The sequence below is a fragment of the Chiloscyllium punctatum genome, chromosome 32 (genome assembly GCF_047496795.1).
Source record: "Chiloscyllium punctatum isolate Juve2018m chromosome 32, sChiPun1.3, whole genome shotgun sequence".
Classification (NCBI taxonomy): Eukaryota; Metazoa; Chordata; class Chondrichthyes; order Orectolobiformes; family Hemiscylliidae; genus Chiloscyllium; species Chiloscyllium punctatum.
In genome coordinates this window covers 40,650,245-40,722,333 of record NC_092770.1, presented here as the reverse complement: position 1 = coordinate 40,722,333, position 72,089 = coordinate 40,650,245, and positions in this window count along the sequence as shown.

Below are 72,089 nucleotides of genomic sequence, written 5' to 3'. Positions count from 1 at the left end.
AAGGATACTGAAACATGAAATTTGAAAGCATGGATGGAAAAAAGATCACAAACGGGAACTTTTCTCCCACTGACATCAGATTATTACAAACATGAAAGAAAATTAAGCTTCAAACAAAGAAGTATTTCCCTACAATGAAGCCTGTGGTTTAAACTGAAAACAACAAATGTTGAAGATCACAGCAGGTCAGACAGCATCCATGGAGAGAGCGCAAGCTAACATTGAGTCTAGATGACTCTCCATCAGAGCTGAAGCGAAGTATGGAGGGACATCATTTATGTTATAGTTTGGGATTGAGGGGATATGGGTAGTGGGTGTAGGGTGCTGATGGCGAAAAGGCATTGATATAGTTTAGATTAAGTGATCAGAAGGTGAGAATAGGAGAACAATGGTGTGTCTCCTGCAGAACTTAAAAGGACAGACAGTCCTACTGGGATGGGGGGGGGGGGGGGGGGGGTGCAGAAGGGCAGAGAGGAAATGATAACAGACTGTCATGAGCTAAGAGAAAGGGAAGGAATGGTTCACAATTTAAAGCTGTTGAACTCAATATTAAGTCCAGAAGGTTTGAAAGTGCCTAGTCTGACGTCGAGATGTTGTTTCCCCAGTTTGCGCTGTGCTTCGCTGGAACACTGCAGCATTCATGAGGACACCCCTCTATAAAGTGACTGACTCCCATAGCTATCTTCACGACAGCCCTTCACTCCCCAGGTCCTGCAAGGATGCCATCCTATTTTTTCAGTTCCTTCATCTAAGTTGCCTCTGTTTGGATGGTGCCATCTTCCAAACAGCGCTGCTAACATGGTTAGCTTCTTTTATAACCATGGTTTCCCACCCACCATAATTGACAGGGCCCTCAACCCCATCCGACCTATCACCTGTGCTTCCGCCCTTGCCCCTTCCCATCACTCACAACAGTGTGATCAGGTTCATCTTGTCCTCACATTTCATCCCACCAACCTTCGCAATCAAAGGATCATTCTCCACCATTTCAGAGAATTCCAACTGGACACCACTACCAAACACACATTCTCCTCACTCTCCCTGATGTATTTCACAAGGATTGTTCCCTCTGGGTCAGTCTAGTCCATTCCATAACCACAATGCCACACCCCTTCTCCACGGCACCTTCCCATGTAACTGCAGAAAGTGCAACACCTGCCCTTTCACCCCCTCCCTCCCTGCTCACCATCCAAGGGCCTAAATAGTCTTTTCAAGTGAAGCGGCATTTCACTTGAACCTCCTCCAATCTTGTGTATTGTATTCACTGTACCCAATGTGGCCTACTCTATATTGGAGAAACCAAACGCAGACTGGATGACTGCTTTGTGGAACACCTCCGGTCTGTGTGCAAGTGGGACCCTGACCAGCCCGAGCTGATCATTTGAACACAACGTCCTGCTCCCATGCCCGCATGTCTGTCCTTGGCATGCTGCAGTGTTCCAGTGAAGCACAACGCAAACTGGAGAAACAACAGCTCAACCTTGGACTAGGTACTTTACAGCCATCTGGATTTAATTTAAAGGTATTGTACTCAATATTGTGAACCATTTCTTCCCTTTCTTTCAGTTTATTATCATATCCTCTTCCTCCTCCCCCAATTCTAGTATCGGTCCTTTCAAGTCTGGCAGGAGACACATTGTCCTGCCATTCTCACATTCTGATCACTTAATCTGAAATATCAACATCTTTCATCCACCAGCACCCTACACTTACTACGCCCACACTCCCTCAATCCCAAACTATTGCATAAATGCTGTCCCCTCCACACTTTACTTCAGCACTGATGAAGTGTCATCTAAACTCAAAACATTAGCTTGCTCTCTCTCCATGGATGTTGTCTGACCCACTATGACCTCCAGCATTTGAAGTTTTCAGTACAGATTCCAGCATCTGTGGTAATATACTCCTAAAGCCTATGGCATATATCGGATTACAGAATGCATTCTCCCTCCTTTCTCTAGAGGCAATCTTTTCTCGAGAGGGTCAATTTGACTAACCCAACTGTCCTGTCTCACCATCGCCACCTGCTGTTGAAACCTCCAGTTCACACTCCCTGTTCAGAAATTGCCAACAGTTACAGAAGCAGATTGTGACCGTTTGCTATTCATTTGCATGATTGTCAGGTTCAATTGCACCATGGTGGCCAGAATGTTCAAGTGCACATTAGTGACAGCATTCTGTTCTTGCATCACCCCAATCAGGACAAATGGTAAAGGTCTAGGTGGTTCTCCTCTCTCCTTGTCATGAATCAGATGATGGAGGACACAATCATCCTCCCTGATCCTACTTCAAGACCTCAACAGATTCCGAACCTTCTTGATCTCTTTCATCGGCTGGTACTGGGATGATACTTGTTTGACCTTCCAGTAATGGTGCAGTCTACAGAATGCCCATGTCAATCAGCTGAAGCTACCTGAGGTGAAATCACTGTTGGCTGTACTTATCTAGACCCGTATTGGATCTCATTCCTAAGTACATCAGTGACAGCCCAATCTTACTGTGAATGTCATAGGCAATTGGCATCATAATGTAGCCTTTGAGTTGGGCATGGATCTGGCATGAGCCAAGCTCCCGCCAGCTGGGCAGATAAGCATATGGCCTTCAAGTGGAATCATTTTATAGTGTCTCTGTCCTTGGTCAGATGCACATCTCAAACTTGAATTTTAATAATAAAATAGTATAAATTCAAGGGCCCATGCTACAGATTAGGTTTTAAGTGAGGTTGTATAAAAATATTTTGAACAATTGCTACAATGAGCTCAGCAAAGTGTTTGTGTATGAACATCAAAGAGACATTAAGCCAACCAGAGTTTAATGAATTATGGTTCAATTTAACTTCTTGACAATCAGATTTAGATACAGGACACAAATTTCAGGTGCACAATGTCAAATATATTTCAATATTTTAATCACAACTTTTGTCCTTGTTGATAAGTCACTGAAGGCTAATATGTAGTGTGGTAAACTATTAGGAAGCCGAATGGAATGTAAGATTTAATGTAAGAGGATTGGAGTACAGGTGTGGTGAGGTCTTGTTTCAATTGTATAAGAGCTTGGTTAGATCACACCTTATGTCCTGTTTGAAGTTTTGATCTCATTATCTCAGCACATATAATATTGCCATAGATGGAATGAAAGAACTTTTACCTGGATTGGCGGTACTGTCCTATATAAAGAGGTTAAGCAAACTGGGCCTGCATTCTGTAAAGTTTCAAAGAGAAGCGATCTCATTGAAACCTAAAAAATACCATAAGGAATATACACAGTTAATGCAGGTAAGATGTTTCCACTGATTGGGGAATCTACAAACAAGGGGCACAGTTTAAAATAAACAGAATGCTTCTTAGATTCATAGATTTTGAATTACCAGTGGTGTCCAAAGATATAGGGATGGGGTGAATAAATGACATTGAAGAGTTTGAGCAACCCTGACTGTATTGAATGTGAGGATAGGCTGAATGGCCTACACCTATCCTAATGTTCCGATGATGTAGATTAAATGTCCAACTGCTACTGAGAGTGGGAGGGAGTGAATGTTTAAGGTTATGGATGGAGTGCTGATTAAGCAAGCTATCTTGTCATGATGACATTCAGCTACTTGAGTGCTGTTGGATATGTGATCAAATAGTTGATCATGGTTCTAACTTGATGGTGGACAGGCTTTCGGGAGCTACAAAATTTCCAGCCTCTGACTTGTTCTCATAGCCAGGTATTTATACGGCTGATTTAGTTAATCTACTGGTCAATGACAAGATTCCCCCACCTCATGACTTTGATGGTGATGAACGTAACAGTGGTAATGCCGTTGAATATCAAGGGAGAATGGATGTTACACAAGTTTGGATGCTTTTTGTGTGAGTAGAATAATTTGGTTGCAATAAGTCAGTGTATGACATGAAGTTCCACAGTCACTGAGTTTGTGAGTATAGGACAGGTACCACACTTCTTAAAGTAAACATCAGTGAGCTAAAGATTCCAATTAACACAGAGTTACAGCCTTAATCATTTCCCATGCTTATATTTCCTGATTAGAGCTCTGCTAAAATTTCATGTTGGACTTTCTGGGACAACAACACCATAGCCCTCCAAATCCAACCAAACTGTTGTTTGAAATAAGCAAGTAGCTTCAATCAACACAAGTTCCTGATAAGAGTGTGAACATTTTCGCAGTACATCCAGATCACAGCTAGCACCAAGTCGTTTATAATTATGGTCTTTATTACTTCTGATTTAAATCACTTCCACAGCACAAATTTCACTGTTCTTTTTTTATTATTGTAACTTCTTCCCTCAATGATGCCACTTGAGAGAAGAATCACAAAGGAAAGGACGTGAACAGGTGAAACACACAAATTGACAAAATGCACATCAGAATATTACTCATGTTGACATGAAACTATTTCACACTGTGAACCTCTGTATTTTAATAGATGCATGGTTAATTTTAGTTGGCTTGGATGAAGCATGAGTCCTGATTATTGTATTAGTCATTCTTACTTAAGAGTGATAGTTACTAACAATAGTGTATGTTTGCCTGAGTCTGCAGTTAGTGGATCACATTATGTAATGCAGTATTAGACTGACAATAATCATCAGCCATCTGTCCTGGTCCACCCACGTTGATGTGAGAGTCAAGAAAGCACAATCACACCTCTGCTTCCTCAGCAGGCTAAGGAAATGCAGCAGCTCCATAAAGACTGTTACCAATTTGTATAGATGCACCACAGAAAGTATAATATTCAGATGCTTGATGTGGCAATTGCTCTGCCCTGGACCATAAGAAACTACAGAGACTACAGCCCAGTCTATACTCCCCACTGCCTCAAAAAGGCAGCCAACATAATCAAAGACCCCTCCTACCCAGTTATAATCTTTTTCAACCTCTTCCTTTGGGCAGAAGATACAAAAGCTTAAACACACATACAAACAGATTCAAGAACAGCTTCTTCCCCACTGATTAAACTTTTCAATAGACATCTTAAATTTCAAATTTAATGTTGACCTTGCACTCTGTGCACCTTCTCTGCAGCCATAACATTGTATTCCTCATTCTGTTCTACTACCCTTATGCACTTTGTATGGTATGATCTACATATACTGCAAAATGTTTCACTGTATCTAGGTATGTGACAAAAATAACTCAAACCAATGTGGGTGATGAACTTCACACCAGAAGCCGACTGTCTGAACATTTTTCAATAAAGTTCCCATAATCTTTGTGATTAAAAAAAGGAAGCATCTCAGGGATGATATGTACGTTGACATTTTTATGGTTGTTGACATTTACAGGTAATGCAGCTGAAGTCTTGACAGCTGGTACAAATATTTGGCAGAGCTGTCTCAATTATATGCTAACTTTCCATGTGCTCTTCAGGCACATCTAATCGCTCCACATGTGGCTGGTATACTTTATACTGAGGTAATTTTTGATATCTCCATCTTCACGGGATCGTCAAATTTTCTTCCTTAGGCATTGATTCAAAACCACAGCATGTAATAGACAACACAATTCTTTCACTGAGATTTGCAAAGCATGTGCTGTGAATGCCTAGTAGTATCTGGATTTGGTACCTACCCTAAATTGATTACTTTTTTAATAAAGTTAAATGGTGCTCTGTCCAATCTCTTGGAAAAAATGGAATGTTGCAATTGCTATCCAAGCAGGCTTCAATTGAAATGTTGTCATTATCCTATTACATTAAACAGTCATAGAAGCAGAAAATGCTAGAAATACAATGTCATTACCTGAAACATTAACCGTTTCTGTCTTCTCAGATGTATTTCTAGTATTTAATTTTTTTATTTCAGATTTCCAGCTACTTCAGTGTTTTATATTTAAAGTACAAGCACTTGAATCCAATTATCTTTCCCATTTGTTTTAATACCAATAGTCTAACAATAATCCATGTTTTTAACAAGTTAATTAATTGTCATGTGAGGTGTGAGATGATATGTTAAATGTAAACTAACTTGTTGATGAATGCCTGCAGAAGGCAAAGATAAGAACACAGATCTTATCTGTTGTGCATTACCGCAAAATAAATGTCACATAATATGATAACAGGACTCTTAAAAACCATAGATGAGATTATCATGGAAAAAATTACCAACAATTGTTTTCCTGATTCATTTGCCACTATGTTGTAAAGATAGGATTCTGTCTTGAATAATGGAGTAATTGGAGTAAATTGTAATGGTGCAATGCAAGTGTTTTAGAAGTGCAATGGCTTGAAGTAATTCAAAAATGTAAGCTGTATGTTTGAGCAAAGCTGGCTGTCAAAGCAGAACAGGTCTTAGGGGAATGCCTTTGATTGATAACTGAAGCTTGTGAACCACAACAGCAATTTTTATTGTTTGGAAGAGATCGATTAGTTAAATTTAATAATGGTGACTGATGATCCAATTTAAAAGGAGGATCGGAAAAACATGATGCATTCACAAATTAGTAGTCGACAGCAGGAATGACCCATGCATAATTGAGCTCAGGATGTTTAGACTTGCTAGGTAAGTAAGATAGTGAAAGTTTTGAGCTCGGTTGAAAAAACAATTGAAATTATGGGGGAAAAGGATTTATGACCAATAGGGCCGCTTTGTCAGAACTGTACTCCTTTCCCACATTTATACATAGCTCCAGCTTGTCTTTGGCAAAGGTGTACATGAGAAAGTCTTCTCAGCTGCCTCGAAGAATGGTGGGTTTACCGAGGAAGGAGAAGGTCAAGAAGGAGGATGCACAACAATGTCCAGCTGGCAAACCCACCAGGAGAGGTGAATATTGCGAGAGAAAAGAGATAAAGTGAGGGGCAATTTCAAAATTGGAGGTATTCATTGGAGGATTCCTCTTTAGTGGTGAAAAAAAATGAGAAAATATTACTGTGAGGTTCCTTGGGGTGTTGGACTCCTGAGAAATGCTTGCAGCCACTCTTAGAACACGAGGAGCATTACAGTGTGGATTGAAATGCAATTATGTATAAATCATGTATAAGGCTCCTGTAGATATGTGATCTGCATTAAGGTAGATGCACTGCAGACAAACATTAAGTTAACTTCAATAGAGACCTCATGTTGAACAGAGTGTTGCTTTATACACACAAAGTGTGGTATCAGAAGTGATACTGAGATTAGTGCTGTAGAATTATAAGAAAGCACAGCTATGGACAGAGAGAGGCGCAGTTATCTGTGCAGATCTGCAACTGACAAAAAATAAACAACAAATGAAGAAAAGGAGCCAGCACCAACTAAAAGTGATTCAGAGAATATGGCTGCAGCTCTCCCCTAACAGCTCTTTCCTGACAGAGGTTAGGAACCAAAACTGACTGGAATTTCTTCCAAGTATGCTGGCAGATATGACTATGATTCTAAATAGCAACATATCTGTTGATAAAGCCAGAACAATTACTAGTCATTAGACATTTATCACTGTTGGGAAAAGACAGTTTCAAAATATATTCCACTATAAATCTCTCTAAAGGGCATAAAAATCATGTCGCAAAAATTTCAGAAACTTTGAAGGCATTTTTTCACAAAAGTGAAAAAGAGAAAATTGATCAATAAATAATGCCATTGACTCAGTTTACAGGAACCTGTAAATTTATGCAATTAAAGGATTGTCTAATTAAAGAAAGGATTATATTGGTCACAAGGGATCCTGCAGTGAGGGCAGACCTACTGAGAAGGGAGAAACTCATCAATTGACATTTTCAGAAGTGCTGATGTTGTTATTCAGCAGTGAGAGCACATTCATGGCAGAACAGACCAGGTCTTACATTGTGCTGACCGATACGCCAGGCACAAAGGGCAGAACAGTCACAGCCGAAGGGCAGGTTGCAAATGCTGTGGAGGACATAATGCAAAGATGAAGAAGGCCTGAGCAACATGGGGAAAGCAGTGTTCTCACTGCAAAGAGCTGAATCTTTTTACACATAATGTCTTGCTAAAAGGGGTCGCACAGTGGCTCAGTGGTTAGCACTGCTGCCTCACAGCACCAGGGTCCCCGGTTCGATTCCAGCCTTGGGCGACTGTCGGTGCAGAGTTTGTGCATTCTTCCCAGGTCTGCATGGGTTTCCTCCGGGTGCTCCGGTTTCCACCCACATTCCAAAGATGTGCAGGCCAGGTGAACTGGCCATGCTAAATTTCCCATAGTGTTAGGTGCATTAGTCAGAGGGAAATGGGTCTGGGTGGGTTACTCTTCGGAGGGTCATTGTGGACTTGTTGGGCTGAAGGGCCTGTTTCCACGCTATAGGGAATTTAATCTAATCGAAAGCAGTTAGAGATAGCCACCATCAGCTGTGATTCTGATGAATCAGTCTACGCACTCCAACAGATTAATGTAACCAGATAGCTTCTCCTGCAACCAGAAAAGATGCCAAATCTAACAACACACCACCCAACTCACCTCCATCCAGGGCTCCAAACAGTCCTTCCAGGTGAGAGAGAGGTTCACCTACCTCTCATCCAACTTAGTTTATTGTATCCAGTGTTCCTGATGTGGTCTTCTCTACATCATGCAGACCAAATATAAACTAAGGCAACGTTTTGCCAAGCATCCCAGCTGGGCCCGCAGGGAAGCCAACTGTATCTCCCAGTCACCGCCCATTTTAATTCCCCTTCCCACTCCCTTTCCAACAAGACCATCCTTGGCCTCCCCCATTGCTACAACGAAGCCAATCACAAATTGGAGGAACAACACCTCATCTTCTGCCTGGGCAGCCTACAGCCCTGAGGACTCAACATGGAGTTCTCCAATTTCAAATAACCTCTTTCCTATCCCCAAACTTCCTTCCCAGCCCCTCTCCATCCCTTCCATTCCTCTCAATCATCTTCTGGATTCATCCCTCCCATCGACCAACCAGGTTGTACTTTCTACCTATCTTCACACATCTCCACCTTGCCAACTCCTTAGTTTACATTTGGTTCATAATATTTTGTAGCACATTAAACCATTGATTGTAGAACAGATTCTAAAAGGTGTACAATGATGTGGTGCAGAGTCAGGCGATCTTCCAGCAAAACATCATCAGCACACTCTCCTATTCCCAGCTGTCATTATCATTTATTCAGATTTTCTTCTGTCCTGGCCTGCTATCAACAATCCCCTCATCTGCAAATTCCTTTCATATCTCTCACTGTATGGTTTCTGTCGCCAACTATCTATTCTCCTTCCCTCAACCCAATTTCCAGCATAAAGACCACTTCTTCTGAGCTGCTATCAGTTCTGATGAAGAGTCACTGGGCTTGAAACGGTAACTCTGCTTTCTTCCCCCAGGTGCTGCCAGACCTGCTGAGTTTCACCAGCAATTTCTATTTTTGTTCCAAACCACCCTCTCCTACTCAACTTCCTCAAAATACTGCTATTCACAGATCACACATGAAGCCCTTGATCTTTGGTAAAATAATTTTACAAATACATACCAACAATAAGCTTGAATAAACGTTCATGCAATATGGGAGTTGCTGTCTGGGTTACCATTTATTGTCCAAACCTAATAATTAGAAAATAAACTAGATTAGGTCTGAAATCAGATGTAGGTTAGGCTGGATAAAGATGGCAGATTTCCTTCTCTAGGAGGGTATTAGTGAACCAGTATGTGATGATAACTATGGCTTTAAGTGTGCATTTTGTTCTCTTTTTGTGATGGAGAGTTGAGACAGAGGTGGTGACCGGTCTCCTCCAAGCCAATGAAGTAAGTAGCTCATGAGGCCTTGTTTTTTTTTAAAAAAAGATTGGAACAATAGAAGCAGCATGAAAGGGTGGGGTCAAGCTCCCATAGAACCAGAATTTTAGTTTAACTTCAAGTAGTCGTTGAGGTTTGGAAGCTGCTATACATCTTTCTCTGCTACAACAAAACACTTGAGTTCACTCTCACTCTCAGAGATTTTTCTTGATGCTCTTTCCTCCTGGGCTAGAGAATTGCATGTGAGACAATCTATATTAATCAATTTGCCTTTGCCAAGGGTGTGTTTATGGGATTGGCACAGTTGCTGTTTAGTAGTTAAATAATCTATTATTCTGTTAAGTTTTCCAACACAGTTAAAGTATTCCAAATCTTCTTTCTTTTGTTGTATTTGAACTGTATTGTAACAATAAAGTGTGTTTTACTTCAAGCAAGTTTGACCAATTGAGTTGTATCCAGAACACAACAACTTACAATTGCATTTATAAATAAAAAAACACTAGGGTCTCAGCTATCTTCTCAATATATTTTGAGGGGGCTTGTTCTGGTCCATAACAAATAATCAACAGTGGTTATATGCTCACTATTAGATTAATTGTGTTTTTAACCTCTCAGATTTTTTTTGATTTTAAGTTTTCAATATGCCCTGATGGATTTCAAAACTATATCCTCAGAATATTAGCCTGAGGGTTTAGATTACAACCTCTGCATTATTACCACCAGCTTCCTATATTCTCTGAGAAGAAAAAAAAACACTAGCTTAAATTTAATAAGCATTTGAAAACAAGCTACTTAGGTATTGATTAATCATTTATCATTTTAATATGAAATCAGGTTTGGACCATCAAAACTATCGTTACAGATTCGGTGTACACACATTTAGTTATAATGTAGCTAGTTATTAGCTCATTTTTGGAGATCAAGGAATTGTTTATGAAATAGTGGAACTCACTTCTCAATATATTCAGTGACACACGACACACCACAAGGTTATCTACAGCAATGAATCTGTACTCTCTCATGTTATGGTACTATATGGTGCATGGCTGCCCCAATAATGGCATATTTTTCCTGCAGAACTACAATTTTACAGTAGTTATTAGGATGAGTTGTTGACGAAAAATGGTTTAAGGATTATAGGTGCTGGAGGTGATTTCCTTGAATTCCAGGAGCAGCAATTACTGTTTCATATGCTGTTGAATTGTTTTCAAAGTTTGAAAAGAAAGTCAAAACAATCCCATTTTAAAAGGGAGAGGAACAGACAAAGGAAGCACATGGTGACGTCATTGCAGGAGAGAGAGAGAGAACCTGCACAGTTACTGCCTTTGCTGTTTGAATTCATATATCGTTGGACATCGGAGTGCATCTAGGAAAATTAACAGACAGTGAAATTCACAACTAATCTTGGAGGGACTGTTTGGGTGAAGTTCACAGCACAGAATCAGATAAGTTAATCATTGTTTTAAGTGTGGCCTACAGAGAATCTGCAGTAGTGAGTAGTGTGGGTTCTTTCTTGATTATATATTTTTTAGATATGTCTCTTGATTAAACTTAAAATATAAGACATAACTATTAATTTAACCTGGGGAGTGTTTGTAGAGGAATAAGACGGTGTTAATATCTGGGTCTGTAGATTGTGAAGGAGCAAAAAAGGCCTTAATAGAGTGATACGTACTTCTTGTCAGATGTGGTAGTTTAAAGAGAATTTTAAGGGTTATTGCAGATTATATCAACCATAAATACTGTTAGCTGAAAATCTTATCAGATCGAATGGATTGGTTGGAGACTCTTTTGTGGATATACCCATTTCAAACAGGTATGCTGTTTCGGAAAATGTAGGGGGTGATGGATCCTCAGGGAACATAGCAGGAACAGCTAAATTTCTGATATTGAGACTGATTCTAATGCAACAAGGGGTACGTTGGGTTCCAAGAGATCAATTGTGTTAGGGGATTCTCTAGTCTGAGGTACAGACAGATGTTTCTGTGGCCAGCAGCGAAAAAGCAGAATGGTGTGTTGCTCCCCTGGTACCAGGATCAAGGATGTCTTAGAAAGGGTGCAGAATTTTCTCACGGGGGAGAGGGGCCAGCAAGAGATCATTGTCTACATTGGAACCAATGACGTAGGAAGGGATAAGGTTGAGATTCTGAAGAGAGTTTACAGAGAGTTAGGCAGAAATTTAAAAAAGGAGGTCCTTGAGAGTAGTAAATCTGGATTACTCCCAGTGCTACGAGCTAGTGAGGGAAGGAATAGGAGGATAGAGCAGATGAATGCATGGCTGAGGAGCTGGTGTATAGGAGAAGGATTCACATTTTTGGATCATTGGAATCTCTTTTGGGGTAGTAGTGACCTGTACAAGAAGGACGGTTTGCATCTAAATTGGAAGGGGACTAATATACTGGCAGGGAAATTTGCTAGAGCTGCTCGGAAGGATTTAAACTAGTAAGGTAGGGGGGTGGGACCCAGGGAGATAGTGAGGAAAGAGATCAATCTGAGACTGGTTCAGTTGAGAACAGACGTGAGTCAAACAGTCAGGGCAGGCAGGGACAAGGTAGGACTAATAAATTAAACTGCATTTATTTCAATGCAAGGAGCCAAACAGAGAAGGCAGGTGATCTCAGGGCATGGTTAGGAACATGGGACTGGGATATCATAGCAATTACAGAAACATGGCTCAGGGAGGGCAGGACTGGCAGCTTAATGTTCCAGGATACAAATGCTACAGGAAGGATAGAAAGGGAGGCAAGAAAGATGGGGATGTGGCATTTTTGATAAGGGATGATGTTACAGCTGTGCTGAGGGAGGATATTCCCAGAAATACATCCAGGGAAGTTATTTGGGTGGAATTGAGAAATAAGAAAGGGATGATAACCTTATTGGGATTGTTATTATAGACCCCCTAATAGTCATAGGGAAATTGAGTAACAAACTTGTAAGGAGATCTCAGCCATCTGTAAGAATAATAGGGTGGTTATGGAAGGGGATTTTAACTTTCCAAACATGGACTGGGACTGCCATTGTGTTAATGGTTTAGATGGAGAGGAATTTAAGTGTGTACAAGACAATTTTCTGATTCAGTATGTGGATGTGCCTACTAGAAAAAGGTGCAAAACTTGACCTACTCTTGGGAAATAAGGCAGGGCAGGTGACTGAGGTATCAGTGGGGGAGCACTTTGTGGCCAGTCAGTATAATTCTATTAGATTTAAAAGAGTGATGGAAAAGGATAGGCCAGATCTAAAATTTGAAGTTCTAAATAGGAGAAAGGCCAATTTTGACGGTATTAGGCAAAAACTTTCAAAAGCTGATTGGTGGCAGATGTTCTCAGGCAAAGGGACGACTGGAAAATGAGAAGCCTTCAGAAATGAGATAACGAGAATCCAGAAAAAGCATATTCCTGTCAGGGTGAAAGGAAAGGCTGGTAGGTATAGGGAATGCTGGATGACTAAGGGTTTGGATAAGAACAAGAGGGAAGCATATGTAAAGTATAGACAGGATAGATCGAATGAATCCTTAAAGAGTATAAAGGAAGTAGGAGTATACTTAAGAGGGAAATCAGGAGGGCAAAAAGGGACATGAGATAGCTTTGGCAAATAGAATTAAGGAGAATCCAAAGGGTTTTTACAAATACATTAAGGATCAGATATGCTGAGAAGTGGCAGATGGAGTTTAATTCAGATAAATGCTAGGTGCTGCATTTTGGGAAAGCAAATCTTAGCAGGACTTATACACTTAATGGTAAGGTCCTAGGGAGTGTTGCTGAACAAAGAGACCTTGGAGTTCAGGTTCATAGCTCCTTGAAAGTGGAGTCACAGGTAGACAGGATAGTGAAGGCGGCGTTTGGTATGCTTTCCTTTATTGGTCAGAGTATTGAGTACAGGAATCTCTATGACTCTATGACAAAACGGTAACTACAGAGAGAATAGCGCCCCTCAAAGATCAGCAAGGCGGCCTTTGTGTGGAGCCGCAGAAAAAGGAGGAGATACTAAATGAGCATTTTGTATCAGTATTTACTATGGAAAAGGACATGGAAGATATAGACTGTAGGGAAATAGATGATGACATCTTGCAAAATGTCCATATTACAGAGCAGGAAGTGCTAGATGTCTTGAAATGCATAAAAGTGGATAAATCCCCAGAACCTGATCAGGTGTACCTGAGAACTCTGTGGGAAGCTAGTGAAGTGATTGCTGGGCCTCTTGCTGAGATATTTGTATCATCGATGGTCACAGGTGTGGTGCTGGAAGACTGGAGGTTGGCTAACATGATGCCACTGTTTAAGAAGGGTGGTAAGGACAAGCCAGGGAACTATAGACTGGTGAGCCTGACGTCAGTGGTGGGCCAGTTGTTGGAGAGAATCCTGAGGGACAGGATGTACATGTACTTTGGAAAGGCAAGGACTGATTAGGGACAGTGAACATGGATTTGTGCATGGGAAATCATGTCTCACAAACTTGATTGAGTTTTTTGAAGAAGTAACAAAGAGAATTGATGAGGGCAGAGCAGTAGATGTGATCTATATGGACTTCAGTAAGGCGTTCGACAAGGTTCCCCATGGGAGACTGATTAGCAAGGTTAGATCTCATTGAATACAGGGAGAACTAGCCATTTGGATACAGAACTGACTCAAAAGTAGAAGACAGAGGGTGGTGCTGGAGGGTTGTTTTTCAGACTGGAGGCCTGTGACCAGTGGAGTCCACAAGGATCGGTGCTGGGTCCTCTACATTTTGTCATTTACATAAATGATTTGGATGCAAGCATAAGAGGTGCAGTTAGTATTTTCAGATGACACCAAAATTGGAGGTGTAGTGGACAGCGAAGAGGCTTACCTCAGATTACAACAGGTTCTTGACCAGATGGGTCAATGGGTTGAGAAGTGGCAGATGGAGTTTAATTCAGATAAATGCAAGGTGCTGCATTTTGGGAAAGCAACTCTAAATGATTAGGTAGAATCCACAATTGGTGGTCTTTCCAATGACAACATGTAGGATCTGTTTACAGGTGGCAGGCCTATCAGTTCAATATGCATGGAAACAGTACAGAAACAATTGGCAGATGACAGTGGAATATTGATGTGACTTCACGGAGTTAAAGAAACAAACAATTTTGCTTTTTTGGATTCTCGTTCTCAATGCCTCAACATAGAGTTACACTTCGGTGTAATAGTAACAACTGATGTGCTACCATATTTATTTGTTAGTGTGGATTCCCTGTAGAACTGATCTCTGGCAAGAATCACTTTTTCAGCCATGTGATTTTTCTCAAATTTTTACTAAGAATGTTATGTCCTTTATATTATTTGTTAAGAGAGAGAGAGAGAGAGAGAGAGAGAGAGAGAGAGAGAGAGTGAGCGAGAGAGAGAGAGAGAGAGAGAGAGAGACAGACACACACAGACACAGAGAGGGACAGAGTGGGGGACAGAGTGGGGGACCAAATTGGGTCAGATTTTGGTTGTGAGGAGATTCTGGCGGCATGCCTATTCGTTTAATTTGTTTCTGGCGGGTTTAGGTTTAAAGTCTTTAACATCAAATGTTCCCAAGTGGTTAGCAGTCAACAGTATAGTGAGGGTAACGGGAAACTTGGATCTTGGTAAACAATGGGACAAACAGTATCAGGGTGGGGGAGGATTTTGACATGAGTGAATGGATGGGATTCAGTACAGGCGGGGATTTAACTGTGACAGAAGTTGAATTGCATTTTAAATATATTAGTAAATTGGAGCTTCAGATTTAATCTGCTTTACTGGCTCAGTTTGAAAGTAATCTCTTTCCAACCACAAGTTGCTAACAATTCACCTTCAGCAAAATAGCCAGGCTTATTCCAGGACATAGTTTTCATATTGGGAGTGATATATATCACATTTGCATGTTGTTAACTGAATATTTAATGGTCATTCTCTTTCATTATATTTGTTGTTTTTTGATGGGGAAATGGTTAAATATAAATATTAGGGCGGCACAGTGGTTAGCACTGCTGCCTCACAGCGCCAGAGACCCGGGTTCAATTCCCGCCTCAGGCGACTGACTGTGTGGAGTTTGCACGTTCTCCCCGTGTCTGGGTGGGTTTCCTCCGGGTGCTCCGGTTTCCTCCCACAGTCCAAAGATGTGCAGGTCAGGTGAATTGGCCATGCTAAATTGCCCGTAGTGTTAGGTAAGGGGTAAATGTAGGGGTATAGGTGGGTTGTGCTTCAGCGGGGCGGTGTGGACTTGTTGGGCCGAAGGACCTGTTTCCACACTATAATGTAATGTAAAGCTGTGTATTATTCGTTTGTGTTTCTCTTTGGAAACAACATGCAAAATGAGATGAGAGAGATCATTCCCCAATGAACCAACTAAGTGGGACAGGAATGATACTATTATACTTACTGCCTGCTCTGGTAGAGCCAATGCTGACATCACAGTACATGTGGCTGAAAAAAAATCCAAAAGGAGAGTGAGATTTCATTCAAGAATGACTCAAAAGTGGAATAGTAGTTTAGGAAGTTAGATAAAGTGAAGAGAAGATTTATTGAGACATTGATTAAAAACAAAAATATTGTAGTGAAGTATAATACTAAATTGGTAATATATAACATAATAAATGGGATGTACTATAGTAAACAGCATCTACTGGAATCTAATGGATGGTATTATAGTATAACATGCAACATGGTGAGTGAATGTATTAAAGTGCATATATTGGGATATAATGAAATGTATTACAGAATGGTAAGTTATGCCTCTAAATAGGATACAAAAGTTCACAATAGAATATGACACTGAGATGGCAGGTATTCCATTGTAATAAAATCACACAAGGTCACAAGGAACATATGGCAAAGAAATAGGCTTGTTGGCCCAGTCAGTCTATACAGGTATTGATGCTTCATCCAAGTCTCTTCACATGCTTTCATATATCTAACATCATACCTTTTTATTCCCTATTTCCCTCATATTCTTTTCTGGTTGCTCCTTAACTGCAATGCTACCCTCATTGCTGTGGTAGCGAATTCCACATTCCTATCAGTGTTTGGGTGGATGTATTTTTTTTCTGAATTTCATGTTGGATTTCCTGATGATTGTTTTATATTTATGATCTCCAGTTATGTGCTTCTCATCAGAATACATTCTTTCTTTAGGCACCACAGCCTTTCATAATTTTAAAGATTTTTGTTAGGTCACCTTCAGCCTTCATTTTTTTCAAGAGCAGAGGCCAACCTGACCATCCTTCCCTGATGTGTACAACATATTATTTCTGAAACCATCCTAGTAAGTCTCTTTACCATCTCCAGTGTCTCTGCAATTTTACACTTGGCGAGCAGAACTATATGTAACACTAGGTCTGATCTAACCAAATTTCAATGCAGGTTTAGAAAACCCGTAGAGCTCAGAATGGGCGGCACGGTGGCACAGTGGTTAGCACTGCTGCCTCACAGCGCCAGAGACCCGGGTTCAATTCCCGCCTCAGGCGACTGACTGTGTGGAGTTTGCACGTTCTCCCCGTGTCTGCGTGGGTTTCCTCCGGCTGCTCCGGTTTCCTCCCACACTCCAAAGATGTGCAGGCCAGGTGAATTGGCCATGCTAAATTGCCCGTAGTGTTAGGTAAGGGGTAGATGTAGATGTAGGGGTATGGGTGGGTTACGCTTCGGCGGGGCGGTGTGGACTTGTTGGGCCGAAGGGCCTGTTTCCATACTGTAAGTAATCTAATCTAATCTAATCTAATCTAATTAAATGCCAATTCATGCAAACTATGTCCCCCATTCAATATCACTTACATTCCATGCTAACTTGCTTAGTATAAACCATAAGCTGACTCCAAGATTTGTACTGAAGAAGAAAAAAGTTCTAAGTGTCTACTGATGAATTTGTGGTTTTAAAAAAAATTAACAAACAATAGAAGAGTAACTAGGGAGAAATAGGGCCTCTTAATATCAGCAAGGCTGCCTATGTGTGGCACCGTGGGAGATGGATGAGGTACTAAATGAGTAGTTTGCATCAATGTTTAGTGTGGAGAAAGCTACAGGAAATAGAGAACAAGGGGAAATAAATAGTGATATCTTGAACAGTTTCCATACTACAGAGGAGGTGGTGCAAGACTTCTTAAAATGCAAAAAGATAGATAAATCTCCAGGACTGGATCAGGTGTATGCTAGCACTCTGTGGGAAACTAGGAAAGTGATTGCTGGGCCCCTTTGCTGAGATATTTGTATCATTGATAACCACAGGTGAGACAATAGAAAATAGGTGCAGGAGTAGGCCATTCTGCCCTTCGAGCCTGCACCACCATTCAATATGATCATGGCTGATCATCCTTAATCAGTATCCTGTTCCTGCCTTAACTCCATAACCCTTGATTCCACTATCCTTGAGAGCTCTATCCAACTCTTTCTTAAATGAATCTAGAGACTGGGCCTCCACTGCCCTCTGAGGCAGAGCATTCCACACAGCCACCACTCTCTGGATGAAGAAGTTTCTCCTCATCTCTGTCCTAAATGGTCTACCCCATATTTTTAAGCTGTGTCCTCTGGTTCGGCACTCGCCCATCAGCGGAAGCATGTTTCCTGCCTCCAGAGTGTCCAATCCTTTAATAATCTTATATGTCTCAATCAGATCCCCTCTCAGTCTTCTAAACTCAAGGGTATACAAGCCCAGTCACTCCAATCTTTCAGCATAAGGTAGTCGCACCATTCCAGGAATTGACCTCGTGAACCTACACTGCACTTCCTCAATAGCCAGACTATCTTTCCTCAAATTTGGAGACCAGAACTGCACACAATACTCCAGGTGTGGTCTCACCGGGGCCCTGTACAGCTGCAGAAGAACGTCTTTGCTTCTATACTCAATTCCTCTTGTTATGAAGGCCAGCATACTATTAGCCTTCTTCACTCCTGCTGTACCTGCATGCTTACCTTCATTGACTGGTGTACAAGAACACCCAGATCTTTTTGTACTGCCCCTTTACCTAAATTGATTCCATGTAGGTAGTAATCTGCCTTCCTGTTCTTGCTACCAAAGTGGATAATCATACATTTATCCACATTAAACTGCATCTACCATGCATCTGACCACACACCTAACCTGTCCAGGTCACCCTGTAATCTCCTAACATCCTCCTCACATTTCACCCTGCCACCCAGCTTAGTATCATCAGCAAATTTGCTAATGTTATTACCAATACCATCTTCTATATCATTAATATATATTGTAAAAAGCTGCAGTCCCAGCACTGATCCCTGCGGTACCCCACTGGTCACTGCCTGCCATTCCGAAATGGAGCCGTTTATCACTACTCTTTGTTTCCTGTCAGCCAACCAACTTTAAATCCAAGTTAGTACTTTGCCCCCAATACCATGTGCCCTAATTTTGCTCAGTAACCTCCTATGTGGGACTTTATCAAAAGCTTTCTGAAAGTCCAGATACACCACATCACTGGGTCTCCCTCGTCCATCTTCAGGAGTTACATCCTCAAAACATTCCAGAAGATTAGTCAAGCATGATTTCCCCTTCATAAATCCATGCTGACTCTGACCTATCCTGTTACTACTATCCAGATGTGTCATAATTTCATCCTTTATAATAGATTCCAGCATCTTTCCCACCACTGAAGTCAGACTAACTGGTCTATAATTTCCTGCTTTCTCTCTCCCACCTTTCTTAAAAAGTGGTACAACATTAGCCACCCTCCAATCCGCAAGAACTGATCCCGAATCTATCGAACTCTGGAAAATAATCACCAACGCATCCACGATTTCTTGAGCCACCTCCTTCAGTACCCTGGGTGTAGACCATCAGGCCCCGGGAACTTCTCAAACTTCAGACCTAACAGTCTCTCCAACACCAATTCCTGGCAAATATAAATTCCCTTAAGTTCAGGTCCTTCAGCCACTGTTACCTCAGAGAGATTGCTTGTGTCTTCCCCTGTGAACACAAATCTGAAGTACCAATTCAATTCTTCTGCCATTTCTTTGTTCCCCGTAATATATTCCCCTGTTTCTGTCTTCAAGGGCCCAACTTTAGTCTTAACCATTTTTTTGCCTTTCACATACCGAAAAAAGATTTTACTATCCTCCTTTATATTTTTGGCCAGTTTACCTTCTTACCTCATTTTTTCTCTGCTTATTTGCTTCTTAGTAATCCTCTGTTGCTCTTTAAAAGCTTCCCAGTCCTCCGTTTTCCCACTTATCTTTGCTATGTTATACTTTTTCTCTTGTAACTTTATATGTTTCTTAACTTCCCTCATCAGCCACAGCCACCCATGCCTCCTCCTAGGATCTTTCTTCCTTTTTGGAATGAACTGATCCTGCATCTTCTGCATTATACCCAGAAATATCTGCCATTGTTCCTCCACTGTCATCCCTGCTAAGGTATTGCACCATTGAACTTTGGCCTCATAGCTCCATAGTTCCCTTTATTCAACAGAAATATTGTCACTTCCGATTGTACCCTCTCCCTCTCAAATTGCAGATTGAAGCTTATCGTATTATGGTCACTACTTCCCAATGGCTCCTTCACTTCGAGGTCTCTGATCAATTCTGGTTCGTTGCACAATACCAGATCCAGAATTGCCTTCTCCCTGGTAGGCTCCAGCACCAGCTGTTCTAAGAATCCATCTCGGCGGCACTCCACAAAGTCTCTTTCTTGAGTTCCAATATCATCCTGATTCTCCCAGTCTACCTGCATGTTGAAATCCCCCATAACAACTGTAGTAACATCTTTGCGACAGGCCAATTTCAGCTCCTGATTCAACTTACATCTGACATCCAGACTACTGTTTGGGGGCCTGTAGATAACTCCCAAGCGGGTCTTTTTACCCTTAGAATTTCTCAGCTCTATCCATACTGACTCAACATCCCCTGCACAAGGAACTGAATATCATCCCTTACCAACATGGCCCCTCTGCCCGTCAGTCTGTCCTTACGATAGCACGTGTCGCCTTGAATAATCATTTCCCAGACCCTGTCCACTTGAAGCGACGTCTCAGTTATCCCCACAATATCGTATCTGCCAATTTCCAAAAGAGCCTCAAGCTCATCCATCTTATTTCTAATGCTTTGTGCATTCATATATAGTATTTTTAATTTGTTACTGCCCTCACCCTTCCCATCAACTCCTATTTCACTCAACCTTACAGCATGATCCCTTTCTGAGTTTTCTGCCTCATTGATACAGTTGTCTTTCTTGACTTCCCTTGTTCTAACTTTCCCTTCAATTTCCTTCTTAAACATCCAGTTTGTCCCCTCCCCCCCCGCTACTTAGTTTAAACACAACTGTGTTGCAGTAGCAAACCTGCCTGCCAGAATGCTGGTCCCTAACCTATTAAGGTGCAAACCATCTCTCTTGTAGAATTTATGCTTACCACAAAACATACCCCAGTGATCCAAGAATTTAAATCCTTGCTTCCTGCACCAGTTCCCCAGCCACACGTTCAAGTCCATTATCTCCCTGTTTCTGGCCTCTCCAGCCTGAGGAACTGGAAGCAAACTGGGGATAACCACCCTGGACGTCCTGCTTTTCAGCCTTCTTCCTAGTTCTCCGAAGTCCCGCTGTAGTATGTTCCTCCTCTTCTTCCCGACATCATTTGTGCCGACATGTATCACCACCTCTGGCTCTTCACCTTCGTCCTTGAGGATTTCCTGCACTCTGTCTGTGATGTCTTTAACCCTGGCACCAGGAAGGCAACACACCATCCTTAAGTCCCGCCTGCTGTCACTATGGAGTCCCCTATTACCATGGCTCTGTGCGATGTCCAACTCTTCCGCTCTGCCTCCACGCCAACCTTTGATTGACAGACCTGGCCGCCTCACAGACTGGCAGTGTCATCTGTCTCTACTGTTTCCAAAAGATTCAACTTGTTCCTGACAAGTACTTCCCCCGGGGTCTCTTGCACCTGTGTCCTCTCTGTCTTCCTCATCGTCTGCTCTCTTCTGGTATGGTCGATGTAATAATCTTGCTGAAGGTCTTTTGTCCAGAAAGATCGCGTTCTCTAGGATGAGCCTAAGTTCTTTCATCAGTGCTGCAATATGCTCTGTCAGTAGCCGAACATGCACACACTTTCCACACTTATAGGAGCCAGACACACCAGAGTTGTTGACCTCCCATATCAAGCACGTAGCACACTGAACCAGCTTGGCAGTCATGTCTTCACCCTCTTCAACTGTGGCGTAATCACTTCACTCAACCTCCTTGTCAAAGACTCCTGAGCTAAAGTCTCACTCTTCAATCCACAGGTAAGTTCTTAAATAACAATCACTTACCTTCCCGACCGGCTTTGCGCTCTGACTTCACTTCCACCCAGCTCCCGCCACTGAGGTGCCAGAAGATTGGAGATTGGCCAAGGTAGTTCCATTACTTAAGAAAGGTGGTAAGGAAAAGTGAAATAACCGTAGACTGGTGAGCCTGACATTAGTAGTGGGCACGTTGTTGGAGGGACTCCTGAGGGACAGGGTTTATATGTATTTGGAAAGGCAAAGACTGATTAGGGATAGTCAATGTAGCTTTGTGCATGGGAAATTGTGTCTCACTAACTTGAGTTATTTGAAGAAGTGACAAAGAGGGTTGATGAAGGCAGAGTGGTGGATGTTGTCTATATGAATTTCGGTAAGGTGTTTGACAAGGTTCCACATGGTAGTTTGGTTAATAAGTTGAAAAATGTGGTGCTGGAAAAACACAGCAGGCCAGGCAGCATCCAAGGAGCAGGAGAATCGATGTTTCGGGCATAAGCCCTTATTCCTGAAGAAGGGCTTATGCCCAAAATGTCAATTCTCCTGCTCCTCGGATGCTGCCTGGCCTGCTGTGTTTTTCCAGCACCACATTTTTCAACTCTGGTCTCCAGCATCTGCAGTCCTCACTCTCTCCTAGACTGGTTAATAAGGTTAGATCACATGGAATATAGGGAGAACTGGCCATTTGGATACAAAATTTTCTAGAAGGTAGGACACAGAAGGTGTGGTGGAAGCTTGCTTTTCAAGCTGGAGGCCTGTGACCAGTGGTGTGCCACTACTTTGGTGCTATTTATCATTTATATAAATGGTTTGAATGTGAACATAGGAAGTAAGGTTACTAACTTTGCAGGTGACACTAAAATTGGTGCTGTAGTGGACAGCCAATAAGGTTACCTCAGAATACAATGGGATCTCGATCAGATGAGCTGATGGGTCGAGCACTGGCAGATAGAGTTTAATTTAGATAAATGTGAGGTGCTGCATTTTGGTAAGGTGAATCAGGGCAGGGCTTATAGGCTTAATGGTAAGGTCCTGGGGAGTGTTGCTTAATAAAGAGACCTTGAAGTGCAGGTTCATGGTTACTTAAAAGTGCAGGTGCAGTAGACAAGATAGTGAAGGTGGGTATTTGGAATGCTTGCTTTTATTGGTCAGTGCATTGAGTATTGGAGTTGGGAGGTCATGTTGCTGCTGTACAAGACATTGATTAGGCCACTTCTGGAATATTGCATTCAATTTTGGTGTCCTTGCTACAGGAAAGATGCTGTTAAAATCAAAAGAGATGAGCAAGGATTTACAAGAATGTTGTTAGGGTTGGAGGGTTTGTGCTAGAGGGAGTGGCTGAATAAGCTGCAGCTATTTTCTTTTGAGTGTTGGAGGCTGCGGGGTGACCGTATAAGGGTTTATAAAATCATGAGAGGCATGGATAGGGTGAATAGCCATGGTCTTTTCCCGAGGGAGTCCAAAACTAGAGGGTATAGGTTTAAGGTGAGAGGGGAAAGATTTAAAAGGGAACTAAATGGGCAACTTTTTTCACACAGAAGGTGGTATATGTATGGAATGAGCTGCAGAGGACGTGGTACAATTGTAACATTTAAAAGGCATTTGCATGAGTATATGAATAGGAATGGCTTAGAGGGATATAGGCCAAATGCTGGAAAATGGGACTAGATTAACTTTGGATATCTGGTCAGCGTGGACAAGTTGGACTGAAGGGTCAGTTTCCATGCTGTAAATCTGTATGGCTCTATGACTCTAACTAATCACTATATTCAACTTCCTTCAACTGTTCAATACTTTCCAAGAAAAATAAGCATTTATATCCATATTCTGGATTAGTGGTGCTGGAAGAGCACAGCAGTTCAGGCAGCATCCATTGAGCAGCGAAATTGACGTTTCGGGCAAAAGCCCTTCATCAGGAATAAAGGCAGTGAGCCTGAAGCGTGAAGAGATAAGCTAGAGGAGGGTGGGGGTGGGGAGAGAGTAGCATAGAGTACAATGGGTGAGTGGGGGAGGAGATGAAAGTGATAGGTCAGGGAGGGGAGGGTGGAGTGGATAGGTGGAAAAGGAGCTAGGCAGGTCGGACAAGTCTGGACAAATCAAGGGGACAGTGCTGAACTGGAAGTTTGAAACTAGGATGAGGTGGGGGAAGGAGAAATGAGGAAGCTGTTGAAGTCCACATTGATGCCCTGGGGTTGACGTGTTCCGAGGCGGAAGATGAGGCATTCTTCCTTCAAATGTCTGGTGGTGAGGGAGCGGCAGTGAAGGAGGCCCAGGACCTCCATGTCCTTGGCAGAGTGGGAGGGGGAGTTGAAATGTTGGACCACGGGGCGGTTTGGTTGATTGGTGCAGGTGTCTCGGAGATGTTCCCTAAAGCGCTCTGCTAGGAGGCGCCCAGTCTCCCCAATGTAGAGGAGACCACATCGGGAGCAACGGATACAATAAATGATATTAGTGGATATGCAGGTAAAACTTTGATGGATGTGGAAGGCTCCTTTAGGGCCTTGGATAGAGGTGAGGGAGGAGGTGTGGGCACAGGTTTTACAGTTACTGCGGTGGCAGGGGAAAGTGCCAGAATGGGAGGGTGGGTCGCAGGGGGGTGTGGACCTGAACAGGTAGTCACGGAGGGAACGGTCTTTGCAGAAGGTGGAAAGGGGTGGGGAGGGAAATATATCCCTGGTGGTAGGGTCTTTTTGGAGGTGGCAGAAATGTCGGCGGATGATTTGGTTTATGTGAAGGTTTGTAGGGTGGACGGTGAGCACCAGGGGCGTTCTGACCTTGTTACGGTTGGAGGGATGGGGTCTGAGGGCGGAGGTGCGGGATGTGGACAAGATGCGTTGGAGGGCATCTTTAACCACGTGGGAAGAGAAATTGCGGTCTCTAAAGAAGGAGGCCATCTGGTGTGTTCTATGGTGGAACTGGCCCTCCTGGGAGCAGATACGGCGGAGGCGGAGAAATTGGGAATACGGGATGGCATTTTTGCAAGAGATAGGGTGGGAAGACTTTATAATACATAGAATTGTCAATCAGACTGTGAACTGACAGGCACCCACTGTGATAATGGCGGACAATGAAATTAATCATGCAGCTCAAACACTTTAATGATAGCCCTCAGTGTAATACAGATTCCCCTGGTTTGCAAATTGCCAAGTAAGACTGATAGCATCTGAGAATTACAGCATGCTTGGGGTTGTAATATTCCTTAACTGAATCAATCAATTTTTGAAAGGTTTTAGTATATAGAGCCTCAGGAAAGTTTTGGCTCCTAATAACAGAAAAAGCTGCAGGTCCACTAGCTGTCAGGAGAATTACTCATGGCTTTTCATCTGGAAAATATAATACATTCTGTCCACATACTTGGCCCAGTCTTTGACAGCAGGGTCAAACAAGTCAAGCATCCAAATAATAGCATGATGCCAGAAATGCTTACCCCAAAGACAACTGTTGCAAACAAATTTCTTCAGGAGCTTTTCTCTTGTCGTCACTGAAATAGCTCCACAAGAGGCCAGTGTCCTGTCACCAAGTCACCCTTTATTTACACTGCATCAGAGCCAGCTCTCAGACACTCTGACACTCCTGTTCTTCTCTATCAACCAGAGCTTCCCGTTTGGACCAGATTAACAGCCCCAGTCAGGAAACTCATGTTCTCTGATGTCCACCTGGCTGACCTCATTCCAATCACTACACTCAGGCCTATGACAACAGAATGAAGTTACAAGCACTGATCTGTTTTAAACTTTAAATCAAGTTTCTGGCATGTTGAAAGGCCATGAGACTTAACGAATGAACAGCTTGCAGCTCCCAACAGTTCCAATGAGCTTGACAGTTCCAATCACTTTTTATGCATATTCATGTCTTCTTTTAACAATCACACAAGGCATCTTAACTCTCAAAGATTTTCATGGACTCTGCAAAAGTGAGTGCTACCTGTCTGAGTACTATTCTTTTAAGAGCTGTGTTGCTTTAAGAGTTGAATATGATAATTTGTCAAAGACCAGGATGAAACCACATGATCGACTGCATATATGATCCTGCAGCTGCATGCTAGAAGGAGGATACATACATAATTATCTGTAAATGGAAGTTGTAGTCTGAGCAGTTAAAGAAGCCTATATGAAACTTGCAAGTAAATTGAATCCATGCTACTAAATCTGTGTAACAGAATAACAATACAGGAAGTACAACAATCCTTATTTAGGACTCTGAATAAGTACCCTTTATTGCTAGTCCATTCCAGGCTTGAAGCCAGCCTGCAATGTTTTCTGTGCTATCAGCTTGAAGGTTCTGGAAAGGATGCCTGCGACTAAATAGAACTGGGGAGCTGGTGGTGGTTATATGTGAATAAAGAGATAAATTGGATGAGAACTGTATCTAACTATTGAGAACAAGTAATCAGTGTGTTGGAGTTGCGTGATGGGGAATGAATCTCTGACTAGAAAAGTATATGTTTGGATTTTGTCTAACCCACCTAACCTTTAACCTCTAGTGTCTATCATTCTGCCATTTCTCCCAGAACTTGACTCCACATTCTCTGACCTTATTCATCATAGAGTACCTTATCTAAGACCTTTTGGAAATCCATATAAATTACTTTTGCTACTATACTGTTATCTACACTCTCTGTCAATTCCTCAAAAATTCAGAAAGTTTGGATAAGCTATATTCCCCTTTTGAAATTCAGGCTGATCATTCATTATTATTTTGCTCATTTCCAAATGTTCTTCAATTCCCTAGTTTAATGGGGATTCAATTTTTTTAAATCAATGATGTCAAACTAATTGGTCTTTATTTCCCTGATACATTGTGCTCTTCTTTTTAAGGAAGGGAGTTACATTAACTACCCACCAATCCTTTGGCATTGCACCTTTTAAAGGACAGGTATACACTTAATTTTATAACTGTGTTGAATTTATGCACTATTTGGTAAAGTTGCTAACAGGCACCATTGTACTATAATTAGTAAGATTAACATAGACAAATCAATCTCAATATGGAAGCATTAATAACAATTAGACGAATTGTAGTGTCATGAAGAAACAATGTCTTCATACATAACATGCAAGAAACAGCAAAAGAAGAAAATCTTTCAGAGGATGGATGGGATAAGGATACCATGGAGGACAGAATAATTACTAGAATGCTAAGATAATTTTCCACCTTATTCCTTAGAAAGTAAGGTTATTGAAACATTCTTAGTTGAGTTAAACAGGTTTCAGAATCTATTGCATAAGACAAGTCAGTTAAATAAATTTTACAAATAACTCTAAACTAATAGAGTGTGGGCGGCATGGTGGCACAGTGGTTAGCACTGCTGCCTCACAGCGCCAGAGACCCGGGTTCAATTCCCGCCTCAGGCGACTGACTGTGTGGAGTTTGCACGTTCTCCCCGTGTCTGGGTGGGTTTCCTCCGGGTGCTCCGGTTTCCTCCCACAGTCCAAAGATGTGCAGGTCAGGTGAATTGGCCATGCTAAATTGCCCGTAGTGTTAGGTAAGGGGTAAATGTAGGGGTATGGGTGGGTTGCGCTTCGGCAGGTCGGTGTGGACTTGTTGGGCCGAAGGACCTGTTTCCACACTGTAATGTAATCTAATAAGTGTCACCATTATTCTGTTTCAGAAATGCCATCCAATTATCATATAGACACACTGTCCTATTATGAACAGAGACCTTTGGTATCAAAGTGATTAAATATGTATCTAACTGTATTGAATGAGTGTATTCTTCTGTGGAACTGCTCCATCACAAACTGATATATGCTACAATAATGGAGCTTCAGGAAAAGGCCCATTTGAATACGTAATTTACCGAGTTATCAACTATGACCTTGGATGTGAGTGATGCAGAATACTCTTCTGTGTAAGAATGAAGAAAGATTCATGAACCTAGGAATTTGCATAATCTGTAACACTTCTATGAAAATGTTGTTGAAGATTAGTGAATCATTTGTTGACAGCAACATTTTAAAGATTTTACCAAAAAGTGGGACCACGTTTTGATATATTTTTGGTATCTGTCTGAAGACTTTTTCTTTTAACTTCAATGGGTGTGGAAAACCCTTTATTCTTAAGGTGATTACATTAGCTTATTCAACAAATTCATCATATTTTGCTTTGACTGAATTATCCAGTTCCTGTGACCTTCAGACTGAGAGCAGCAAACCTTAATAGCCCTGAGGGATGTTTACCACTTTCTTCCTGTGTTCATTCTGCTTCAGATCAGAGAGTGTGAAAATTCCCCGCATTTTACTTTTTAAAAACCTGCCTGTAAATGTTATGTTTAAGGATTGAGTTTTTTTGCCTGAGTACATTCTTAAGTTCAAGTACTTTTGCATTCCAGCACTGATATTCAGCTGGTTTATGGAGATTAACACAGCTGTAAAACAATGACCAGAAATTAAGCAACGAGCAAACAATTTCCAGGAAGCTTCAGCAAGTATTTTGCATGTATCTTTTTAAGAAGTCAAAATACAAGATGTAAGAGTATGAATGGCATTTCCTAAAAGTTGCGAATAAGCAACTGAGTTGAGGTATAAAGTTAGCAGAAAATTGTCCTGGTTAAATATAATCAAGTGATACAGGGAAGTATTCTTTTCCTCCATAACAGATTAATTGGCTACTGAAAGGCTTCCACTGAGGAGAGGGTGAGTTGTCCTAGGTCTTCCTGTTTCTATGCAATTTCTGACAGGTATGGAGTGGGCAAATAGGCAGCAGATGGCCATTTGAATTTTATGGGACTCCCCACCTGTTCACTGGGGTCTGTAAAATTCTGCTCGACAAATAAATTAAGGCAGTTAGCATACATTCCTTACTTTTGTACTTTATAAAGGCAATTTTTAAATCTTAACAGACCCTGTAAGTGGTGGTGGGGGAGGGCACAGGGGTGGAGGTGAGGGGGAGGGGAGGGCAGCATGTTGATTAGGGCAGGGATAAAGGTTGGATTTGATCAGATGAAACTGGGTGAGGTAGGGAGGTACAGCTCTAATTGGTACAGGGGCCTAGATTAGAGGCCTTCCCTCCTTTACTAACCATCAGACTCCAGGGATAAACCTGCCAGGCTACATGCTCAGTTTAGACCTCTTCTCCTGCTCATTAAATCAGAGCGATATGCAAGATGAGGTCCTCATTTGACCCTCAGGTAAGAGTCTCAGTTGAGTTAATAGAGGTCAGTTGACCTGACAACCATCTCCCGCAACCACCTGCAAAATTGTAGCAGTATGGGGGAAGGTGGGCCAATCCTGCTATAGCTGTCAATGGTATGGTGCCCTAAACTATGGGTCCACCTACCTTGTATGCCCACCCAAGGGCAGTCTATAAAATTCAGCCCCGTAATACAGTTGAAGTCCGCATTAAGTTTAAAAATGACATACTCTGATCACAGATAAGAATCTTGAATTAACAAAGCCACTTATATAGGCATGAGAGTGAGCTGGTTGACAAGTAAATAGATGAAAAGGTAATGTGGCAAATAAACAGAAAGAATCATTTAAAGAAATGTTCAGCACAAATATATTCCATTGAAAATTAAAACTCAGCAAGACTTATGGCTTACTAAAGAGGTCAGGGATAGGGTTAGATTAAAAGAAGAGTTTACAAATAATGAAAGTAAGTCTGAAGACTGGGAACAATTTCATAATCAACAAAGAACTATCAAAACGTTTCTAAAATAAATTGAATATAAGACTAAACTGGCCAGTAATATAAAAAGAAAGAGATTTAACAAATAATTTTAAATGTTTTGAATTTCATATTTGCTATTATATTGTCCCGAACCAGAGGATACAGTTTAAAAATAAGGGGTAGGCCACCTAGAACAGAGTTGAGGAGAAACGTCTTCACCCAGAGAATGGTGGGTGTGTGGAATGCTCTACCCCAGAAGGCTGTGGAGGCCATGTCTCTGGATACTTTCAAGAAAGAGTTGGATAGAGCTCTTAAGGATAGTGGAATCAAGGGCTATGGGGATAAGGCAGGAACAGGATACTGATTGAGGATGATCAGCCATGATCATAATGAATGGTGGTGCTGGCTCAAAGGGCAGAATGGCCTACTCCTGCACCTATTGTCTATTGTCTATATTAATATAGTGTGTGTGTGTATCACTAAAACAAAAATAATTGGTCCCCGAGAAGTAGAACAGGAGAAATGATCATTGTGAATGAAGAATTAGCACAGACATAGATGCAAAATACATGATCAATCTACAAAGAAGACACAACTTACATACCAGAAATAGAGGCCAAATTAATTGCTAATAAAGTGAATGAACTAAGGTAATTAATTTCGATGGATATGCTCAAGGAGCTAAAATCCAATGAATCCCCCCAGGATTGGATGATTTACATTTTAGGGTTCTGAAAGAGATACCTGCAAATATTATGGATTCTGTAAAGTTCTGGTCACCAGTGTACCAGAAGGATTTGGATGCTTTGGAGAGGGTACAGAAAAGGTTTACCAGGATGTTGCCTGTTATGGGAGATTTTAGCTATGAAGAAAGGTTGAATAGACTGGATTTGTTTTCATTGGAATGCAGGAGGTTGAGGGGTAACCTGACAGAAGTGTATAAAATTGTGAATGACATGGATAGAGTGGAAAGTATGAGGCTTTTTCCCAAGGTGGAGGAGTCAATTACTCGGGGACACAGGTTCAAGGTGGGGGAGGGGCTGGAGGAACATTTAAAAGAGATGTGCAAGGCAAGTTTTTCACACAAAAGGCAATGAGTGTCTGGAATGCATGCCAGAGGAGGTGGTGGAAGCAGACAAAATAGCAGCATTCAAGAAGCACCTGGACGAATACATGAATAAGAGGGGAATAGAGGAATAAGGATCCTGTATGTGAAGACAGTTTTAGTATGGAAGAGCAAAATGCGTTGCACAGGCTTGGAGGGCTGAACACCTGTTCCTGTGCTGTATTGTTATTTATTTGATACATTTGCTTTGATTTTCCAAAACCCCCTTAATTTTGGAATAGTCACAGCAGATTGGAAGTAATATCGCTGCTCAAGAAAGGAGAAAGATAGAAAACAGGAACTACAACTCATAAAAATTATGATATAAATTATCTGAGAAGTATTGGAATCTGTTAAGGGAGTCTTAACAATGCACGTAGAAAAGCATTGTATGGTAAGAACAAATCAGCATGGTTTTATTAAATGGAAAATCCTGTTTGACCAATCCAATAGAGTTTATTGAGGATGTAACTAGAATAGTAGATAAAGGGGTACTAGCATATGTAGCGTACTTGGATTTCCAAAAGACATTTGATAAGGCATCTCAGAAATAATTAATACACAAGTTAAGAGAAGTGGGTAGTATATTACTTTCTTCCCTTCTCTGGTAGTCCTTCTGGGTTGAGGATAACTTGCTTCCGTTTTGCAAAGGGATAGGTTCTGCACTGGCTGAGTAGTCCAATTGTGGAGTCTTGGGGGAAAACGAAGATGTGGGTGCAAAGACCCAGAACTGCTTGACCCCAGTTTGCACTTGCATTCATTCTGTGGTAGAGCATGGCTTGCATGTAGAGGATTGGTCAATGTGCAAGAAGCAGAGAGTGAGATAAATAGACCATTTTTAGATTTGCAGGCTGCAAAATGATGCAAAATGCAGTGCTGGAGCCTTAACTATTTACAATCTATATTAACTTGGATGAAGAGACGTAAAGTAATAGATTGAAATTTGCTGACAATACAAAACTAGGCAGGAATGCAATCAATAAGGAAAACACAGAGGCTGCAGAGAGATACAGGCTGGTTAAGTGAATGGAAAACAAGGTAGCATATAAAATATATTATAGGGCAATGTGAGATTATCCAGTTTGGTCACAATAGAAAAGCAAAATATATTTGAAAAGGCATGAAATTTGACAGTGTTGATATTCAAAAAAACTTGGGTGTACTCATACAAGAAAAACAAAATTTATCATGCAAGTACAGCAAGCAAATGATCTGTTGCCTGTTATTGTAAGAGGATTGGAATACCAGAATATAAATGAGTTTTTCAAAGGTTGTATGCAGCTTTCGTTTTACCATATCTGGAGAACTGTATGCAGTTTTGATCTCCGTATTTTAAGAAGGACTTACTTGCATTGAAGTCAGTATAATTCCCTAACCGACAGAGTTGTGAACGGGCCATCATCGAGTGCATTTAAAGCTGAGGTAAACAAATTTCTGGCATCTTGGGGAATCAACAGATATAAGGAGTGGGCAGTAAAATAGAATTGAAGCTTAAGATTAGCCCTGATCATATTATATGGTGGAGCAGAGTTGATGGGCATGTGCTCTGTAAATGTTCCAGTTTCTTATATTCTCAATTGCTTTGCTGAAACTAAGAAGGAAATTCAAAGCCCATTATAACAAGATCATTCAATATACCTATAACTTTTACAGGCCCATATTAACAGTCTGAGCTAAATAGGATACATTTAAATTATATACTATCATTTCAGAAATCTCTTGAGAGCCTCCATTTCCTTGCACATTTTTCCCCAGTTAGGATTAAGTAAGCATTTGTGATCTTTCTATTCAACTTGATTCACCATGTCCTAGATTTTGTGTTTCTCATCTTCTAGTATGCTGTCCATATCAATACCTGACTCTTTCCACTATACTTGGAGAAATTAGACTGATACATTTGTAAACATCTGCAAAGGAATATTCTCCTTAGGAATACAATGCAGAGAATATGGGAATATAACGCACCAATTTTGAACTTGAAGCATTAGATTTCCTCAACCAATGTTCATCTCCTTTAAACAGGTTACACATTTGGTCTTAAAAATGGTCTTTCTTCTTCTTCTTCTATCTATTGATAAGCCTCTTTCAATAGATTTCCAATTACCATTTCATTATATCTTATTTTTGTTTTGATTATCCATCCCATATTCACCACTAATCCTGTATCCAACGCTAATGACTAAAAATATTTATTGGTTTGAAACCAGAATTTAACAGAACACTGGAGCAAAAAAAATGTATAAATATCCTGGCATTATTTTTCTTGGACCCAAATGCATAACCACAGCTGCTCATAATGTAGCTTAACCCTTTACAAGCACATTAATCTACATGGATGAAGCCTGATACATTTGCATCCAAAGCAGAGAAATAATCAGGCAAAATTCAGAAATATTAAAAGACATGAAGTAGACAGTGAAAGGGCATCTTTCAGGAGACAGAGTCTAAACTGATTTGAGGGCTATATTTTTCAATGCAGGCCTTTAGTCAGGCAAAAAAAGACAGTGAAGCAAAGAAACAATCAGATCAAGGAGAAAAAGAGCTTGAAGTAGTTAACAGAGCACAATGCTGCAAAAGTTGGAGATGAAATTTTCAGAAGCTGAAAGAACTAGAAGTATAGTACTAAATGAGAAAATTATACATCACGAGCTGAAAGCTAACATCTACATATGACGCTGAGACAGAATGGAAATAGATTCTTATGTATTACATTTTGATTACATTATCTTAAATTGGTTATCTCCTCCAATTTACCTCAGCTATATTCAGCCCAATAAACACATACTTTTAGAGAAGTCCTTTTTTAAAAATCATTAAATTGTGGTGTTCGGGAAAATTCATTGCTTTGACCCAATCAGTAAATACATTTTCAGCTCTGTTCCATATTTTTATTTGTAAATTTAAATATTACCTGGGAACAACAATCCAAAGAGAGGAAACATTATATGAAAACACTAGTGCAAGTACAACTCTGAATCGCCACAAGGAGGAAGGTACTGCAGAAACTACAGCAGTAATGGTAATGTCACTGGAAGCAGGAATGGATAGGAGCCTGTAACCATTCCTTTCACCAGTTTCCTGTTTTTTCTTTTTTTATCATTCCCATTACTCTGTATCTGTCCCCTCAGTTTATTGCAATCATTGGAATAGAAAGTAAGGCACTCTCCATAGCAGGCACCCAATCCGATATCTCCCATATTATGATATTACTTGAGATGGATCATTATTCCCCAGTATACCTGTTTAACATCCCAAGAACACTCATCCCAAGAACTATGATCAAAATAACATGTTCAATTTGGATTTTCAAATAACCTAGTTGATATACACGGTACACTGTTTCATCTTTTGGCAAAAATAACCATCTTAGTCTTTTAACTTCATGTTAGTCCAGAGTTACAACTTTAAATTTCCAAAGAATGTAATATGTTGTAGTACTCAGCACTACTCTTCTTCAGATGCAGTCAAACAAAATGTTGTCATGTCTCTAGGACATAATCATAGGTTCATACAGCACAGAAACACACCCTTCGGTCTAACTAGTCCATTCCAAACATAATCCCAAACTGAGCTAATCCCAACTGCCTGGTCCAGGCCCATATCCCTCCAAACATTTCCTATTCACGTATCCATCAAAATGCCTTTTAAACATTGTAATTGTACACACAACCATCACTTCCTTAGGAAGTTCATTCCACACTCGAACTACCTTTTGTATAAAAACTTTGCCCCTCATTTCTTTGCTTGAATCTCTCTCCTCTCACCGTAGAATGTGCCTGGTCTTGAAATTCCCCATCTTAGGGACAAGACAACTAACATCAATTCGATCTAAACCTCTCATTTTAAAATGCCATTTACTGGACAAAAACATGGTTACCGCCAATCATACGATGTGAATCCACCACAATTGCTGGCAGAATTTCAACCAGCACTCTGGCATCCTCCTGGGAGTCATATACTTGGATTATATGGTCATTGCAATCAAACCAACACATAAGAACAGGAGACACTGCATCTCTCCAGCAGGGACTGAGAATAAAGGGGAACTGATGAAACTCAAGTGGTATTAATAGCTCGTTATTTATCTCATACAAAAAACAAAGGGTTAACCAGAGCATAGAAACTTGAATCCATTATATGTTAGAAGTGGTAATAATTTTCTGTTTCTCTCCAGAAGTGAATATTGGATCCCTGGCAAGAGAGGTATCAAATCAATTGTTAAATTGAATGTGACTCTCCAATGGACCTATCAAATGGACCCAGGAGAAGTTAACTGTGTCACAGACAAGAAGAGGAGTTGAATTCAATGATTTTTACAGTAATCCACTCGTAATCATAACAAGTCTTTTGATATTTTTCACCCTTTTTATCCTTATTAATGCATTGAAAACAAGGGAGAATGATTTGCAATACAGTTTTACTCATGTAGACATTTAAGAAACAAAATGAAAGGAGAGACCTTACAAATTACTTCAGATTGTGTGAATGAGAGAGTCCAGTGGAAGTTCTTTGCATTCGTTATACATACGAGGTACATAGTAGTTCCTTTTGTCGAATTACAGATGCAATTGAATCGGTGGTGAAGGGCAGTAGTTGTCAACTGGGACTTCATCACTTTGCAGATGAAACACAGAACTCTTTCTGGAAATCAGACCTTTGAGAGAGATTGAGGTAAGGTATTAGTTAAGCACAATGCTGCCTGCACTTCTGGTGTTCCAAGCAAAGTTATGAACTCGTGAGCTCTATGAGATGGGAGAAGGGAGGCAATGGCCTAGTGGTATTATTGCTAGACTATTAATCTGAAGACCCAAGTAATATTCTGGGGGACCAGGTTTCAGTCCCACTGTGGCAGATGGTGGCATTTGAATTCAATAAAACTCTGGAATTAAGAATCTAATGATGATCATGAAACCATTGGCAATTGTTTGGGGAAAAAAATCATATCTGGTTATTAATGTTCTTTAGAAAAGGAAATTGTTATCCTTAACTTGCTCTGGCCTACATGTGACTCTGGACCCACAGTAATGTGGTTGACTATTAACTGCCCTCTGAACAACTAGGGATGGGCAATAAAGGCTGGCCTGGCCAGTGACACTCCCATCCTGTGAGTAAATTTTTTAAAAGTCAAAGCTATCTAAATAACGGTGAACCAAACAAACCAGCAGCTTTAGCCATTTGACTGGGGCTTCTGGTTTAGCCATTCAGCTGAGTTTTGATGTGCTGCCCATAATGTTTTGTGTTTTCTGGCTGATAGCTGCAGAATCATTCATGCAATTTCATCTTTAATGTTTTTCAATAATTTTGTTTGTTTAGAGATGACTGAAGTACTCACCTGCTCTTCTTTTCTGTTGGCTTGGCTAAAAGTTTATAATGGCATGACATTCCAAAGAGAGAATTGGATGGAACATTCCTATATTCAGCTAAAGTGTAATTGAGGTTCATGATGCCTTGTGTGTTATGGCTCAGAGGAATTGTTCTAATGTAGGAGGTCTACCCTTCATCTTATTAATCATGGAAGCAGGATCATAGGTACCCTTCTCAGGTCATCGCATGTTAGGAGAGACAGAAGCATGACCTTCTGGTATTCACATGCTGGCACCATATTTAAAACCCAGCTGCACACCCCTTCTGACACCACAAACCAAGAACAATCCCTCCCCATGCCGTGCTGCATCATTATTACCAAAGGCATGAGCCAGAGGAAAGCAAAGCTCACTCCCCACTTCATAGATAAGGACCTGGGTGTGTTGTTGGAGGAGGGCTGTCCTTTTTCCTGCTGGCCACCAAACCAAGCTGTGCTGAATCCAAATTGCAGCCAGCCTCAGTGCTGTGTCTACGCATGGCTGTACAAGAAGATGATCAGTGATCTTCTGAGCTCAGCAGAAAGTGCCATCATTTTCTCTCAGCTCCCTCACACTCACAGCCACAACTCTCTGTGCCTCTGCCACTGTGCACACATCTCACCAAGGTTCATAGACTACAACTCTCACTATTGCATGCAACATGTGCACTCTGCACTTCTGATTCATTCACTGGGGACACCTCATCACCTCTCCTGCTCCAGGTTCACCATTAACTGCTGCTCTTTCACCATTCATCATCGGGGGAGGGTATGAAGAGCTCTGCTCTGTAGAAAATGGCATAATTAATATCAGTTACATCCCAGATATATTTATGGATTGAGGATTGGGAGATGACCTACAAATCCCCAGTTAAATTAAAACCAGCCAATGGCATGAAAATTGTGGACCACCTTCTCTCTAATGGCTACTAGAATATGATTATCCCCCATTTATATTCTGTGCACAAATCCTGCTCCAACAGATGACATAGTTGAATAAATGATAGTCCAGGACATTCTTAATCAACAACTATATTGTCTTTCAGAAGTCTGAAGAAAATGACAGTGAAAATTCCAGTCTGTAGATCTGGGATCTCACCTTACATCTCCTTACACCACAAACCAAGAACAATCCCTCCCCATGCCGTGCTGCATCATTATTACCAAAGGCATGAGCCAGAGGAAAGCACATCTTTGCAGGATCTTCACCAGCTGCCTCCCCCTCTGGAGGTTGGGCAGCAGCCACTGGAGTTTGCTGGGCTTGCTGACAAACTGTAATTGGTGTCCCTTTCTACATTGTCTTTGGAGATTAACCAAAGTCACAATGACACCAATCATAATGCATAATCAGATAATCAATAGCAAACATCCAAAAGATAACACAATTTTATCGATGAATCTCCCAAGTCCTCATATCCAACAGTCAAGCATCACTGAGCATGTAACTTGGATAATTCCCAAGGAGGTTATTGTCACGTAAGGAGATCTAAGGTATCTTACCTGATCCAATTGCACATAGCATGACCCAAGCTTTCATACTGCATTGGTGAAGTAAAATTATACTAATAAGTCACCATGATGCCTCCCAGAATAAAGAGCTTCATTTTACATCAGAGACAATGTCCTTTTGTACGTAGGGTTCAGTGTGTAAATGTGGCAGCTATGGTATGTGTTTTGTGAAATGGAAACCTCAGGTGCTAATTTTAAATGCCTTTGATTACATTTGCTGAGGTGACATGATAAGGAGCAGAGCCCTGGAATTGACCGTGGCTCACACTCAGATTTGACTCACAGGATTGAATGCGACCCAATCCTCAGACTGCAAGGATATGGATTCCCAGAGTCAGTATGACCAAGTGTCTGGTACAGCCCTTTGACCAACTATGGTGGTATCCTCTGATTGACCTCAGTAAAGACTACTCTTGGCTCTCTCACACTCATACAGCCACAACTCACCTCTGCCACTGTGCACACATCTCACCAAGGTTCATGGACCACAATTCTCACTATTGCATGTAACATGTCCACTCATATCTATCCTCACCTCAGTAAAGACTTCTCTCCTAAGACTTTCAGAAATGGCCATTTGCTTGAAGCCCATGTATTGTGTTCACTGGGAAAATGGCTGGTACACACTGCAGGTGTGACCATGATGTAGCATTCTGCCATACAGTGATATATGTACTCCCTTATGATTCTCTGGAATGATGACCTTTTAAAGATGATGCATCCACAAGGATTGTGCTTTTGTAAAGTTAGCCTTTGCCCAGTTTAGAACACTTATTTCCAGCCCATTCCTATGCTTTTGCATAGCTATCCCAAATCTAACTGAGTTGTGGTCACTATCTATAAAATGCTGCACTACTGAAACACCTTCCACCTGTCCAGGCTCGTTTCTTATTATTAGGTCCAGAACTGCCCCCTCTTTGATGGGCTTTAAATTACTGGCTAAAAATGTTCCCTCCCTACCCTGTACACCTGTCAACCCTCTGAAGCAACAAAACAAGGCTACTGCATGCATGACAGACCGCATAAGCAGCAGGTGATTGTGGGATCACTTAGTTCTGTCAATTTTGATTTGATTTGATCTATCATTGTCACATGTACCTAAGTACAGTGAAAAGTTTTGTTCTGCGAGCAGTAAAGGCAGATCATAGCATACAAGGACAAACAGGTCAGAGGGTATTTAGACAGAGTGAGGTATATAAAGTTACCACTGCATGAGGTGCACAAAAGCAAGATCAACATTAGATTTGAAATTAGAAGGGTCCATTCTGCAGTCTAACACCACAAGGGAAAATGCTGTGCTTGAACCTGTTGGTATATGTGTGCTAAGCTTTTGCCTGATGGAAGAAGTTGGAAGAGAATACTACCAGAGTGGGAGGGGTTTTTAATGATGTTGGCAGCCTTTTCACTGCAAGGGACAGTGTAGTTGCAATCCATGGTTGGGGGATTGGCTTTTATGACTGTCTGGACTGTGTATCCAACCTTCTGTAGTTTATTACTGTCCTGAGCAAAGCAGTTGCTGTGCTATGCCATTATGCACCGAGATACAATGGTCTCTATGGTTCACCTGTAAAAGTTGGTGAGTGTCCTGATAGACATCACGAATTTCCTACGTGTCCTGACAAAGAAGAGACATTGTTTGCTTACTTGGCTATCCCATCTACTTGGGAAGTCCAGGACAGTTTGTCGATTATCATCACTCCTAGGAACTTGATGCTCTCAACTCTCTCCACCTCAGCTCCATTAATGTAGATAGAGGTGTGTCCTCCTCCTTTCTTCTTGAAGTCGATGATCAGTTGTTTAGTTTTGCTGATACTGAGGGAGATATTGTTACCTTTGCACAATGGCACCAAGCCCTCTATTTCCTTTCTGTATTCTGATTCGGCATTGTTTGATGGCTGGCCTACAATGATGGTATAATAAGCGAACTTGAATGGCTGATCAGGTTGAAGCTCTGCAGTCCTGCGACATCCAGTCGTGAATGGTGGTGGACAATTAAACAACTCACTGGAGGAAGCAACTCCACAAATATCCCCATCCTTAATGATAGGGTAGCCCAGCACATCAGTGCTAAAGATAAGGCTACAGCATTTGCAACAGACCTTACCCAGAAGTGCCGAGTGAATGATCTATCTTCGCCTCCTCCAGTGGTCCCGAGCATCACAGTTGACAGTCTTCAGCCAATTCAATTTACTTGATGTTATATCTAGAAACAGAATATATCTGGATACAGCAAAGGTTTTGGGCCTTGACAACATTCCAGGAACAGTACTCAAGACTTGTGCTTCAGAAGTTATAGCATTACAGCTGTACTGAGGGAGGATATTCCCAGAAATATATCCATGAATATTATTATGGTGGAACTGAGAAATAAGAAAGGGATGATCACCTTATTGGGTTTGTATTATAGACTCCCTAATAGTCAGAGGGAAATTGCAAAACAAATGTGTGAGGAGATCTCAGCTATCTGTAAGAATAATAGGGTGGTTATGGGAGTGGATTTTAACTTTCCAAACATAGACTGGGACTGCCATAGTGTTAGGGATTGAGATAGAGAGGAATTTGTTAAGTGTGTGCAAGAAGATTTTCTGATTCAGTATGTGGATGTACCAACTAGAGAAGATACAAACCTTGACCTATTCTTGGGAAATAAGGCAGGACAGGTGACTGAGGTGTCAGTGGGGGAGCACTTTGGGGCCAACGATCATAATTCTATTCATTTTAAAATAGTGAGGGAAAAGGATAGACCAGATATAAAAGTTGAAGTTCTAAAATGGAGGAAGACTAATTTTGATGGTATTAGGAAAGAACTATCAAAAGCTAATTGGGCGCAGATGTTCACAGGTCAAGGGACAGCTGGAAAATGGGATGCCTCAGAAATGAGAAAATGAGAATCCAGAGAAAGTATATTCCTGTCAGGGTGAAAGGAAAGGCTGGTAAGTATTGGGAATGCTGGATGACTAGAGCAATTGAGGATTTGGTTAAGAAAAAGAAGGAAGCATATGTCAGGTATAGACAGGATAGATCGAGAGAATCCTTAGAAGAGTATAAAGGCAATACTTGAGAGAGAAATCAGGAAGGACATGAGATGGCTTTGGCAAATAGTGTTAAGGAGAATCCAAAGTGTTTTTACAAATACATAAAGGACAAAAGGGTAACTAGGGAGAGAATAGGGCCCCTCAAAGATCATCAAGGTGGCCTTTGTATGGAGCTGCAAGAGATGGGAGAGATACTAAATGAGTATTTTGTATCAGTATTTACTGTGGAGAAGGACATGGAAGATATTGAATGTAGGGAAGTAGATGGTGACATCTTGAAAAATGTCCATATTACAGAGGAGGAAGTGCTAGATGTCTTGAAATGCATAAAAGTGGATAAATCCCCAGAACCTGTTCAGATGTACCCTAGAACTCCTTGGGAAGCTAGTGAAGTGATTGCAGGGCCTCTTACTGAGATATTTGTATCATTGATAGTCATAGGTGAGTGCTGGAAGACTGGAGGTTGGCTAACGTGGTGCCACTGTTTAAGAAAGTTGGTAAGGATAAGCTAGGGAACTATAGACCAGCGAACCTGGCGTCGGTGGTGGGCAAGTTGTTGGAGGGAATCCTGACGGACAGGACGTACATGTATTTGGAAAGGCAAGGTCTGATTAGGGATAGTCAACATGGCGTTATGCATGGGAAATCATGTCTTCCAAACTTGATTGAGTTTTTTGAAGAAGTAACAAAGAGGATTGATGAGAGCAGAACGGTGGACATGATCTATATGGACTTCATAAAGGCATTCGACAAGGTTCCCCATGGGAGACTACTTAGCAAGGATAGATCTCATGGAATACAGGGAGAACTAGCCATTTGGATACATAACTGGATCAAAAGTAGAAAGGGAGTGGTTGAATAGGCTAGGGCTGTTTTCCCTGGAGGGAGGGGTGAGTTATAGAGGTTTACAAAAACATGAGGTGCATGGATAGGATAAATAGATAAAGTCTTTTCCCTGGCATTGGGGAGTCCAGAACTAGATGGCATAGGTTTAGGGTGAGAGGGGAAAGATATAAAAGACCTAACAGGCAACTTTATCTTGCAGAGGGTGGTATGTGTATGGAATGAGATGCTAGAGAAAGTGGTGGAGGCTGGTACAATTGCAACATTTAAAAGGCATCTGGATGGGTATATGAATAGGAAGGGTTTGGAGGGTAGGCTGGGTGCTGGCAGGTAGAACTAGATTGGGTTGGAATATCTGGTTGGCAGGGACAAGTTGGATCAGAGGGTCTGTTTCCATGCCGTAAATCTCTATGATTCTATGACTCTAAGTTGCTGCACCCATTGCAGGAGTAGGCCATTCGACTTTCACACCTGCTCCACCATTCAGATGTTCATGGCTGATCATCCACCCCAATATCCTGTTCCCCTTCTCACCTATATGCTTTGATCCCTTTATCCCACAGTGCTGTATTCAACTCCTTCTTTAAATTCTACAATGTTTTGGCTTCGACTGTTTCTTTGGTAACGTATTCCACAAGTGCATCACTGTCTGGGTGAAGAAACTTCTCATCTCAGCCTTAAACGGTTTAACTTGTGTGCCTCAACTGTGACTCTGCTATCAGGAACTTCCTTCCTTCATCTACCTTGTCTAGTTCTCTTAGAATTTTATAGGTTTCTATGAGATCCCCCTCATTCTTTTGAGCTGCAGTTAAGATAATCCTAACAATTCAACCTCTCCACATATGTCTGTCCTGCCATCCCAGGAATCAGTCTGGTAAACCTTCACTGTGCTCTCTCTATAGCAAGAGTATTCTGTCAGGAGCAGACTCCTCAAAGCCTGTCTGCCATCTATAAGGTAGAGGTCTGGACTGTGATGGAATACTCCCCACTTGCCTGGCTGAGTGCAGCTCCAACAACACTCAAAAACCTTGGCACCATCCCAAACACAACAATCCACTTGATTGGCACCACAACCACAAGCATTCACTCCCTCCGCCACCAACAACACTCAGTAGCAACGGCATATTTACAAGATGTTGTGAAGAAATTCACCAAAGCTCCTTTAACAGCACCTTCCAAATGGATGACTACCTCTACCTAGAAGGACAGCAGCAGATACATTGGAAATCCATCACCTGCAAGTTCCCCTCCCAGCCACTCACCATTCTGGCTTAGAGATATATTCTTGTTCTTTCAGTGTCACTGGGTCAAAATCCTGGAAGTCCCCAACAACATTATGGGTCTACCCACAGCACAGGGACTTCAGCAGTTCAAAAAGGCAGACCAGCACCACCTCCTCAAGGGGAATTCAGGATGAACAATTAGTGTTTACCCAGCCAGTGATGTCCAGATCCCATGAATGCATATTTAAAACATAAGACAAATCACCACTGAATAGGAGAAATTTATTTTAAAAGATCAATTTACCTCTCCTCTTGTCTACAACAATGTAAAGAAATAAAATTCAGAGTTTGAAGACAAAGCTGACTCAGGATTTCATGGAAAGCAACACCTCTAAATTACATTTCATTTTTTTTCCAACTACTTCTGTACAGATAATGAATTCTGATGTAGTAATTCTGAAATTGGGGTCACTGAACCCCTCAGAGCCTTTAGAAAGTTTTCAGTGGGTCTGTGAAATAATCTCTCTTGCTGATGATACACAGAAGGGGGTAGGAAAGAAGAAAAGGCAAGCTATCTATATAAATTAACAATTGTTAATGTTTCTTTCCTGCATGATAGCTGACAGGAATTTGACTTTCAAAGCTATGAAAATGTTGAATTCTTTGTTGTAAGGGGCACGCCGGCTACCTGGATTTCAGCAATGAATCTTGAATTTGTTTTCAGCAGAAGGGGGAGGTGGGCTGCTTTTAGGATACATGGCTGCTTTTAATTTGGACAAATGAATTTAGCAACGTCATTGTAATGATGCCTGACTGCTGAGAATTTCCAATATTTCTGTTTGTGCTAATTGCTTGTTGGTTTAACTGTTGTAATAATGAAAATCCTGTCAGTTTTACTTAAATCTACTCCAATGTTGAGAATTCTTGTACAGCTAGAGAACATAGAGAAACTGAAAATGTGTTGCTGGAAAAGTGCAGCAGGTCAGGCAGCATCCAAGGAGCAGGAGAATCGACATTTCGGGCATAAGCCCTTCTTCAGTTGCTGCCTGAACCGCTGCGCTTTTCCAGCAACACATTTTCAGCTCTGATCTCCAGCATCTGCAGTCCTCACTTTCTCCTAACATAGAGAAACTGCATTGGCTTTGTGTAGGTCTGTCAAAGCTTCCAGGGAATATCCAATCCTTGTGTGGACAATTAGAAAGGAGAAAACCCATGCTTATGGAATTATTTTTAAATGAAAACAGTACAACGCCTGCTTCAAGGCTGCCAAATATCTATGTTTGTTAAGATAGTGTTAAAACGACTTTGGCCGATATTTGTTTGCACTGGATGTGATCTGTCAACTGATCAAGTCTGTATGTCATCAACTGGCAATTGTAGTCACATTAAAAGCAACTCAGTCAACATGTATTAAAGTGTTAGAATCACAGTTATCATTTCCTTAGTTTGTTGGCTCTGAGTCATCATAGTTTACCTTCACGAAATATTTCTCAAATTACTTGTCAAAATAATTCACTTTTTAAATAGCATTATTAAAACGCTCTTTACAAATAAAACTTTTTATGGGTACTATATAACAGTATTTAGATTATGTCCACTATTACTCATTCATTTGAGAAAGGATTCTTTAACCAAAGAAGTTTGAGAGTCACTGGGCTAGCAGGATCACATTGGGGAAGATTTCATCTCTGGTATTCATTTCTGGTTTATGCATACACCACCATCTTTAAGTGCTCAAATGTAGGGCAAACAATTAACCATCTGGGAATTTAAATAAAATATAGGAACTTGTGTATAGCAGCAAAAACAACCAGAGCTACCAGTAATATGAAATTAAAATGTCTTTTTATATTGGAGAAAATAAATATATTCACCAGAACAGAGGAAGCGACATAGCCACCTGCTGCTTCCATCCCCAAAGTGGAAACATTTTCCCAATAAGCCTGAGCTGATGACAGCTGCTACTGTATTTGTCACAGAGTATTCCAACTGGCCGAAGAGACGCTGCACTGAATAATTAAACCAAGGATTTAGATGAATCTGTGTTTATTTTCATAGCAGGCTCATTCTCGAAGTGTGCTGTACAATATTTATCCTCCTCAATGGATCCAGCTTTTAATTAGCATTTCTGTGTTTCAAGAACAGAGAATGGGAGTTCAGCATTTTCACAGATTACCTGGAATGTGCTGTCTGTCTCTATATAGTGGATAATTAAAAACTCAAATCACCATTTTATGGTGATTTTTGTGATTGCATATTGTCTAGAAATGCAAAAATATAATTGTTGCTATTCAATTTTGTTGTATAATCAAAGGATATTAACCTACTTCATATCACAATATTAAAAACTAGTCCCATATGTAGTTTTGGAAATTATTATGAACTTCTCAGTGACTCAGAGCCCAGAGCAGAGAAATCCAAGTTATTATTGTTGTACCATATCTCGTGGTCAATATGTTCAGTGTTTATTTAAAAGACATGCTCATAATATCATCACTATATCATAACTAATGATTGAAGAATCATACTCTATCTTACCTCATATCATTTGAAGCATGACTCTCTATTGAAAGTATGCTCAGGACAGTGGCTCAGTGGTTAGCACTGCTGCCTCACAGTGTCAGCGACCCAGTTTGAATCTAGCCTCAGGCAACTGTGTGTGGAGTTTGTACATTCTCCCAGTATCTGCGTGGGTTTCCTCCAGGTGCTCTGGTTTCCTTCCACAATCCAAAAATGTGCAGGTCAGGTGAGTTGGCCATGTTAAATTACCCATAGTGTTAGGTGCATTATCAAGTGGAAATGGTTCTGGTTAAGTTATTCTTAGAGGGTTGGTGTAGATTTGTTGGGCCAAATGGCCTGTTTACACATTATAGGGAATCTAAGTATTGTAAACTAACAGCTTAAAATTGCGCTTATGTACCTGAGGTATTGTAATGGTGGCCCATGTTTGAGAGACACAAAATGACCAAAAAGGGTTAAACAGAATAAAACAGTCTACCCTAGAATTAAGACACAAAATGGCTGACAAGAGATAAATAGCCTGTTCTAGCATTTCAATGAAATAGAATGATACCTTTGAATAGGACTACTCCAAAGTTTATGAGGGACCCTGCAAGCAACCATCCGAGACAGTTTGATAAGAGGATGCCTAAGGATAGTCAAGTGATTGATTCCAGCCTCATTAATGAAAGGGTATTGTCCCATTAAGTGAACAACACCAGTTAGAACAAAGGCTGCAAACCTCAGCTCATGGATCAGGCAATCTAACTCATTAAGCAGCTGTGAAAACAACAGCTAAAGTTATTTTGTAGTAATTGATTGTTTCTTTGAAGTTACTCACAATATTAAGAAATAGGTTCTAGTTAAAGATTCTTCAGATAATCATACAGATAGATTTCAGCATATGTATAGATACAGATATAACCAAAGTATAATAGAAACACTAGGGGAAAAACATTTAAGCACAGATGTGAAAGTTAATTAGTCTCAGGACGCAATTTGTCCTATCTCTAAAACATTCATGGTATGCACAGAACAAAATAGATTGGTTGCAACTTATTAATCACAAAATGTTATCAGTAGAGGTAGCTGTATAATTTTACACTTTATAACTAAGTTTAATATAGAAATTAATATTATGAATCTTCCAGCAGTTAGTTAAAATCAACTGTCTTTTTTATTACATATATATATAATTGTAACAGTGGAAGATATAAGAGGAATTTGATAGAGATAGCAATGGAATGCATTGACTAACAGAATCTAAGCAGTCCTTAGAGACAAGAGAAAGTGAGGTCTGCAGATGCTGGAGAACAGAATGGAAAAGTGTGGTGTTGGGAAAAGCGCAGCATGGCAGGCAGCATCTGAGGAGCAGGAGAGTCAACATTTCAGGCATAACCCCTTCATCAGGAATGTGGGAGGGAGAACGGGGCTGAGTGATAAACAGGAAGGGTGAACGGTAGCTGTGAAAGTGATAGGTAGATGCAGGTGGGGGATGATGGTGATAGAGTCAGAAAGTCATAGAAATGCACAGCATGGAAACAGACCCTTCGGTCCAACCCATCCATGCTGTCCAGATATCACAATCCAATCTAGTCCCACCTGCCAGCACCTGGCCCATATCCCTACAAACCCTTCCTATTCATATACCCATCCAAATGCCTCTTAAATGTTGTAATTGTACCAGCCTCCACCACATCCTCTGGCAGCTCATCCCATACACATACCACCCTCTGTGTGAAAACGTTGCCCCTTAGGACTCATTTATATATTTCCCCTCTCACCCTAAACCTATGCCTTCTAGTTCTGGACTCCCTGACCCCAGGGAAAAGACATTGCCTATTTACCCTATCCATGCCCCTCATAATTTTGCAAACCTCTATAAGGTCACCACTTAGCCTCTGATGTTCCAGGGAAAACAGCCCCAGCCTGTTCAGCCTTTCCCTATAGCTCAAATCGTCCGACCCTGGCAATAGCCTTGTAAATCTTTTCTGAACCCTTTCAAGTTTCACAACATCTTTCTGATAGGAAGGAGACCAGAATTGCACGCAATATTCCAACAGTGGCCTAACCAATGTCCTGTACAGCCGCAACATGACCTCCCAACTCCTGTACTCAATACACCGACCAATAAAGGAAAGCAACAAATGCCTTCTTCACTATCCTATCTACCTGTGACTCCACTTTCAAGGAGCTATGAACCTGCACTCCAAGGTCTCTTTGTTTAGCAACACTCCCTAGGACCTTACCATTAAGTGTATAAGTCCTGCTAAGATTTGCTTTCCCAAAATGCAGCACCTAGCATTTATCTGAATTAAACTCCATCTGCCACTTCTCAGCCCATTGGCCCATCTGGTCCTTAATGTATTTATAAAAACCCTTTGGTTTCTCCTTAATTCTATTTGCCAAAGCTATCCCATGTCCGTTTTTGCCCTCCTGTTTTCCCTCTTAAGTATACTCCTACTTCCTTTATACTCTTCTAAGGATTCATTCGATCTATCCTGTCTATAACTTACATATGCTTCTCTCTTGTTCTTATCCAAACCCTCAATTTCTTTAGTCATCCAGCATTCCCTATACCTACCAGCCTTTCCTTTCACACTGACAGGAATATACTTTTTCTGGATTCTCGTTATCTTATTTCTGAAGGCTTCCCATTTTCCATCCATCCCTTTACCTGAGAACATCTGCCCCAATCAGCTTTTGAAAGTTCTTGCCTAATACCATCAAAATTGGCCTTTCTCCAATTTAGAACTTCAACTTTTAGATCTGGTCTCTTCTTTTCCATCACTATTTTAAATCTAATAGAATTATGGTCACTGGCCCCAAAGTGCTCCCTCACTGACACCTCAGTCACCTGCCCTGCCTTATTTCCCAAGAGTAGGTCAAGTTTTGCACCTTTCTCTAGTTGGCACATCCACATACTGAATCCTAAAATTGTCTTGTACACACTTAAATTCCTCTCCATCTAAACCATTAACACAATGGCAGTCCCAGTCCATGTTTGGAAAGTTAAAATCCCCTTCCATAACCACTCTATTATTCTTACAGATGGCTGAGATCTCCTTACAAGTTTTTTTCTCAATTTCCCTATGACTATTAGGGGGGCTATAATAACAATCCCAATAGGTTATCATCCCTTTATTATTTCTCAGTTCCACCCAAATAACTTCCCTGGATGTATTTCTGGGAATATCCTCCCTCAGCACAGCTGTAACATCATCCCTTATCAAAAATGCCACTCCCTCACCTCTCTTGCCTCCCTTTCTATCCTTCCTGTAGTATTTGTATCCTGGAACATTAAGCTGCCAGTCCTGTCCATCCCTGAGCCATGTTTCAGTAATTGCTATGATATCCCAGTCCCATGTTCCTAACCATGCCCTGAGTTCATCTGCCTTCCCTGTTTGGCCCCTTGCATTGAAATAAATGCAGTTTAATTTATTAGTCCTACCTTGTCCTTGTCTGCCCTGACTGTTTGACTCGCTTCTGTTCTCAACTGTACCAGTCTCAGATTGATCTCTTTCCTCACTATCTCCCTGGGTCCCACCCCCCAACCTTACTAGTTTAAATCCTCCCAAGCAGCTCTAGCAAATTTCCCTGCCGGTATATTAGCCCCTTCCAATTTAGGTGCAATCCGTCCTTCTTGTACAGGTCACTTCTACCCCAAAAGAGATTCCAATGATCCAAAAATGTGAATCCTTCTCCCATACACCAGCTCCTCAGCCATGCATTCGTCTGCTCTATCCTCCTATTCCTGCCCTCACTAGTTTGTAGCACTGGGAGTAATCCAGATATTACTATTCTCGGGGAACTCCTTTTTAAATTTCTGCCTAACTCTCTGTAATCTCCCTTCAGAATCTCAACCTTATCCCTTCCTACATTATTGGTTCCAATGTGGACAATGACCTCTTGCTGGCCCCTCTCCCCCGTGAGAACATTCTGCATCCTCTCTGAGACATCCTTGATCCTGGCACCAGGGAAGCAACACACCATTCTGCTTTTTCGCTGCTGGCCACAGAAATGTCTATCTGTACCTCGGACTAGAGAATCCCCTAACACAATTGATCTCTTGGAACCCGATGTACCCCTTGTTGCATTAGAATCAGTCTCAATACCAAAAATTTGGCTGTCCCTGCTACCATCACCACCTACATTTTCCGAAACAGCGTACCTGTTTGAGATGGGTGTATTCACAAAAGACTCCTGCATTAGGTGCCTACCTCTCTTACCTTTCCTGGAGTTAACCCATCTATGTGACTGTACCTGAGACATCCCCCCCCTTCCTATAGCTGCCATCCATCACATACTGTTGCTGTTGCAAATTCCTCATTGCTTCTAACTGTCTCTCCAACCAATCCATTCGATCTGATAAGATTTTCAGCTAACAGCATTTATGGCAGATATAATCCACAGTAACCCTTAAACTCTCTTTAAACTTCCAGATCTGACAAGAAGTACGTATCACTCTATTAAAGGCCTTTTTTGCTCCTTCGTAATCTACAGACCCAAACATTAACACCGTCTTAATCCTCTACAAACACTGCCCCAGGTTAAATTAATAGTTATGTCTTATATTTTAAGTTTAATCAAGAGACATATCTAAAAAATATATAATCAAGAAAGAACCCTCACTACTCACTACTGCAGATTCTCTGTAGGCCACACTTAAAACAATGATTAACTTATCTGATTCTGGGCTGTGAACTTCACCCAAACAGTTCCTCCAAGATTAGTTGTGAATTTCACTGTTTGTTAATTTTCCCAGATGCACTCTGATGTCCAACGATATATGAATTCAAACAGCAAAGGCAGTAACTGTGCAGGTTTTCTCTTTCTCCTGCAATGACCTCACCATGTGCTTCCTTTTCTGTTCTTCTCCCTTTTAAAATTGATGTTGTTTTGACTTTTGTTTCCCCAAAGTTCCAAAACAATGCAACAGCATATAAAACAGGTCAGAGTGGAGGGTGGAGCAGAGAGGTGGGGAGGAAGATGGATAGGTAAGACAGTTCAAGAGGGTGGAGCCACATTGGAGGGTTGGATCTGGGATGAGTTGGCAGTACTGGAGATGAAGAAACTGGCGAAATCAACATTGATGCCGTGTGGAAGATGAGGTGTTCTTCCTCCAGGCATGGGGTAGCTAGGATTTGACATTGGAGGAGGCCCAGGACTTCCATGTCCTTGACTGAGTGGTAGAGGGAGTTGAAATGTTTAGCCACTGGGCGGTGGGGTTTTTTGATGCATATGGTCTGGAGATGTTCTCTGAAACATTCTGTGAGTTGACGTCCATCTCCCCAATGTAGAGGAGACCACATTGAGAGCAAGAGGGACAGTAGATGAGGTATTTAGATGTGCAGAATAATCTCATCTGGATGTGGAAGGATCCTTTGGGGCCTTGTATGGTGATGAGGAGGGAGGTTTGGCACAGATTTCACACCTCTTGGATTGGCAAGGGAGTGGAAGGTGGGTTGGTGGGGGGGGGGGGGGGGGGGGGGGTGCATGGATCTCACCAGGGAGTAATGGAGGGCATGGTTTCTGCAGAATGCCAATAGGGGTGGGGAGGGAAATATATCTCTGGTATTGGTGTCTGATTGTAGGTGGTGGAAATGGTGAAGGATGATGCATTGTATCTGGATATCGGTGGAGTGGAACATGAGGATGAGGAGGGTTCTATCCTGTTGTGGTTGGAGAGATGTGGTTCAAGGGCAGAGGTGCAGGAAGTGGAGGAGGTAATTGTAGTCCTTGAAATAGGAAGACATCTGGGATGTCCTGGAGTAGAATTGCTTCTCTTGGGAGCAGATATGGCAGAGGTGAGGAATTGGGAGTAAGTGATAGCACTTTTACAAGAGTAGGGGTAGACGGAGGTGTAGTCCAGGTAGCTGTGGAAGTTGGTGGGTTTGGAATAGATGTCTGTGTTGAGTCACTCATCGGAAATGGAGACAGAGAGGTCCAGGAAATGGAGGGAGGTGCCAGAGATGGTCCAGGTGAACTTGAGGTCAAGTGGAAGGTGTTCGTGAAGTTGATGAACTGTTTCACCTCCTCGTGAGAGCATGAGGTGACACCGATACAATCATCAATGTAGCGGAGGAAAAGATGGGGGATGGTGACAGTGTAGCTGCGGAGGATGGACTGTTCCACATATGCTAAGAAGAGACAGGCATAGCTGGGGCCCATGCGGGTGCCCATGGCTACCCCTTTGGTCTGGAGGAAGTGTAAGGATTTGAAGGACAAATTGCTGAGTATAAGGACTAGTTCAGCCAATCGAATGAGTGTGTTGCTGGATGGGTACTGATTGGGTTGGTGGGAGAGGAACAAACAGAGGGCTCAGAGGCCTTTGCCATGGTGGATGGATGGATTCAGGAGTGGATGTCTATGATGAAGATGATGCACTATGAGCCGAGGAAACAAACGTCATGGAGAAGGTGGAGGGTGTGGATAGTGTCACAAATGTATGGGGAAATCCTGGAGCAAGGGGGACAGGATGGTGTCAAGATATGAGGCTATAGGTTTGGTGGGACAGGACCAAGTGGAGACAATGGATCGACCAGGGCAGTCAGGTTTGTGAATTTTAGGTAAGGGGTAGAACCAGGTGCTGTGGGGTTCCAGTCTATGAGATTGGAGGCTGTGGATGGGAGATCCTCTGAGATGATAAGGTTGTGGATGGTCTGAGAGATGATGGTTTGGTGATGGGAGTTGAGGTCATGGTTGAGGAGGCAGTAGGAGGAGGTGTCCATGAGTTGGCACTTGGCTTCAGCAGTATAAAGGTCTGTGTGCCAAATTATCCCTGTGTCGCCCTTGTCTGCTGGTTTGATGGTGAGATTGGGATTGGAGTAGAGGGAGTGGAGAGCTGTGTTTTGTGAGAGTGAGAGGTTGGAGTGGGTGAGGGGGTGGACAGGTTGAGGCAATCAATGTCACAACGGCAGTTGGAGATGAAGAGGTTGAAGACGGGTAACAGACTAGCATGGGGTGTCCAAAATATAAGCAAGTGTGGGACAGGCCAGAAGGAGTATAACCAGTAACTTTGGAATGTGAATTAATACGATGCATAGAAAGATCCCAAGGCCCGGAGATTATGACGTCTGTTAAGCACCATGTGATCATGGGAACTTTGGGCTGTCCATAGGAATGCCCATCATTGATTAAGTGTTTGACAGGATTGGGTGCATGGAATAAGGAGGAAGGACATTGTGATGATGCTGATATGATCATTGTAACACAAAATGTATAGAAATGCTGTATTTCACTGTAAAAATCAGAGTGTGTCATGATCTCTCTTCTGATCTGATCCAAAGATTAAGAGAATAATCATGTTCTCATGTTGAGACTAGATTCGGGAAAATCCTTTGGCCGTTTTTTGCAAGAATAAGTCTGCTACTTGCCTGAATCCTGTCTCCTGAGTATTTGTCTCCAGTCGGGGATGGGGGTTATGCTCCTCCAGGTAAACAATGTTTCTACATGGTAGGTAATTGCATTAAATATCTGTTGAATTTTTCAGTACCGTGATATCCACACACATTCCTTTTTTCCACAGGAGATAACACAGGCACTGCCGCAACAGGTAAAACATCTTGTTAAGGGTAAGCTCACAGTATGGTGGCAGTGGTGAGATCTATAAAAGACTCCAATATCTTGGTGGCAGATATTTGAAAGCTAAGTGAAGACTAACCTGACAGCAACATAGTCAAATAGAGAATTCAGACAAAAGGGAGAGTTCCTCATCTTTAAGCAGCAGCAGGTGCTGTGAATGTAGACTGCTTATAGACTGCCATTGATAGGGCACTGATCAGTAGTAAAAAAGAACTCATTTAGTTTTGAATAGAATGTAATACCTTTTGAGATAAAATAAATTTCTAAGATTGCCTTAGTTAGAAAAAGAGTCTGATGTGAACATTGCTAAACACAAAGCCAGTCAATTGGAGTACGGACAATTAGAAGGCTAAAATGCTCTGTTCCTAGCAATCAATACATAAGTAACCATTTCTTCTAACAGCAGTTGCAAAGTCATTGTTCTTAAAGAAGGAACATTTTTAAATTTTATCCTGACACCAAGTCAGGAAACATATGTTTTCAGATGGTACAGTTCAACATTTTAAGGTGAAATCATAGAAAGCAGAAATCGTATTATGAACCAATGATTCAGTGACGCTTTGACTGAGGTGAAACTATGTTTAAAAACATATACCATTCTATTTTACATGTCAAGCTATAGATGGTCCCAAGACAAGAGCTCTAAAAATTTTGCTTGCCATTGGCAAGGAGGGGTTTTGCAGAATTAACACATCTGGTTATGCCATGGATGATCAGAAAGTCCAGAAAAGATTTGGAAGGTTCTTGAAGACACGATCAAGGTAAGAAATAATTTCAGAATTAACAGACTCAAACTCATGTCATACAGACAGCGACATTGACAGTCCATTTGGTAGCTTGTTGGAAGTTAGGGACATGAACATGGCATTTTTTAAAGATGACCTGAGAGAGAGGTTCACTGATTTACTCATGGCATCTACATAACTCAAACCCATTAGGCAGAACCCTTAGGGCCATAAAAAGGCCTATGCCATTGATACATTACTTGAGGATCATGACAGGCCAAGAACAATTCCATGCTTTATGTGAGGCTAACATTATTGCAATGGTCAGAGAAGTATGTGGTTTATCATTATTACCAAAAACTGCCCAGCTTCTCAATTATTGTAAAGCGTGTGGTACCAAGGGACATTGGGCACATAGGTTCAGGAAATCTGTTTCCAAAGGCCAAGCTGTACTCAACAAATGGGCTTTCCTGATGAAGGGCTTTGGCCCGAAACATCGATTTTCCTGCTCCTCGGATGCTGCCTGAACTGTTGTGCTTTTCCAGCACCACTCTAATCTTGAATCTAATGTTCAACATCTGCAGTACCCACTTCTGCCCTGTACTCAACAAACAATGTAGATGAAGAGGGAAATGGCCTAGCGGTATTGTCACCAGATTATTAATTCAGATGCTCAGCTAATATTCTGTGTTTGAATCCTGCCATGGTAGTTGGGAGAATTTGAAAGGGGCAGCATGGCAGCACAGTGCCTCACAGTGCCAGGGACCTGTTGATTCCAGTCTTGGATGACTGTGTGGAATTTGCATGTTTTCCTGTGTCTGCATGGGTTCCCACTAGGTGCTCTGATTTCCTCCCACATTTCACAGCATATAACAGATTATCATTAATGTGCATTAACAGAATCACATTGTAGTACCAATATGCAAGCCAATCTTGGCTACCTGAAATCTTGTATCTGATAGACACCAATGTTCAAGCAGTGGCAGAACTACCAGTGTGCACAGGTCTTGGTGCAGTCAAACTTCATGAGACTCAAGCCACACCCACTGGAGGAGAAGAGACGACACATAACAGTTGAATCAGTCAACAATTTCCAAGGATATGACTTTAAAACATGATAAAAGCCAAGTCCCAGGTTGATGAAGCCTTACATATTAAACAGTTTACCCAATTAACATAAAGAGTAAGATATCCCTCTTGTAATGCATGCTAATCCTCTAGACTGTTACATTGAACATGTTCTCAAGGTTGACCTGTTATTTTGTGACCAGAGCCAGTGTGAGCAGATGCAAGTAACAACTGTCAAAGTTGAGCAACTTCAAATCATTATTTGAAAAATTCATTATTGAGGGAAGGCCTGATAGAATTATTGATGTACTTGAGAAGATTTGTTTATTTTGGCTATACAAATCACAACTTGTTATAAAATGACAAATCACTTTTAAAGGCTAACAAATCCTAATGACAACGACATTACAGTAAGGTATCATGTCCATATTACACAAGGGACAAAGGGTATAGAACATTCAGGATAGCTGGTTTGTGAGTCTGTGTACTGTCCAGGTATAAATCAGACTATTCAAAGACTTTTTGATGTGTGCGTGACATGCCAAACATATCAACCTCAGCATGGAGAGTGTGAAGGACCAGGCAAGATCTCCTCAAAGTATCTTAAGAAAGTAGCCTACACCTTAACCTTTCCTTATTTTAAAGGCAAATGTGAGGTGGACATTCCAGGGGTGATGCAGCTGGTCAAACCGCTTGGCTTTTAGCAAAACACTACAGTTGAAACATGGACAAAAGAAAATGGTATTTAGAACAATTTAACTATTAGAAAACTTAACTGTCCTGACCCAGCAACTTAACTAAGGAGCTGTTCCAATTCCCATATCATCCCACAAATACACCCCTTGGCTAAAGATAAATTCAAACACTAGTTCCTACAGACAGGAGAGATTTCAGAGAGAAAGAAGTCAGCCAGGGATCATCAGCTGAACCATGATACCCTTTATTCACTGCAGCAGCTTCTCCTACAGCTAACTCAGCAGCTTCTCATTGTTACAACTAAACCAAACTGGAAAAAATCTGAACTAGGAAAATTGGCCACTCGCCTGGAATTGTTAAATAGACATTTCGATACCTCTACCTTTACAAACTCTCTTGAAAAAAAACCCAAGAACAAAATAACCTTGTTAAAGTGACATCATCCTCACAAGAGATCCTCTACATCCACATAACATTCCATCCACTCCTTGATGAAATTAACAATCCTATTCACAGTGCATTGGGACAATTAGATCCTTGTGATGGATTACTTCTCTAAGTTATCATTGCTTAATATCTTAACAATACATCGAATGTTGTAACTCTTTTCGGTTTATTCATTCTTCTGGATCAGATAGTGATTGACAATAGACTGTAGTTCCTTGGCAAACCATTTCAAGATATTTGTATTGAGTGGAAAGTTACCTATATCACATCTTCATCTCATTGTCCATCCTCGGTCACACCTCCATCCCACTGCCAGGCTCAATTGATCTAGCAGGCTGCACAGTACATACAATCAAACCAATTGTCATTAAGTGTTGAGCAAAGCAACATTTTTGCAGTGTATTGCTGCATTCTTATGCAATATCAATAGGAAAGGCATTGCCATCTCCAGTACAAGTTATGTTCAAAACACAAGTGCAACTGACCTTGTTCAGCAACCAATTGCCTAACCATCCCAAGGCACAGGACTTTCTTCTTCATGGACAGAGGAGAATGAAAATATATATTATGATCAAGCAGGACGAGAATGATCAAAACTGTGCTTTCAGGCAAAGACTGCAAAGTAAAAAATACACGTACTTGAATATCAGCAAAGGTTTCTCAAATATATAACCAGCCTCGATCTTATAAAGTCATTGCTAGTCATGGTGCTACTTTGTAACAGAAGCCAAACAGATTGAGAAAGAGTGCTCTCATGATAGAGACTGAACTCACAAATAGAAATTGCTGGAAAAGCTCAGTAGGTCATGCAGAATCTTTGGATAGAAATCAGAGTTCACATTTTAGTTTTCTTGATTTCATAGTGACTGAGCTATGGTATTGTAGTGAGCAGCAGCAAGACAAAAGAAGTATCAAAGGCTGTCAAGTGTAACCGAAAACAACGCATTCCTCTCCAGATTAGTGTATGGTCATCAGACCAGGATGAGTTGTCACACTTCTGAGCATTACATTAAAGCTTGAGATGTCAATCCTTTAGAACTGTTTTACCTGTTTGTATAATCATCAAATTCACAATATAGCTGTCTATTTGACATTACCAATCTGTTGGGTATAAGTTTTTATCTTTGTTAAAAGTGGGATATTGTGTTTGTCTCATGGCCTGTATGTCATTATATCTTTAAGAGACATGCTCATGATATTATCATGTTATTATAGCATGAGACCTGAGTGTATAAAGTTCTCATACTCCAACTTACTTCAGATTGTTTGAAGCATGACACATTACTGGAAACTTGCTCCTGTGTTGTAAGTTAATATCTTCATTTTGTCCCAGCCTTTTAAGTGCCTGAGGAATATAATGTTTATATGTTATAGTTATAATAAATGTCTGACTCTTCAATGTCATTCCCAGCTTCTTCAATTAAAACAAATTACATAAGCATTGATACATCAGATAAAACACTATGCTGGTGGCAAAATTACACCATTTGTGAAGAATCATTGTTTGATTGTTGTGTCTTCCAACTCTGCTCTTTGACTATCTTTCCAGATTCGAGAAGAAACATCCCCTTCAGCTAGCAAATGTAAACCTTATTTGATACTCTATGAGTCAGAGCACGAGTTCAGTATATTCACAACTTGAAAAATATTCTGTCCCTGTGGTACCTATATACTTTCTGAGGTACCATTAAATTTATTTATTTAAGTGACCTGCAGGCACCTTTGGAGGCAACAGCCTTACTTGCTTCACAATCTATGAGTTAAATCTGTCACCATGTGTTAAAACTGTAAAACATGCAACAGTAAGTCAGCATGCAATTTAACACCTCTTGAAATTTCTATTTCTGTGGACGAAATGGGAATTCAGTGGAGATGTAAGATCATAGAATCATAGAACCCCTACAATTTGGAAACAGGCCATTCGGCTCAACAAGTCCACACTGACTTTCCGAAGAGCAATCTACCCAGATCCACTCCATTATCCCTGACTAATTCATCTAACCAACATTTCCCTGAACTCTATGGGCAATATTAGTATGGTCAATTCACCTAACCTGCACATCTTTGAATTGTGGGAGGAAACCCCACACAGCCAGTCATCTGAGGCTGGAATTGAACCCAGGTCCTTGGTGCTGTGAGGCAGCAATGTAAACACTGAGCCACCATACCATCCACTTCACACTATCATACAAAAGCAAGAGCTATCTCAACTACCAAGGTTGGGTTTTTTTTAGATTAGATTACTTACAATGTGGAAACAGGCCCTTCGGCCCAACAAGTCCACACCGACCCGCCAAAGCGTATACTACCCAGACCCATACTCCTACATTTACCCCTTCACCTAACACTACGGACAATTTAGCATGGTCAATTCACCTAACCTGCACATTTTTTGATTGGATTGTGGGAGGAAACCAGAGCACCCGGAGGAAACCCACACAGACACAGGGAGAATGTGCAAACTCCACACAGAGAGTTGCCTGAGGCGGGAATTGAACTCAGGTCTCTGGTGCTGTGAGGCAGCAGTGCTAACCACTGTGCCACTGTGCTACTGTTACTATTTTCTCTGTTATTGTATTATCAATGATATCAGGTGGATTGTTTGTGTTAATAGCAGCACAAAGTTGGATTCATTGCTTATTGCTAAAGGGAGAAGAGGTTGGATACTTTGCATTAATGGTACTGTGAAGTTCATACACTAGCCTAGTCTCTCCACTCAGGCAAAATCCTGAGTTGAATTCACATGTTTTTTCACCTACTTTTCCCCTAACCAATCTGTTAGAGATGTTATTACATACCTCTGGAGCAGATGAAACATGAACCTAGGCCTCCCTGTTCCAGGAGCAGGGACACTACTGCTGCACCACCCTCATACACACCTGACATGACTTGACCATGCAGTAGTTTTCAGCTTCAGTCTGATATTAATACACTTAGCAAGCTCTCAACTTTATGACTGTTCTTTGAGAACTCACATCGGGGATTGAGAGCAAGCAAGACTGCAGAATTTAATAGCCTGCAGCAACTTAAAGAGATAGTATAGAAAAGATTATAATTTAATAAGACCTGAGCCCTGCTTGGGCAGACTATGCCACCACCCTCGACCGCCCAACTCTATGTCCTTTCTTTCCCACTGGTATATTGGTAACTAAATGTATGTTTATAAATGTATGCACATAGGCGACTCTCTGTGTGAAGTTTGCACATTCTCCCTGTGTCTGTGTGGGTTTTTTTCCGGGTGCTCCGATTTCCTCCCACAATCCAAAAATATGCAGGTTAGGTGAATTGGCTATGCTAAATTGCCCGTAGTGTTAGGTCAAGGGTAAATGTAGGGGAATGGGTCTGGGTGGGTTGCGCTTCAGCGGGTCGGTGTGGACCTTTTGGGCTGAAGGGCCTGTTTCCACACTGTAAGTAATATATAAAAAAAGAAGGTATTACAGGAGCATTTACATACAGGTTGTGTGTGGGTGGCTGGAGAGTGAAGGAGCTTATAGCACAGAGATAGTAGCTAACCTTGGAGCTAAACATTCCAGGTTCAAGTCCTACCTGCCCTGGAACTGTAACATAATGTGTCTGGACAGTTTGAATACAATAACAAAAAAGGCACTAATTAAAGTAAGAATTCACTTGATAGAAAATATAGAACTGAGTTTAGATTGCCTTTGGTGCTTTTCAAAACACACCAATCCCTTCTCCCACAGCACTTTTCTCATGACAACAATTTTCAGTCTCCATTCTATCATTGTCAGAAGCTCCATCGTCACTCACTGTGCAAGAAAATACTTTGATATGTTTCACTGAAGATAAGCAAGTAAAAATTCAAGTTGCTCTTCTGAATAATCATTTCCTTTTGCTTGGACTGGAAGCAATTTTACTGCATTTTCCATTATGTAATTCTCTGTATATTTTACTTGCTTCTGTGATAGATTGGTGCCTACGTGAGTCAATATAAAGTAAGTAATGATATCCTGTTGACAGAAGGGCTCTTGTGGTACTGTGGTAGTACCTCTACCTCTGAACCAGGGGGCCTCTGTTCAAGTCCCACCTGCTCCAGAGATGTGTCATAATATCTCTGAACAGGTTGATTAAAATGTCTCTCATGATGACGGACATAGTATTTTTCATTATTCATACCTCATTAGTAATGAAAGCAAATCATGGTTGGATAAAGAGGTGTTCAACATTGCTAGGCAGTGATGAAAAGGGGAAAAAGAACTCTAAAGGTCAACAGCTAATTTTAAAAATTATAAATTGATTTAGATTTCCTGATGGTCTTTGGTTGATTATTAAACATTACAGTGTCAAGAGAAAACAGAGTAGTTAATGATGTCAAATTGTCTAACTGGCTCCTGTAACAGTCAATTTGGTCATATCAAACAAGACAGAATCATTTAATCTGCTTTTGAGGTGCTGAGTGAATGAGGAAAATTAGGCAGCACTTCAGGAAAACATCCTATTCTTTGAATAATGCCATTGGATCTTCTCCCACACAGACAATATGGTCTCAGTATGATGTGTTATCCATGATGTGGAGGTGCCAGTGTTGGATGGGGTGGATAAGGTCAGAAGTGAGATAACACCAGGTTATAGTCCAACATTTCACCCGATGAAGGGGCAGTGCTCTGAAAGCTTGTGATTTCAAATAAACCTGTTGCCATCTGGCCAATGTCTTATCAGATTGTTAGTATCTCCAGCATCAAAGCACTGCCTCAATTCTGGATTTATGTATTAGTTTAGATTACATTCTAAAATCTTGCAGTGGATTTGACCCCATGTCTTTGTGAAATAAAAGATGAGAAAATCTAACATACTCTCAATTGGGGTGTGGGGAGCAGTGAGGACATATGTCTTACTCATAGCTGCATTCAACTGAGCTTCTCCTTCCCATATTTGAAGCAGTTCGGAAGGCACATCTCAGGGACAAAGAAAATATTTAGAGTAAATTTCTAAAATGTGGGGTTTGAATATTAGTATCTTCAGGAGTGATTTTACAAGAGGGCTTCATTGTGTGGTTTACCACTCGTAAAGGCAGGTTGTAATAGGATAAGAAAGAAGCAACTTTTATAATGGTTTGACAAACACTTTCCCACCTCTAATACCATTGGTGCTTCTTGGAAGATATTCTGCTCATTCAGGATAAGATTGTGTAACTTGAAGGAGCCAATCAATCACTTAAGATCATCTAAAACATTTTAGGAATGCATACTTCATTTAAATATACTGCCCCTTTAAACGTTTTTGCATGGTTACTTAAAGGGGCCACATTGTTTGCAAATTAGAAAGAACATTCTCTGTGATCAGTAACCTCAGAGCTGGATTAAAAATTCTTAGGATCATGAGTATCAAGAAAAATCAAGCACTTGCACTTCACTCCATGCTCACCAAAACCCACTAAAAAAGTAAGACTAAGGCATGTAATTCTGCTCTCTCTCCTATCGGAAGGATGTTGTGAAACTTGAAAGGGTTCAGAAAAGATTTACAAGGATATTGCTAGGGTTGGAGGCTTTGAGCTATAGGGAGACGCTGAACAGGCTGGGGTTATTTTTCCAAAGTACCAGAAGCTGAGAGGTTTATAAAACCGTGGGGGTGAATAGCCAAGGTCTTTTCTCCAGGGTGGAGACGTTCAAAACTAGAAGACATAGGTGAGAGGGGAAAGATTTAAAAGGGACCTTAAGGGCAACTTTTTCACACAGTGGGTGATGGATGTATGGAATTACCTGCCAGAGGATTTGGTGGACGCTGGTACAATAACAAGATTTAAAAGGAATCTGGATGGGTATATGAATTTTACTCCATTTGGATAGGCTGGCCTATACACTCACGCAATCATGACATCCAAAATGGCAAATTATAGTAGCATGCAATTTGGTTTGAATTGGAGCTAAGAGTTCTTTCAAGCGGCTTTGAGGTGTGAAACCCTCATTTGAGGAACAGTTCACCATTTCCAATTCAAACCACTGAATTACATCCCATACTGTTTATGGTGTCAAAATTCATTATGTAGTATAAAGAGTCTAACACAATATGGCCAGTGAATAAGCTCTGAAATATTTGTTCAGACACTGTTCCATCAATCCCTTGCTGTCATAAATGCTAATACTATTGCATTTCATTTTGTCACATTGTTGAAACTTTTTGTTGCTTTTTCTGCATATTAACTGATTTTGAAATTTAAAATCAGCATATTCAAATCCAGTTCTTAAAAAAATAAGACCCATTTCCAAATGTCCTCTCTCTTCATTCAAATACTGGCTGACTGTAATATTTTCTATTTTAATTCCAAAATATGTGGGTGAATATGAGAAACATTTTTTGCAGTCACTAATAAATCATATTTCTCATGCTTTGTTGAAGCACTTAGCTATGGTTGCTATGACTTTAATTAGAAATGTTAAAGGATTCAAAATAATTTGCATATTGATTTCTCCCATTGAGACTCCCACCACCAATAGTCCAACCATTATTTTCTCATTTGGTGAAGAAAATGGTGTCATCAAGGAGCTTAAATTCATATAAGCAGGGAAATAGATGTCCACTAATTGCTAAGAGTGTGAAGCAGCAGTGTATCAAAGCTTCTAATGGACTGAGGGTGGAGATGTGTGATCTTTTCTCCAAGCAATAAGAAAATATAGAGGCAGTTTATCTCTGCTGGGATTGTCAATGTGGACTTGTTTCTCGGTCCAAATTAATTACACTGCATTATGTGTGTGTGGAAACATCAGCGAGCTGATGGATGAGGTTTCAAATCTCACTAGAGAGCGATTTAATTCCCACAGTCCATTTCAATCAGAACTGTCATCTTGTTTCAAATAACCCTCAGGCTCTCTGTGCAGTTCCCTGTTCCTTCTCCCCTTTTAAAGAGGAGAGTAGGGAATTTAAGCAGGAATTATTGGACCCAAACCATAGGGACCTCAGTTAATAAATAGCACAAAAATGAATCCTCTTAGCCATATATACAAGCAAAATCAAATTTTTAAGAAAGGAGAAATCTCAATAGGAATTCCTGGTTGAAAATCATATAGATGGGTTAATTTTAATTTATTCTTATGTGAGCTCTGGTTAAAGCTGTCCAGGCCAGCATTTGTTGCCTATTCCTAATTACCTTTGACCTGCATGGGCTATCTCAGAGGACAGTTAAGAGTGAGCCACTTTGTTAGGGTTTGCAGTCACATGCAGGACACACTGAGAAGAAAAAGAATGTCAATGAGCTGGATGGATTATTAGAACAATTGATTGTTTCATAGGTGCCATTAATAAGACTAGATTTCAATTTAAAATTTTATTAATTGAATCTAAATTCCATTAGCTGCCACGACAGGATTTGAACCAATACTCCTAAAACATTGGCCTGGGCATCTTGGTTACTAACCCAGTACCATCACTATCTTCCCAAGAGAAAACTTGAGTAAGCATCCTGAGAGTCAAAATAATCAAACCAAAAAAAAGAGGATTATTGTCTGTGGAAGATAGCAGTTTGGTTTAAATAGTGGAGATTGATGGATATTTGGGAGTTTTCCTAGTAACCTTCCAGAATTAATTGGATGGCTTTTACCCACTCAATGCTTTCTTAATCGCCCTTGTGCATTTTCAGCAATTGTTTTTGTGCAGCTGATGTGCTCACTATATTTGGGCGATTGTATCACTTAATGACAATATTCATAACTATGCAGAGTTTACAAATTGCACAATCCTGCCTGCAGGATTGGTGACACATACAAGAGTGCGATGTGGAATTGGGTGGGTGTGTTAGACTGGGTGGGGTGAGAGACCCTTGTGATTGGCATAGGGCAGGGTGGGAAGATCTGTGTTTGTCGAGTGGTGACCTGTGAGAATGGGGGTCAAGTGTGAGAGCAGGTACTTGTTGGGGCAAGAGCATGAGCTATTGTAATTTAATCAGAGTTCTATGATGTATGGCCACCTCAGAATGGCTGCCACAGAGTTTACAATGTCAAAATTTCTTGACCCCCATTTTGGGAAGCTTTCGTTTAGACATCTTGGGTCCAAGCATAGTCCAATTGTGCTATCTTTGTTCACTGTGCACCTGGTTATAACTCCGCCAGTCTATATGCACATCAAGGCTAATGCCTGTATGCTCAAAGCCACCATCTTAAGCTTCTACTGTGAGCGTACACTACACTTTGTAGCAGGGTTGACTGATGTAACTGCAGCTTCTCTAGGTGTAATACAGCTGTTTCCTATGGGGTTGAATCAGCCTGGGTATATCCAGTCATTGACTGACTCAATGTCATTTTTCTTGGCCTGTTCTGACATGATTAGTACATCGGTGATCATACGAATGATTACAATATTCAGCTGCACACATGAAGGTAGCCCTACTATTGCTGCATTCAAGTCATCCAGATGAAATACTTTAGGTCACAAAATCATAGAATCATAGAGATATACAGCATGGAAAAAGACCCTTTGGTTCAATGCATCCATGTTGATCAGACATCCTATATAAATCTAATTACATTTTCAGCATTTTGCCCATATCCCTCCAAAACTTTCCTCTTCATATATTCATCCAGATGCCTTTTAAATGTTGTAACCATACCAGCTTCCACCACTTCTTCTGGCAACTCATTCCATTAGTAAGTTTTCAAAACTCGCTAACACCTATGGGCACTATACGCTAAAACTGGCCCAAAAATGGGAAACCAATGCCAGACAATAAAGCGCCACCTGACAGAGTGACACCCACAAACAGCTGTACTTCCTCCATGAATGCCTAAGGAAACAAGTACTACCTAAATATCTTAAATACAAACCTCTCCTTAACACCTCACTAGTCAAAAGAATAGCAGAGCAAAATGGCCACAGAATGCTTAGAGAAATGATTAATGGTGCCCACAAGAGACTCCGTAAATACAACTGGGAAATCTCATGCCGAAAATCTTTACCTGCTAACGCAACAGACCATGAACGTCCAGACACAGTACAATGAGCCAAAGACATTAGACGGCGACAAACACAGAAAAAGAACAAAAACTAGACCTGCAGAAAACAGTAGACAAACTCACGCAAAATAACAACACAGACAACACAGAAGCATGGATAAAAAAACTTACCTGAACGATCTTTGAGAGACACTGAAAAAGCCATCTTAGTAAAAGGATTAAATTACAACTTCGAGGTATGGACAGAAAAGATTTCTTAGCAGCATTAGAAACAACACTGAAAGACAACCAACTCACAGAAGAAACACAGCAAACCATTAGATAGACAGTCACACCAACATTAAGCAGGAAAAAGGAAGGAAACACACTCAATACGCAAGAAAGGAAAGCATTAGAAGGACTCAAAAAAGATGAAAGCATCATTATCCTACCTGCAGGCAAAGGACGCTTGGCAGTCAATCTAAACCAAACAGACTATACTGAGAAAGTGAATGCACTGCTTGCAGATACTGACACTTACCAATAGGTGGCGATAGACCTGACCCCACAACTAGAGAATGGAATCACAGCCCTACTCCAAAAAACTTCAGAAATCTGGAGAATCAAATAAGACAGACTTCCAAAAAAAAATGAAAACAGATGGATCCTATATACCACACTTCTACAGATTACCCAAAATTCACAAACCAGGAGCTGCCCTCAGACCCATAGTCTTGCCACCTGGAACACCAACGTACAGATTGGCCAAGGAGCTACACCAAAGACTAAAACATTGAGTAGAAGACTCACACCACTCCATCCACTCCACCCAAGAATTCCTGAACATTATCAAAGACACCAGGATAGAATAGGATGAAATAATGGTCTCCTTTGATGTAACAGCTCTGTTCACATCCATCAGCATCAACCTGGCCAAGGAAACACTGACCACATTATTAGAAGACCCAAAGATACATACACCAAACACCACCAACTTCATCAGCAAGGACAATATCGTCAAGCTAGTGGACCAAATGCCTTACCACTCACTTCACCAACAAAACCTACTGACAAACCATAGGAATGCCCATGGGATCTCTGATATCAGGGTTCTTAGCAGAGGCAGTAATGCAGAGACTCAAACAAACAGCTCTGCCAACCATCCAACCCTAACTTTGGGTCCGCCAGGTGGATGACACCTTTGTTATCGCTAAATGAAACAATTTAGAGGAAACCTTCAATACCATCAATAATACCCTTACTGACATAAAATTCACTAAAGAGGAGGAAAACAACAACAAACTGCCATTCCTAGATGTCACAGGAGAACGAATAGCCAATGGGGAACTTCAAACCAGCGTCTACAGGAAAACAGCACATACGGACCAAATACTGAACTACAGAAGCTATCATCCCAACACCCACAAACAAAGCCACCACACAGTGAGGCACAAAGGAACTATGAAGAGCAAAGGAAAATCACCTATACAACGTATTCATAAAGAATGGGTACCCAATGAACTTGGTCTGCCAATTTCTCAGCAACAAACCCAAACAAACAGACAAAATGCGTCCAGAAACTCTAGCCACTCTCCCCTACATCAAAGACATCTGAGAAATGACTGCCAGACTACTCAGACCCATTGGCATCATGGTAGCTCACAAACTCACCAACACACGAAAACAGCAACTAATGTACTTCAAAGACCCCATACAGACAACAAGCAAAACTAGTGTCATTTACAAAGTACCTTGCAAGAACTGTAACAAATACTACATTGGACAAACAGGAAGAAACCTAGCCACCAGGATACATGAACATCAAATAGTCACAAAATGACATGACCCACTCTCACTAGTATCCTTACATATAGATGAGGAATAACTTTGACTGGGACAGCATATCCATTCTAGGACAAGCCAAACAGTGACACGCACAAGAGGCCATAGAATCATAGAGATTCCGTCCAACCCGTCCATGCCAATCAGATATCCCAACCCAATCTAGTCCCACCTGCCAGCACCTAGCCCATATCCCTCCAAACCCTTCCTATTCACATACCCATCCAAATGCCTTTTAAATGTTGCAATTGTACCAACCTCCACCACTTTCTGGCAGCTCATTCCATATACATACCACCCTCTGTGTGAAAAAGTTGCCCTTTAGGTCTTTTTTATGTCTTTCCCCTCTCACCCTAAACCTCCAGTTCTAGAATCTCCCACCCCAGGGAAAACACTTTGTCTATTTATCCTATCCATGCCCCTCATGATTTTGTAAACCTCTATAAGGTTACCCTTCAACCTCCGACGCTCCAGGAAAATAGCCCCAGCATGTTCAGCCTCTCCCTATAGCTCAAATCCTCCAACTGTGGCAACATCCTTGTGAATCTTTTCTGAACCCTTTCAAGTTTCACAACATCTATCCGATAGGAAGGAGACCAGAATTGCACACAATATTCCAACAGTGGTCTAACCAATGTCCTTCCTCCCTTCCTTTTACCTTAGACTGCTTGGCACACCCTCCTCATTCCTGGAGAAGGGCTTATGCCTGAAATGTCGATTCTCCTGTTCCTTTGATGCTGCCTGACCTGCTGCGCTTTTCCAGCAACATGTTTTTAAGCTCTAATCTTCAGCATTTGCAGTCCTCACTTTCTCCTAACCAATATCCTGTACAGCTGCAACATGACCTCCCAACTCCTGTACTCAATACTCTGGCCAATAAAGGAAAGCATACCAAACACCTTATTCACTATCCTACCTACTTGCGACTCCACTTTCAAGGAGCTATGAACCTGCAATCCAAGGTCTCTTTGTTCAGCAACACTCCATAGGGCCTTACCATTCAGTGTGTATAAGTCCTGCTAAGATTTGCTTTCCCAAAACACAGCACCTCGCATTTATCTGAATTAAACTCCATCTGCCACTTCTCAGCCCATTGGCCCATCTGATCAAGATCCTGTTGTAATCTGAGATAACCTTCTTCGCTGTCCACTACACCTCCAATTTTGGTGTAATCTGCAAACTTACTAACTGTACCTCTTAAGATTTACAAGGACGTTGCTAGGGTTGGAGGATTTAGGGGAGTCCAGAACTAGAGGGCATAGGTTTAGGGTGAGAGTGGAAAGATATAAAAGAGACCTAAGGGGCATTTTTTTCACACAGAGGGTGGTACGTGTATGGAATGAGCTGCCAGAGGAAGTGGTGGAGGCTGGTACAATTGCAACATTTAAAAGACATTTGGATGGGTATATGATCCTTGCCAGAGATCAGTTCTACAGGGAATCCACACTAACAAATAAATATGGTAGCACATCAGTTGTTACTATTACACCTAAATGTAACACTATGTTGGGGCATTGAGAATGAGAATCCAAAAAAGCAAAACTGTTTGTTTCTTTAACTCAGCGAAGTCACATCAATATGCCACTCTTGTTTTCTGCCAATTGTTTCTGTACTGTTTCCATGCATATTGAACTGATAGGCCTGCCACCTGTAAACAGATCCTACATGTTGTCATCTAGGATTTGTGGATTCTAACTAATCACTTAGAGTTGCTTTCCCAAAATGCACTCCACTGGTCACAGGCCTCCAGCCTCTGCAGAGTTATTTCATTGGTGACAAGAGTGAAGCATGCTTCTGAAGAAACTCACCCACAACAGTCGTCTTTGAGTTAGGGTATGCATTTCTGGCATCATGCCATTATTTGGGAAGCTTGACTTGTTTGATCCTGCCAATGAAGACTGGGCCCAGTTCATGGAAAGAAAGCATTATTTTCTCTGGGAGAAAGACATTGGGTCAGATGAAAAGCAACAAGTAACTCTCCTGGCAGCTCGTGAACTGTCTTGGATCACAGAATGCATCCAAACAGTTCTTTTCGGATTTGGTTAAACGTAGTTAAGAGAAGACTCGACAACAGTAATTTGCTTAAATATGAACATTTATTAAGTAATAATAAAAGATGAAAAAGGAAGGGAAAAAGAAGGGCTGTAACATGACTATCTATTAGATTTTTAAAAATGGTGAAAAGGGAAGGAAAAGAAAACAATGAGCCTTAGGATCCCCTGCACGTCGGGGACCCCTCGATCAACAGCCAGTCTGGAGGCTTGGGCACGGTTCGCGATCCTGGTTCGAGGTGACGCCCAACATCTTGGAACAAATATCTCTCTGTCTGATACAGTGTAACAAACAGCCAGTACAGAAAACTGGACAGAAAAGCAACTTTGATTATGCTGTCTATGGCAGGGTACAGGATTGTTCACAGGATTCATTCAAGATCATGCAGTGGTCTAATATCATCAACAATGTTAGTCCTTCAGCCAATCCTATCCAATCCACCTCTGACGATATTTTACAGCGCATATTACAATCACAAATGCAGGTGCAAATCAGCCACAGCCGCTGAGAACATCTCATAAGAGTATGTAACCTACTCTAGAAGATTAAAACTACAATGAAACGAATGATATTCAATATGAATAGTATAACAATAGGATATATCATCAAATGAATGGTTGCAGTAGTCTTTGGAGACCAACCCTTAAATATATCCCATCCTTAATGTACATTCAAGTCCTTGATGGAACCAGAAAGTCATGCCATGTGCCTGTCGGGCTCAAACTTGAGAGGAACCCACAGAGAATTAGTGTTTTCATGCTTACAATAACAGCATTAGATTAAATTAGATTACTTACAGCATGGAAACAGCCCAACAAATCCACACCAACCCTCCAAAGAGCAACTCACCCAGACCCACTCCTCTACACTTACCCCTGACTAATGCACCTAACACTATGGGCAATTTAGCATGGCCAATTCACCCAACCTGCACATTTTTGGATTGTGGGAGGAAACCAGAGCATCCGGAGGAAACCCAAACAGACACAGGGAGAATGTGCAAACTCCACACAGAGAGTCGCCTGAGGTGGGAATTGAACCCAGGTCTCTGGTGCTGTGAGGCAACAGTGCTAACCACTGTGCAACCATGCTGCCCATATCCTTAATTACAGTCATTGCACAACCACTCCATATATATACACGAACTTAATCTATTCCAGCTCCTATCCTGAGATAGAAAATTCTGTTCGTGCTGAGGGCCCTGAAACGCTGCAAGAGGAATAAAAGAGACTGTACCAGTCTAGCTGGCTATTAGTCGATTTTACAACTTCTCAGTTAATCTATTTACACAATTTACTCTAGAATTCAGTATATTCCAGATTCAGGTTCCTTAATGTGTGTTTTTTTCCTTATCCTTCAGTTCCCGATTCACAGACCACTTCACCCAATAACTGCAAAATAATATTATACGCAAAGTCAAAATTTCTCCAGCTCTCTTCACCTCTGTTCACCTTGAGCATATTCCTTCAACATGTTTCCTCCCTTGCCTATTTTATCATTGCCTACTATATCATTGAGTGGTAACTACATTGGTTTGCAGATATCCCCTTTGAGCTACAATATATATTATATCAAATAATACAGCTCTAACATTCATCAGGCTTTACCTTCAGCTTATGCTTCCTTACATTTATTTTTGCCAGAGTTCCCTTACCACAGACTCCTACATCATCTGAGTCTTAACTCAGTCTTTTTTTCACGTAAGTTAACTGTCCTAACACATTACAATTTCACCCACTGGTTTAATCATACAAAAGCTCAAGGAGGGGTATCTGTATGCCATCCAATAGGTCCTTTCACTCAGTCCAGCATTACTCCTCCCAGAGTCTATATTCTTTAATTTCTGTAACATATTCTTTAATTTCTGTAACATTTTGACATAATAACCAATCACACTTATTTTGATTGTAATTCTTCTCGCATCCCTTTCACTAATACTACTTTTATCATTTTAAAGTCTATTTCTCTAGGGATTTTGAGTTAGTGTCTACTTGTTTAAACTATGTTTTTGTGCTCTTCCATGCCACTAATCCTTTGTCAAATAGATGTACATGCCCAAGACTCATTCTTCAGTGCAGGTTTTTGTAATGACTCATGTTTGTTATCTCTGAGATAACATTCACTTTTTTACACTTACAACAGTGTCCCAAGACCATGTCATGCCTTCTTGACTCCCACATGATCTTATCAAATGATCTATGAGGTTTTACTTGTCTCTCCACATATGGTCCCAATACCTCGGGTAGTGGCTGGATCACCTATTCAATCTTTTGTAAAAGGAAAAACAAGGACACAGACATCACCAAGAGAAAGCTATCAGTTCTCTCATCAAAACTGCTTCTTCACTAAAATACATTTTAACATCACTTGTCATTTCAAGCCAATATTCTCATTTCTTTGTTTTCTGCCACCAGCCTCCGTCCCTAGAAACATCGTCTCATCCAATTTTGCAACTTAACTATTACCGCCATATCCAATTCCAGAGATCTGTGTGGATTTGTAGTCCATGGAACATAATCTTATAACATTTTAAAACAGAAGTCAAACATACCTGTTTGATTCAGGCACAGCATACTTTGCTTGTCTTTCTCGAAGATGACTGAGTTTTATTTTAAAGTTACTTGATAACTCATTCCAGACATTTGATATATCTCTATGCACATTTGTTCAAATTCAATATTGTGGTTACTCCCTCAAAGTCACTAACCATTTTTGTATGCTTTGAAACCATTGAGACTGTGTGTATGCACTTTATAATTTCCAGAATCCCTTTAAATTTTCAGGTTACTATTCCAGTTAAATGTTTAGAATACCAGGGCAAGTGAGTCTTAATATAGTTTTTGTTGTGATATGCTTAAGTTTACCCAGACACAATGGTTTTAAGATTCCTGGCACTCACTACAATTTATATTTCCAGTTATTCCCAAACACTGAAATATGTTATTGATGAATGGCTTGATGGGTTGAGGGTTCCTTATCCATCATTGTATTGTGGCGTTGAAATTCTGTGAAGGGGTTCAGCCTTCAGTTTCTCCAATTTCTAAAAACAAACAAACAAGCTTCATCCATTCCACATCAAGCAGAATTGGTTAATTAGTATTAATCGACACTGATTTTGAAAAGGGGTGGGACATAAGCTCCTGAATGTAAATACATCATCCATCTGTCCTCCACTTGAAAGAAAGGAAAAGGCCCCTTTGTTAAATTTGCCGTTCCTAAACTCCTCGCACCCAGGAGCTGCATTTTTAACATTCCAATGTCCCTATCACTTGGATATTAACAATGAGTCAATCTTATACCCAGAATTATCATGTTAAAGCAATATTTGAAAGTTCACTCTGGCTAGAAAATGAAATTCCAAGCATGGTAATTTCTAGAATTAAAATTTACCCAAGTCCAAACACAACATGGAGCCATTAGCAAAAGTTAAAATTTTAACAAACTTTACAAACTAAATTTTTGAATCAACTTTTTGCAGATTGTTGTTTTGCACAACCAATGATGGTTTCTTAAAGGACATTACATTAACCATACATGCTCCACACTGATACAGGTGCTCAATACACATTCAAATTACCATACATTCCCAAAAATGCAAAATAACTTCAAAGTATCCCAGATCTTGAGCTCCAGGGAACAAAAACCATACAACTGTACAAAACAATATTTAGCAACCAACAAATGAAGGTGCATTGAAAGCAGATCACAAAGAGTTAACACTTCTACACAGTTCAGTGCACTTGCACAACACAGAAACCTGGC